Source organism: Prionailurus bengalensis, chromosome D4 (assembly GCF_016509475.1).
Source record: "Prionailurus bengalensis isolate Pbe53 chromosome D4, Fcat_Pben_1.1_paternal_pri, whole genome shotgun sequence".
NCBI lineage: Eukaryota > Metazoa > Chordata > Mammalia > Carnivora > Felidae > Prionailurus > Prionailurus bengalensis.
In genome coordinates this window covers 49,913,410-49,985,498 of record NC_057359.1, presented here as the reverse complement: position 1 = coordinate 49,985,498, position 72,089 = coordinate 49,913,410, and the positions used below count along the sequence as shown (strand labels likewise).

The window sequence follows — 72,089 nt, the reverse complement described above, 5'->3', positions numbered from 1 at the left end:
TTCTGCCTGAGAAATGCTGACTGGAATTCTTTTGATTCTTTTAGTTTTAAGACTTTTCAAATATATCTTTACATAAATAGGCTTGGCATATATGACTCCAAACTTCTTTAGAAGTCCCACTGTGTCTTTTTGTTTTTATTTATCATAAAATTTAATTAAGACAGCCTCTATCTTAATGTACATTATTTTGTTTTAATTTTTTTAATGTTTATTTATTTTTGACAGAGAGAGAGAGAGAGAGAGAGAGAGAGAGAGAGAGATGGACAGAGCTTGCGGGGGGAGGGGCAGAGAGACAGGGAGACACAGAATCTGAAGCAGGCTCCAGGCTCTGAGCTGTCAGCACAGAGCCCAAAGTGGGGCTCTAACTCACAAACCATGAGATCATGACTTGAGCTGAAGTTGGAAACTCAACCGACTGAGCCACCCAGGCACCCCTATTTTGTTTTAATTTTAGTCTGAATTTATGAAAGTATCTTTGAGTTGGAATTTTCCAATGTAGTGGTTTGCTTAATTAAGTCCACTAAAAGCTTATTTATTTTTGTTTTCTTGCAAGGCAAATATTAAGACAACTAGAAAATAGGGAAAGCTGAAGGCATGTTTTCATGGTGCTGCATCCTATGCTAACCCAATCTCATTTCAATGACTTGGTCTTTCAACAGTTGTGGGTGCTTGGGTGACCAATGAGCTCCTTGTCCTTTGAACACATTGGTTTTAGGAAATTTGATCTTGTATTTTGAATGACATTGTGATATGCATAAAGAAAGGAAAACTTTAGATTTGAGTTTAAGTGATATGCCATAGGAGTCAAGTTATGAATTGAGCATCCTCCAAAATAAAAAAAAAAAAAACAACAGGGAAGGAAAAACAAAAATTTTAATGTGTAGTATTTGCAGTTTAACTTCTATGTGTTTAGTGTAATAGCTCTAGTTTGTTTTATTAAACTATTAAATTGGTTTGCTTTTTTATAGTTGCTTTCTGCTTTGTAGATACATTTTTAAAACCCTAACCAGGCCCTGTTTTTTTTTTTTTAATTCCATATTCATTGGTCAGATATTGCTTTAAAAAGGTGGTCTGAGAAACAAATGCTTTTTATGACAATCCTAAAAATCATTAGACTAGAACTCTGTTAGAACATAAGGATTGGGAAATTTGCTTGGTGTTTGTGATCAACGTTATCCACACCACATGTAATTCATATAACTGTAGTTTGGAAGATATAATTTGGCTCATGGTCTAGCTGAATACAAGTTATAATAGATAGCATTGAATTGAGTTGTTTTAAGATTGCAAGACTGAACCCTGAGCTTGCGATGGTGGGACATTTGAAGTGATGTGGCAGGAGAATTCTCCAAGCTCTTTAGCAGAACAGATAGGGCTTGCTTAACCTGAGAAAACTGCCAAGTATCACCTTATGGACTTGGCTAATTCCTAGGAAGCTCTGCATCAAAGGTTCTACCTTTCCTATAGAATCTTACAGCACGAGCTTTGGGTATTTAACCTTACAGATTCATCTTATTTTCCTTTTCCTCCCATTTCTACATTTATTTATTAAATTTTATATTAAGAGAGGATTTGTGTGAGTGGAGTCTTGCCTAGCAGTATGATCATGCAAAGCTTCTGGGTTCTATTTTGTGCCAGTTCTTCATAGAAAATCAGACTTAGAGTCTAATCCTTCGCGGGACAGACAAATGATGTGGCATCAGAACAAAGCTAGTAAGTTCACGGTGTGGATTTTGTTCTCTGTTTAAATTAAATCCAAATCTTCTGTACTTATTAAAAATGAAGCTCTCTTCCCCTTTGGAATCAAATACAGTTGTAGCTGCTCTCTTCTTGGGATCTAAGGAAGTATGGCAAATTCTCAACCCATTTGCTTCTTAAAAAGTTTTTGAGTACATGTTTTAAAAAAAAAACAAATGGGATATCATCATTTCATAATTAACAATTTGATGGTGAAGGATTAAAAAAATCATTTCCCATTAAAGATATGTATGTATCCATGTATCATTGATTCTTAATATTGAACATTATCTGCTTTGTGACAATTAGATGATCACCAGTGACCTGTAGGAAGTCAGGTTTACAAATTAAAGACAAATTAAGGATCAAAAAACAGAGAGACTATAACAAACAAATGAAAGCTTTCTCAGGTAAAGTTCTATCTGATACAGTGATTTAAAAATATCACAAAATGAAACAAAAAACTGCATCCTCCTGAGGGACAATGCTTCAAGTAGGAACAAGGGGGCATTCAAATCTGGGAGGCATGTCTGGGCAGCATTGGTGGGGCTGAATCACCATTTCCTTTATCTTTAAATAACCTCTCCATCTAGAAGCTTTTGTAAAGCTGGAGTGCTATTTGTTTATTTAAAGAAACTCATTATGTGTGGACTTTACACATATCCTTTAGCAAATCTGAGACAATCTTGCTGAAAGCCTTACAGAATTTATTTTCCTTTTAAAATCTGCAAACAGACCTAGTGGATCTGGTTTCTTCTTTCCTCCTCCTGGACATCTATCATCAGTCCAGATTATTTTACCACTTTCCTCTACTCCAGATGGTCCCCACAGCACAGAATTTCAATCAAGTGCCATTGCTCGGCTATCCTGCCAGTGTTTATGATGGTTAGACTCTTGTTTTCCTTGTGCCCTGTGGTCAAGGTGCTTGCCTGGTGTGAGTCATGTGGGTTCCCTCTCTGGAGCAGGTGGGAATGACCAGAGCCCTTCTAGTGCTCAGTGTTCAGTTCTGACCCATTACCACGAAGGATGGCCAGTGCGTCTTCAGCTGATGGCCCATAGTTGTGTTACCCTTGTAGCTTCCTGACAAACAGCAGGTTCTCAGCAAATCTGGGTTGCACATCTAAATGAATGACGTTGAAGACTTCTCAAAGTGGGATTAACTCTTTATAGCTTTTATTAACATTATAATTTTATATATATTTGTATGATTATTTGACTGTCGTCAACTTTGGCTACCCTTCGGAATGACTTGAGACCTTTACAAAATATTCAGTATGGGCTTCACGTTGGAAGATTTTTATTTAATTGGTCTGGAGTTGGCTCTACACTGGGAATTGTCAAAACTCCCTGGGTGGTTCCCGCATGCAACTGAGGTAAAGAACTGCCGTGATAGGTTGTAAACTCCACTAGGTGGAGGATCACATCTTTTTCTGCTCACCATAATATGCTAGCACCTCGTTTGGTGTGTAGCATCTATAAGTACTCAATAAATTATTGTTGACCGAATCAACAAAAAATTGAAAACATTGCTTCTTTTAACTCTTGAGGACAGCACAACAGAAAAGGATTAAGTGAATAGGGCTTTTTCTGAAGATGGTTCTGGTGTGTTACTTGTGATCAAGCTCAGATGGCCACAGCATGGCCTTAAAGGACCCCACCCTGAAACATGCAGTGATCACCTCAGGGAGGGCAGGTCTTCCAGTGTCTGGGAGTTTTATAGGCTGTTACTCAACACTGACCTAATTCAGGACAGATGGTCTGATGGTTGAGCCGATAAAACTCTTGGAAAAAGAATTTTTGAAACCTAACAGCTCTTTCTTTAAACTTCTAATCAAAAGGAAAATGTTAAAGCTTGGAGATTTTGTATGAAAAGCTGCTTGACTGTTAATTAGGTGAACATTAGGAGAAAAAAAAGAAGAAAAAAGAAAGTCGTATCCTCAGTAAATGAGGAGAAAAATGCTTGCACAGTAGTAGATCAGCAGGTAATTGAAAGATGAGAAAAAATGAGCAGGGGAAAATTCAAGACTAGGGTTATGTGATTGACCAAGAGATGCAAATTTTTTTTAAAAGAAAAAGCTGAGTTCTTATTTTTTTTAAACAATATCATTTGGAAATGATTGAATTTAGGTGAAATGTATTGCATTTGGGAAGATGCAACTTAAGTGGTGAGATTCAGAGCTGATATGTGGATTCTGATCCCCCAGTACTTACCCGTTTTGCTGGGTGACCTTGGAGTTCTTTCCTTCCCCTTGGTGGCTCCTGCCAGGTTGCCTTCATGACTCCTGAAATGTTAAGTCAGCACCAGGCTTCAGTCTTGCAGCTGTCTCTGATGAAGAAAGGGCGACAGTGTGGACGGCCCTGGGGAGAGAGGCCGGTATGAGGGGTTACCTGCTGCCAGGTTACCTGCCACACCAGCACGAAAAGAATATCAATGCAGAACAACATTTCTGCCTTTATAGCTTATGAGATGGAGGTTGTCACTCACAGAGGCCAGCCCCCAGCCAGCTCTCCCACCTTCCTTACCTCTCTTAAAGATGTGAGAGGAAGACTTACCCAGGCAGCATTTCCACAGTGTTTGATAAGGAATAGTCCCATAAATGAAAAAAAAATGAAACCCCTTCGGAGCCATCTCATCTAGCCATTCATAGGATCAACAGCATTGAAATTGTTCAGCCTACAAGATAGAGAACATTGTGTGTCTTTTTCTTCTTTATAAAACAACTTTTTAAAAGTTTTATTTATTTATTTATTTATTTATTTATTTATTTATTTAGCGAGAGAATCTCAAGCAGGCTCCATGCTATCAGTGCAGATCCCAACTGGGGGGGGGGGGGGGTGGTGGCTCATGAACAGTGAGATCATGACCTTAGCTGAAATCAAGGGTCGGACATTTAACTGACTGAGCCACCAGGTTCCCCCATTGTGTCTCTTCTTAAATGTCTCCATGGAGGGAAGCTTCATTTTGGGAGGGATTACTTTGACTATGAAGGATCTTTTTTAAAAATGATATTATTCTGGTAATGTGATATTTGTGCTTAAAAATCTTCAATGGCTCCCCTTCACCTATGGAAAAAAGTCCCAAAATGTTAGTGGGGTGATATTGGACATTTTAAACAATGACATGACATCAAAACACTCCCAAGTGTAGAACTGGAAAGGGAAGTGGGGGATCCCAGTTCCAGGCATTACTCTTTAATTGCTGGGTTATGAGGAGGTCTAAAAGTCCTAGCATAGGGACAGTGTGTTTGGAGTAAAGGATGGCAACTAGGGGGATCATTCCAACTGATATGGAGGTATTTTGATTTTGTAATAAGACACTGTAACAAGCTGGTTATAAACCCAATTTATTAGCTGACATGAAATCGTGTCCTTTATCTCTCCCCAGCCTGTCTCTGGCTTATCTCCTGCTGTTCTTCTCTGATATCATTTTCTACTGTTTTGGTATAGTAATTGCAGGTCCCTGAATATGCTCCAGGGTTTCCTATTTTTGCACATACTATTCCCTCTGCCTGGAATGTTCTTCCTCTCCTTGAATTTCTGAAAAATCCCTTCATCTTCCTTCAAGACTCCGGTCATTTGCCCCCTTTCTCTGCTCCTCTACACAAACCACCATTTTTCCTACTCCCTCCTTGGCCCTGCGTCTATGATTATAGCTATCACACTAAAATGCCAATTATTTATTTGCATGTCTAACTCTCCACTAGCCTACAAATTCCTTTCAGTGCACAAATTAGACGTGCTTTCCACATTCATGTCCCAGAACATAGGAGGTACTTGATAAATGTCCAGTGAACCAGGGAATGAATTATTTTGTATAATGGAGAACATGGGGTCAGTGTTCTCTTGAAAGGGTATTTGTCCATTTGAGATCTCTCCCCACCCCTTTTTATTTTCTCCTTAGTATTATCTCATGTGGGTTAAATAATGCTACATCTTTTAATCTTCTTCCAAAGGACTTTTCTTTCTTGTCTACTTTGCTGTGTCTTTTTGGCCTTTACGTAATTTCTCTCAATTTTTTAAACAGTGGCAGTGCTGGTACGGAACACAGAAAACATTTAAGGTGTAAGTTGATGACTGGGACATTCCCTGGAAGGCTTGCTTTGGAGTCCTTGCAAGCCACTCACACTCCTCCCAGGCCATTCCATGATCATTTTCCTTTCTTTCCAGATGATGGACTTCACTGCTGACTCACTCAATTTGTCTACTCTGACTCCTGCCAGGATTATTTGTGGCTTGGTCCTTGGTTGTTTCTTTTCATCTTATACTTAACCATGTGTAGTTTTGTCCCCAAATACCTCAACTTGATCTGGCCTGTTTCTTTTCTTCCTGCTTTTAGAAGGTATATATCCTGGTTGCCAAGCCCGTTTTGGCTTTTAGTCTTGTCTTTCATAGTATCTGAAATCCTGTCTCATTTGGTCATATATTTGGATTTGAGGAGTTTATTCTTTAAAAAATTTTTTTTAATGTTCATTTATTTTTGAGAGATCAGAGAGAGACAGAGTGTGAACAGGGGAGGAGCAGAGAGAGTGGGACACAGAATCTGAAGCAGGTACCAGGCTCTGAGCTGACAGCACAGAGACTGACGTGGGGCTCAAACTCATGGACCGTGAAGATCATGTCTTGAGATGAAGTTGGTTGCTTAACTGACTGAGCCACTCCGGTGCCCCTTGAGGAGCTTGCTTGCTTGCTTGCTTGCTTATTTATTTATTTATTTATTTATTTATTTATTTATTTACAACATAAGCTTTATTCATTTTTGAAGTGACCAAAAATAGATACAACGTAAATATTAAGACAACAATAAAACCAACATGCTGTAAAAATATACAAGGTTAACAGAACATAAACTATGCCAACTATTCACATATATATCTGATATATTTCTCTAACTGAACTCTTTTTTTTTTAATTTAATTTTTAATTTTTTTAAATTTACATCCAAATTAGTTAGCGTATAGTGCAACAATGATTTCAGGAGTTGATTCCTTAGTGCCCCTTACCCATTTAGCCCATCCCCCCTCCCACACCCCTCCAGTAACCCTCAGTTTGTTCTCCATATTTATGAGTCTTTTCTGTTTTGTCCCCCTCTCTGTTTTTATATTATTTTTTATATTATTTTCCCTTCCCTTATATTCATCTGTTTTGTCTCTTAAAGTTGAGGAGCTTATTTTTAACAGAAGTTGTCTATTTGTTGGCTGGGTTGATTAGAATAGGGACTGTGGCTTTGACAGTCTCTACATACATGTTGAGTCGGATGTTACTTCCTAGATGTTTACAGTTATGTCCATAGAGTGTGGTAAAACCAATGAAATGCTGCCTTTCTACCATTTTATCAGTAAAGCAATGGGGCAAAAAAAAAAAAATGGCAAGGGGTGTGGACGACAGTTAGGAGAGCACAAAGGTAGGACTCAAGCCAGGTTGCTTGAGTTTGGGTCATCTCTGCCACTTCTTAGCTGTGTGAACTTAGGTTGGTCATGTGACTTTTCTGAGCATAAACTTGTTCCTCTGTTTCATGGTGATAATCATAGCATGTGCCTCAGGGGAGTTTTATAAAAATCAAATGTGTTAATACTTGCCCATAAAGCACTCAACACTCTTCTGGCATGTAACAAATGGTCAATAAAAGTTAACTATTATCAGTTAGTGCCTTTAAAAGATGAATTTACTATTGATTGTCCCAATAGGTATCTTTGTCTGAATGTGGTTTCTCTTTCTTCCCCCTTCCCTAACTTTATCTTTATCTAGAAATCTTAGGAGTTAACATGTGCATCTTTTAAATGAAGGTGATGGCCTAGATCGGTCATTTTCCGAATGATGCTCCATAGTGAAGATGTAGAGATTTTGCAAAGGCCCCTCCAGAGAAGCTGAAAAGGTACGAATCTGTGGAAGAGGCAGCAGTGGGCATAGCTACACAGCCGTCCCTCTCTTGTCTAAGACAGCAAGCTCCCATTTATCTGTTTTAAATAGTGGACTTTTTTTTTTAATTAAAAAAATGTTTATTTTTGAGAGGGGGAGGAAGGGGCAGAGAGAGAGACACACAGCATCTGAAGCAGCTCCAGGCTCTGAGCTGTCAGCACAGAGCCCATCTCCGTGCTTGAACTCATGAGCTGTGAGATCATGACCTGAGCTGAAGTCGATGCTTAACTGACTGAGCCACCCAGGCACCCCTACACAGTGAACTTTTACCCAAATGTTTTTTCAAACAAGGAGTTCTTGAAGCTAAAGAAAGTTAGAAAACTCCCTTCCAGCTTGAAAATCAGTGATTTTGAACGTAGAACATAATGATAATTTGATTTTTACCATTATTTTGTGAAAGCCGAATTAATGATTTGGGGGAAATCACATTACATGTTGCCTCATCCAATGATGTAATAATTTAATAAAATAGATCCTAATCCTATTTAGTCAGCTTCCCTCTGTTGTTCTGAGCCTGCTTTGAGAGGACTGTCAAATTGAATTTGCTGTCCTCCGTGTTTGCCAAAGTTTATTATTTCAATTTACAGCAGCAGAGATGTTATAACCTGGTCTTTTATGTACTCTGTTGTGTTAGCTCTGACATTGTGCCAATCTGCGCAAGAGAGTAATTATAGAATGATGGGTGTTTCTTTGCTCTCAGAAAAAGCAATGGGCAGGCCTTTCTGATGTCTAGAGGGGTTATAGGCTGGAAGCAGAATTGGGACTGGGGTATTTAATCTGCTTTTCTTATCCATAAATACCTTTAAACCCCCTTGCCCCCCAACAAAACACTGTTTAAATATTTTCACAAAGCTACGAATAGGCTAATACCAGGTAAAGCATAGATGGTATTTGAGGAAAGAGGCTTTGAAAAGAGAGGGATAAGATCAAGCTCTAAATGCATTTAATTTATTAGCCATAAAGCATGCAGAGCTGGGTTTGTAATGCTATGAGAACATTCAGGGGCGGATTCAGAATGAGATCTCAAACATCCCATGTGGAGGCTCCTGTTAATGTCTACAGTCTGTTCTGCAGCTACTCCAGTAGATTATCTGCCGTCTTTAAGCAGGGAAGGAAGGTCAGGCTCTCCCTTTCCTGTATATAGCCTACAATTGAACCCTAGTGCCTAAGTGAACCAGCGTGAGCACGAATTGAGTAAACAGGAGCCTCACTTTTTAAAAAAATGTTTTCATTTATTTTTGAAGGAGAGAGAGAGACAGAGCATGAGTGGGGGAGGAGCAGAGAGAGAGGGAGGCACAGAATTTGAAGCAGGCTCCAGGATCTAAGCTGTCAGCACAGAGTCCAAGGTGGGGGTCGAACTCATGAACCATGAGATCATGACCTGAGCTGAAGTCGGATGCTTAACCGGCTGAGCCGGCATCACTTCTTAATAACACTTATAAATGATAATGGCAATATAGATTTATTGTAAAAATTCTAGTCATGTAAAAATTCATAGCAAAATTCCTGGTTTTCTCTTTTTTATTCCGAATCCCATTCCTCAAGGCAACCACAAGTAACAGTTGACACTAGGTCCATCCAGAGCTTTTCTTTGTATAGACAAACACACGCACACTCACATGTACATATAAATATACACATGCACATATATATGTACATAACACACACAGTTGAAAAATGTAAATGGGATTTTCTTTTTACTTAATTTTATATTTTCAATCTCTTTTCATGTCAGTGTAAATAGATTTATTCCACTCTGAGAATGAGAATCATACTTCAAAGGGACTTTCAAACTCCTTCTAACTTTTAATAAAAACCTAGACAACTGGCCCAGATGGGGTGGGGGAAGCTTCCACCACCATCTGCGGTCAGAGCCCTCTGCCTCTGACCCAGCTGACCTTGGAAATGGTTCTGTTTGAAAGACAGTCGCAGACCCCCGTTGTGAAAGGAAATGACCCCTTCATCAAGTTGGTTTGCGGTCCAGCATATTGCGCCATCTTCTCTTTGGGAAATGAGCGAAAGTCATGGGACAGGGTTTCCGCATCTGTCAGAGGCTGGTGGGGCGGAGGGGACCCTCACTCCACAGGGGCAGCCTCGCCCGGCTTTTCTCCCATTAGCTAACAGAGCGGGGTTAAGTGAGCCGTCAGCGCAGCAGGCCTGACTGATTTGTTGATACACTGGACTCGCAGGGAAAGTTCTTCAACTAATTCACTTAAGATAAGGGAATGGTTTCTCCTCAAAGGCAGAGCAAGTTAAGATCCTCCACTTCTCAGTAAGCCTGTCCAAATTGTCTGCCAGCCACTCGAGGATGAAATTGAGTCTAACACTACAGCATGTATTACCAAGAGTAGACTGGCCGGTAAATATTTAAGGGTATAAGCTCAGCTTCTCCATCATTTACCTGCATTTTGTTTGGATGACAAGAAGTGGCAGAGTGCACTGCAAAGTGAGATTTGGTGCTTGAAATGCGGCTGCAGAGATTAAATGAGTATTTCTTGAGGCTCCCTTTATTACGGTGAAATGGTAGAGGACAGATTTCCTGAAGGGTTTTCCACTTGGCTGCATGATTAAGTGTTCAGGGAACTATATAATTGGTAATATACTTTTTTATATTCCTGTGTAAATAATTTCTTTACTTAAACTTCACAATGTATACTATTTAAACACTTGTCAAGCAATAACTCACTGGTGGCAGAAAATTATAAAAGTCTAACAGCGGGATTAAGGGTGTTATGGCTGGAGCTGATTGATCTCTATAGTTTTCTTGAAGAGGAATCTTACCACAGAGGTATAATTTGTGAAATAGAACCACACAGTCTCAGTAATTTGAGCAGTTATGTGGGAAACTCTGAATCTCTCTCAAATTGGTCTGCTTCTATTTTTTTTTTAACAGGGTCCAAAGTATGTTGTTAATTCTCTGTGCATGCATGCACATAGGCAGTATAGTCCAATTTTTCTTTTCTTTTTTTCTCTTTCTTTCTTTCTTTCTTTTTTTTTTTTTTTAGCGGAAGTCAAGTAAGGGAAATATATGGCCCTACCCTAATCTGTGAGATCTGTCATGAATTTAAGTATATTGTCCACGTTTCAAGACAATGCCAAAGTCATTTGTGTAAATAATAACAGAAAGAAGCACTACCAATTCATCATGCATGGCGATATAGTGTGTGGAAGGAATTTACTAGGAAATCAGTATTTGTCATCACGTTTGTCATGGTTTATAAATCCCAGCCTAATTTACAAGGGTTTAAGGCCTTTCACCCAAATATAAAAAGTGACCCATTAAAGTTAACGAGCCTTCTTTATCTGAACTCATCTTTTAAATTTACCATGTGATTAAATGTAATGAAAGGGAGATGGGGGCATGTAAAGTGCAGGGAGACTGCTTTGCTAAGGGATGGGGACTCAGAGAAGTCTGAGACCAGGGAGAACTGGATTTGCAAGTGACAGAAATAAAAGCACCACAGGAAGGTGACACTTAAAACAGTATGTTACTCATAAACTTGATGGAATATTGATGGGCAAACATTTCACAAGGATGAAGATTAGTAATAGGTGCTAAGGGATTGGAGTAGAATGGAGAGAAAACCCTGAAGTTAGGATATATCACTGGAAAACAGTTACAATGTTTATACTTATATTTGGGGAAGAAAATACCATTTTGATTAAACATTTGGTTAAACCCAAGCCTGAGATCCTGTCTCCAGCCTTAACATCAAATTCTGTCGATTTGAAACAATCATGAAAAAAGACCCCATTTCCAGAGAGATGAATGACCCAGAGGTAGACCATTGGCCAACTACAGCAGTGAGCCATTTGGCTTACCAGACACTTTCAGGATCTGGACCACGCAGAATGGATCATGTAGTTTACTTCTCTGTATGGAAGGGCAGATGCTCAGATCTCTAAAATGAATAGTTTTTGAGTGATACAAAAGGAGAACTCCCCCCAAAGACTGTAAACTTCATGAAGGCAGTGGACCACGTCTGTCTTACCAAGTATTTTATCTAGCCCCGAGAACGCTGACAAAGACAGGCTTAACATTCCCCTCAGCCTGACTAAAATTTAGATAAGTTTCTTCCTGTTTGTTTATAGCTCCCTGACTTCCCCCGCTTCCTTTTTTTAAGCGCATTTACTTTAGAAAAATTGCAGTTGTAAATTCTTTGTCCTTTTGATATCTCAGTCTCTTACAACACAGGATTGTCTACTCAAGGACCTGGGAGCCATCCCTTTGAGATGTAATCATCAAGAAAGATAGAGCCCCTATCTCCAGGTGTCACTGGGAAGGTAGAAACCTAAAATTGATAATCAACAATTAGCAAACACAGGTGGCCTAATCAATTGATCAAACTAAAGACCTCCAGCACTTTTCCATTAAGTCACCCCAGCTTCAAAAATAGTCCCACCCTTTCAGAAGACTTGAGTTCAATCTCTTTCTCTTATTGCAATAGTTTTAAATGAAGTCTTCCTTGCCAATTTAACTGATCTGGTGTAATTTGTTGAAATGATTTTGAAGAATGTCAACTTTCTCTTCTCACATATAGCATCAGTTTGGAAATATAAAAGTCTTTGTAAAGAATACCAATGTTGGAAGAAATGTTACAAAACAAAGCAAAGTGATTTGATAGATGACTCAAGGTATCCATACCAGAAAGACAGTCAAATGTAGTTTGAAGAATGAGATAATATTCTCTTTTAATAAAATTTCCTAGAGCTAAATGATCTTGTTTAGAAACATTTAACGTGAGTTACATTATGTAGAAGTGTCTAACAAATTGCAAATGATCAGGAATATTTATTAAATGGCAAGGAGTAAAGTTTTGCTAACTGGTACTTACTTCCTATATAATCATCCTATTAAAACCATTCCTATGGACTGGAGTTTTAGAGCTGATCTATGTCTTCCATTTTATCGGTCAGGAAACTGAGAACCAAAGAGAGTCAATGGCTATTTGGTGGAAGAGGAGGAATTGGAAACCAGGTTGTCTTATATCCAGTGTTGTGAGTTTTTTAAAGAAATTGAAGCAGAGTTGACATGTTAGTTTCAGGTGTTCAACATGGTGATTCAACAATTATATACATTACAAAATGATAGATGTACTTACCATCTGTGACTGCATAAATTTATCACAATATTATTGATTGTATTCCCTACGCTGTATTTTTCATCCCCATGACTTATTTATAACTGGAAGCTTGTACCTCTTAAAACCCTTTACCTTTTTTGCCTAACCACTCCCACCCCAGCAGCTACCAGTTTGTCCTCTGCATTTATTAGTCTATTTCTGTTTCTTTTTTGTTTGCTTGTTTGTTTTTTAGACTCCATGCATAATTGAAATCGTTTTTGTCTTTGTCTGACTTACTTCACTTATTTTACCTCTAGGTTCATCCATATTATTGCAAATGGCAATGTTTCATTCTAATATTCCCTGGCATCTCTATCTATATATCTATATCTGTATCTATAGATATCTATATATGTCTATATATATATATATCTTTTCCATTCATCTATGGATAGACATTTAGGTTGCTTCCATACCTTGGCTATTATAAATAATGCTGTAATAAACATAGGAGCACATATATATTTTCAAATTAGAGTTTTTATTTTTAAGGGGTAAATACTCAGAAATGGAATTACTGGATCATACAGCATTTCTAATTTTGATTTTTTGAGGAACTTTCATACTTTTTTCTTAGGAGCTGCACCAATTTACATTCCCACCAACAGTCGTGATGGTTCCTTTTCCTCCACATCCTCACCAACTCTTGTCTTTTTGATACTAGCCATTTTGACTCGTGACGTCTCATTGTGATTAGCCTTGTGTTCTTTTTACTCTCTTCTAGAAATTTGAGGTAGGTCTACTCTGGTGTTATATTTTAATTGGAGGGAGAAATTTAACTGACAAGACTTATGCAAAGGGCAATGAGCAGAAGCATTTAGGTGGAAAAATATAACTTGAAGAAAGCAAAGTCTCTTATTCATTGTTCCTTTTGGTAAATTGTAGCTCATAGACTCATGTAGTTAACATAGCTCTTTGCCATGAAAATCTGATTCGATTTTCAAGCAAGAAAGGGCTTGATTAAATGATTTGCCAGAGGTCATCTGACTGATAAATGTTAGAGTATAAAGTAGAATGAAAATTTTAATTCATCTAGTTTTTAAAAAGTCTACTTTGTGCCTCTTATGGGTAAGCATTATGATGGATCTTGCAGAGGGGAAGAGGGGAAGAGGGGAAGAGACAACAAACAAAAAGGTATTTTTATGACACTTGTGATAGGTGCACATGTTTGAAGATTTCAGTCTGCAATGAGAACTCGTAAGAGGGATATAACCTTGGCTGGAGATGGAGTCTGAATGAGGAAAGACTGGCTCAAAGGAATGGCATTTACGTTCCCAGACCAGTGTCCTGAGGATCCTCATTTAACTAGGGTTCGACAACAGTGGGCTCTACACTCTGGTCAGAAAGCTTGTCCTGGCACTGGATGGAAAAATGAAAACTATAATGAGTGGTTGTATTTTTTTTTTTTTTAAATCAAGCTAAATGCATTTAAAACCAAGGTCTGTCTTATTTCCTGAGATTATCTTTCCTTATTTGTGGTTTTAAAGCACCCTTTCTTTTGTGCAATGATGATCATAGTAAATAAACGTTTGTTTCAGTGAACTACTTACTGGGGCTATAAAAATTTTCAAATCCTGCATCATGTCTCCAATTTTATGAAAAATATTTTTAGTCAGTGACATATGAAAGTCTGGGAACAAGTGATCTATATCTGCTGCAACTCCCACCCACACTCCCCTTTTATTTTATGAGTGGAGGGAAGATCTTTGTTTTGACTAACCTAATAAGTCAAAGGAATAAGATAGTACCTTTGTACTCATGTGGGAGATGGGATTAAAAATAATGAGACAAACAAACTCCAAAGTGTAATGTTATTTTAGGAAATGAGAGTAAACAGAGCTTAAATGTGTTATTTTGTATACTTGCTGGGACGTTTCCTAGCAAGCTATCAAGTCAACCTTTATATAGATGCGGGTGAGAGACAGGGCAGAAGGAGAGCGAGCTGAAATTGAAGGCTGCTCTGACAAAGAGAAGGCAAAGGCTGGCTGGGGCGAGAAGAGGGAGAGCTTTCTTGATCCCTGTTGCTCTTTCTGCAGAGAATTTCTTTCTCAGTCTCTCCTCTCAGCCTTGCCTGTATCTATCAACAGATTCTGTTTATGCCTTAGCTTTGGGGAAGGCTGTTGGGCTGGCGGAATGCCCTCCCTCATTGGAATGTGTCACGGTGCAGAGGGTAAAAGCAATCGATGGCCCTTCCTGGCCCCCACCCTTCCTCCTGCCCTTATAAATACTTTTATTTGCATTCTGTCACTGTGGTTGTGGCTTATCCCTTTGCATTCGGCCTTTCTAGTTGAAAGTCATTAATCTGCAAATGCAACTAATTAGCCCTTCACTGTTCCGGGAGCAGAAAACACTGCTCGCTCATCGTCCTAGTTTATTGGATGCCAGAAAATGTACACTTAAGGATCAATGGGTCTTGCCAATAGAAAGAGTGCTCTGTCTAATTATACAATCGGCCCTGGTAAGCTATAAAATGAGAATTGCACAGAGCACCTAAAACCTGCGTCAGAATGGTGCCCTTACTTAAACCATAGTCTTACATTTCTTATTTTCTCAAGTAAGTTGTGCCCATTTTGTGAGGTGAGCCATCTCAATCCATCTTCTTGAAGAGTGAAGCACAGAAAATTAGGTGAAATTGGGTGCATTTCAGCCTTGACATTTTTCTTTTTGGAGAAAGGTTGAACTCAGGACCTCAGGGTTGGTATGAGATTGGAAAGGCCAAACCACTTTATCTTATTTTTTCAATGGAAGAAAAAAAATCTCTTGATCCTGAATAAAAGAAGAACTAAAATGCTTATGCCTAATCTTTTTTTTTCTTGAAAAAAAAAAGGCACAGCTGACTACAAGCCTCCAGATAAAGCTGGAAAATAATTTTTCTATAGAGGTAAATGTGTTAAAGCAAGTGAGACAGAGGGTACCATTGGAAGTTGAACAAGCAGATTAAACCACAGAAGAACATCCTCCCTAGACATATAGTGTCCACTTGTGCCTTGAGTGTGTACATGTGTGAGCATGTGTGTCTTTGTGTGTGAATGCTAGCGTGCACGTCTGTGTGTGTATATATGTAGAAACCCTTTACACCAAAGGGATTGAAAGTTGAAAAGCATCAGCAAGAAAGATGTGGAAAGTATTACATCTCAATGACAAAAGTCCAGGAGGGGAAAATGTCTACAATTACCTATTTCTGATCACCTTTGGGGAGAGTGGGTAGGACACTTGGGTGGTTGAGTCCCCTGGAGGAGAGAGCAGGTGTTGAGAAGGATTGTTGCCCTCCCTGGCCACAGCCCTCCCTTGCTCACAACCAGCATCCGTAGAAACCCTGTGCAAGTCTGTGATGGGTCTACAACGCTGTCTCCCAGCTACTGTGAGCTGTGCCCTCTCTGGCTCTGTGCTGAGAGATGGGATTCAAGCTATTGGTGCAGCACCAGGGTTCCTGGTCTTTATCTTTGCCTGGTTTCAACTGTTTGTAGCATAAATGGACATGGGCATGGAACGGAACAAGTGGAAGGAACTGTTGTCTTCTCTTCCTTGGAATATTCACAATAATTTAAGAAGAGCTAACAAAGGTGGTTTCTTGAATAGCACCTCTTCTTCTTGGAAAAAAACAATTTTTTAATCTTTTTTTTCCCCCTTCTTCCCCTTTCTCATCCTCACCTGTACTTTTAATTCAGGGCTATAAAGACAGTGGTAATAGATTTTAAATTTATTCAGACCCATCAACTGTACCTACTAAGTGTTTATTTAACCTTAATTATTTCCAGAGAGGCATTATCTTAACAGAATGATCTGGAATAAGCCTCCTTTGTTCTTTTTTTTTTTTTTTAATTTTTTTTTTCAACGTTTATTTATTTTTGGGACAGAGAGAGACAGAGCATGAACGGGGGAGGGGCAGAGAGAGAGGGAGACACAGAATCGGAAACAGGCTCCAGGCTCTGAGCCATCAGCCCAGAGCCTGACGCGGGGCTCGAACTCACGGACCGCGAGATCGTGACCTGGCTGAAGTCGGACGCTTAACCGACTGCGCCACCCAGGCGCCCCAAGCCTCCTTTGTTCTTGAATGAATGGTCTGTTGCAGTGGTTCTTCGTGTGTTTTGGGCCCCAAGCCCCATTAAGAATTGCTGTCAGCATATGATTTCACTCATGTGTGGAATTCAAGAAACGAAGCAAATGAGTGAACAAAGGGAAAAACAAAACAAAACAGAGGCAAATAAAAAACCAGACTCTTAAATACAGAGAACAAACTGGTGGTTGCCAGAGTGGAATGGAGTGAGGAGGATGGATGGTATAGATAAAGGAGATTCAGAGTACACTTGTCTTGATAAGCACTGAGTAACATATAGAAATGTTGAATCACTATATTGTACATCTGAGACTAATATAGCACTGCATGTTAATTATACTTGGATTAAAAAAATTAAAAAAGAAATACACAAATATATTAACAGCAGTTCTCTAAAAAAATTGCTGTCATAAATAACCTTCTCCCCAGAAAATGTACGTACCAATACACTCACGCCGTTATACTTCTGATTTTAGGGAATTCACAGACACTCTAAAGCAATTGTTTTCTGGAGTACGTGGTCCCAGATCCAAAACCTGTGGTCAAATGCAGTGCCTATTAAACAGTGGAGGAATTAAAGTATGTATTAGGATCTGTGAGTTCATTTTGTGGCAAAATAATAACAGATTGCTGCTTTATGGTAATGGCTAAGGTTTGGTCTCGGATTAGGGAGACTGGAGACTAAACATGACTCTTACACTTCCTAGCTGTGTGAGAGGCTATTTAGCCAGTGTAAGCTTGGATTTCCTCATTTAAAAGAGGGTAACAACATCTACCTTATTGGGTTGCTGAGATACGCCTAAGACTTGGGACACAACCTTCCCTAAAAAATATTAGTGATTGGCATTGTTGTTCATGATAGGGAGTGTTTTTCAGTACCAATTAAGGCAGGGCATCCTTTCTTCCCTTGCTTGTCAGTTATCATTGCTATCTTCAGGGAAACTGACACTTGAATACTCCTGAATGCCCAGCCCCTGCCCTGCGCCCCCAACTTTTAAGCTTCTATTTGGTTACTAAGACTTACCCTGTTTGAGGACATTTAGTTTCACACTTTGAAAACAAAGATGCATTTTTAAAAAATGTTTATTTTTATTTTTGAATAGAGAGAATGAACAGGGGAGAGGCAGAGAGAGAGAGGGGGACAGAGTATCTGCTTTGCACGGACAGCAGAGAGCCTGAAGTGGGGCTTAACTCATGAACTGTGAAATCATGACCTGAGCCCAAGTCTGAAGTCTGACACTCAACTGACTGAGCCACCCAGGTGTCTCCCACTCCCCCACTTTTCAACAATGCTTTATGTCATGTTTTGAGGTGACTGGACTGTGGAACTCGAAGGGATGCTTAGTTAGTTACCTGGTGGGCAGTGTTTATCTAGAACATTCCTCAACAGGGGCCTGATATTTGCCTCTTCCATTCTCTTTTCACACACCTTGATTTTAACCTGAGCTCTTTGATTTTTCCTTTTCTGGCCTTTCCCTTTTCTTAATTCCTTGTCAGTGACAATTCTCTGTTTAGTCCTATTCAGTTCAGCTCAACAGATAAGCATCTTTTATCGTCCAGCCACTGAGCTAGACACTAGGAGCACAGAAATATGTAAAATATAGTCTTTATATTTGGAAGTCCTTGGAACATTATAGTCTGTTAGGCATAGAATTACCACCACCACCACCATCATCACTGTTGTATATGAGTACCTACCCTGAGTCAAGCATGTGCTAACCATGTTGCATACGTTATTTCACTTCATTTCACTTCACTGTAGGATCCTCTTTCTAGAGTCACCCATACTTTTATCCCAATACCACAAGATTTTATTTGCCTTCTTTAGCCCTATCCAGCAATTCTCACATCTCTCTATGGTAACTATTTTCAGTATCTGCAAAGCCTTCTCTTGGTCAACCACTAAATGCTTGTAGCCCTCCAAGGCCTGGATATGGCTGTGTTTCCCATCCCTTCTATGCTTGAAACTTAAAAATGGTATGGTTTGTGCTTCAATAGGTCAATGACTGGCCAGTTGTCAGTCTTGGATGACTTACACTTATTTTAAGTCAGACCTGGGAGATACAATATGATCCCATATAATTAGGAGCCACAGAAGTCTTCTTATTTTACCAAAAAGTTGGAGATTGTTCCAGAACCTGGGATTCTAGTCCAAATGGTGGTGAAACCCTGTAGTTTATAATTCACTAACTTTAAAAAATATAACCTTATACTAGTCTTCTGGTGGTTTCTGGGTTATTCACTCTTATGTGGATCCTGAGAAACTGAACAGAAAACCATGGGGGAGGGGAAGAAAAAAAAAAGGTTAGAGAGGGAGGGAGCCAAAACATAAGAGACTCCTAAAAACTGAGAACAAACTGAGGGTTAATGAGGGGTGGGAGGGAGGGGAAAGTGGGTGATGGGTATTGAGGAGGGCACCTGTTGGGATGAGCACTGGGTGTTGATTGGTAACCAATTTGACAATAAATTTCATATTTAAAAAATATATATATATAACCTTATAATCTTAAGGTGACATTAGAAGCAATGACCAAGTATTTTGCAGCATAAAAAGAACCATTTAAAGAAATCTCATTATCTTTGATAGAATGCTTACAATGGGGTGTATTTACATAATTATAGGATCTTTCCACATAATGCAAAGAGATTGGTTATTTATTGATATGGTGGAGCTACATGAGTCACGACATCTTGGTGTTTGGAACAAAGAACCTGTTTGGCATAGAGTGGGTTAGCTGTTCCTGAACTTTCTGTGGGGAGGAGTCACTTTTTGTTTACTACAAGACTTGCAATTATCAGATTGGGGCAGGTATGCAGGTGCTGGCATGCAGTCTTAGATTCTCTTGTGAAAAGACCAGGGTGCTTTAGTGAAGGGTGTTGGGGCTGTTACCTAGTCACCCTTCCAGATAGAAAGGAGCATCCGGTGTTCTGCTGTCCTCGTGTATGCTGTCCATTGTTGTATCAACCTTTCTAAGCATATCAAAAGCACAAGACATGTCTAAGATAAAAACTTCTGAAACAACAATAATTGGGACTATATTTTGAGTCCCTAACATGTGCCATGAACATTACTAGGGACTTTGCACACATAACTAGTAACTCTTACTAGCATACTATGGGATTGACTCAGCTATTTACTTTTATCAGATAGGTAGATCGAGGGCTAAAGAAATTAAGTAACTTGGTAAAGATCACATTGTTTGCCGATGGCTGACCTTGAGTTTTGTCATAGAATGTTTTTATTTTTAGGATTGAATCTTTTGGGGAAGGGACATGATTCTTATCGTTTTCTTAACTATTTTTTTTTAAACCTTTTTTAAATGCAGGAAGAGTTCTACTTTTCTGGTACGGCCTTTCTCTTGTACAAGGTGTGGTTTGAAAATGTTTCTAGATTAACAGTTGTTTCTGTTTCCAGAAATGGCCCAGATTAAAAATACTTGAATGTCGCTGCATTGCAACAGACACAATTGAAAAAACGTCATCCCTTTTGCCCTGTCTTTAAGTGTAATGATTAATGTACCATTGCAGGATGATCTATGTGCCCATAGATTACTGCCTGAATCACTGTGTCTACTTTATGACTTATTGTTTGCCTGAGATCACTGAACATTTTATTTAAAGATTAAGTGGAGGATTAAAGCCCTTTTCTTCTTGGCTAGAATTTTTAAAAGAAAGAGAGAAAGAAAAAGAAAAAAGAAAGAAAGAAAGAAGGAAGTAGGTGGGTGGAAGGGAGGAAGGAAGACAGAAGGGAGGGAGGCAGGGAGGAAGAAAGAAAAGAAGAAAGAAAGATAGATTAGGTAGAAAAAAGGATGGCACTGATGATCAGTTAAAATTAAGCAACTGGGATCAAATCATTCATTTGTCAGTGAGGCATGTGAAAAATTTAACAGATGCTTGATGGTAACCGAACCCAAGAAATTGTGCTTGACAGATAGTTGATATGATCAGATATCAATATTGTTGTGTATATCATAGGACCCTGGATATAGGGGGATCTTAGCAAACTTGTGTAATTTTCTAACTCTCCTGAAAAACAGCTGGAGAAGAAAAAAAATAAAATTCAGATATCCAAATTAGTGGAATTTGAAAAATAACGTATATTACTGATTGAGCTCCATTTTGCAATATTCTTGGTTCATGCCATTTTGCAGTTGTTCTTTTCCACTGTGGCAGAAGAAGGAAAAAGCAAGCTGGTCTTTTAAATTTATTACATTACATTAGTTGCACTATAAGATTCTTTGAAGATGATTGTCTTGTGGATTCTAGTTCCAGATCAGTGGACATTTGGCTGGAAGGATTTATATTGTGTGCTCAGAGAATTGGGCCTTAAATCAGTGTTACTGTAGGTTGCAGAGGGTTTGGTTTTTACAACTACAATAACTAACTCACTGGGGAAGTGTATGTATGACCCTTTCCCGATATTCTAAGGGAAGTGTGTGTTTGGTCATCATTGCTTTAAATTCCAAAAAGCAATACAACAGAAACATTAGCTTTCCTATCATCATGCGTTTGTTTCACTTGGTAAAAGAGATCCAATATAGAGGGGAAATAGTTGCATTAGTTTGTAATTTGTGAGAGAATTGAACTTTTGATTCCGTAGAGGAGAACACTTAGATTGAATTATACCAGGTTCAGGGGGACATTTTAAGCAGAAGCCTGCCTGAGTCCACTGTACATTTTTCTTTTTCTTTTTCTTTTTCTGAAATAGGCTTTCTCTAACTCTGATGGTAGAAATATTGTCTAGGAAAGACAGGAGAGTATAGATTTATGTGCATCCATTCATTTATTTGTTCCTTTATCCAACCATTTATTCTTCAAACACGTAAGTACTCACAAAAGCCAGGCTCTGCCTTTCGGGGAGCTCCCAGTGTGATGGTAGAAGGCGGAATGGGAATAAATGTTTACCATTCTGGGTGGTAAGGAGCTAAGAGATGTAGGCAGGTACAAAGTGCTTTGGGAACAAAGAGGAAGGGGTGATGATCCACTCAGAAGGAGGATACATCCTTAAAGTGGGAAGGAAAGATGCTAGAGCTGGTCTTTGTGAAGTCCTAAAATGTAGCCAATGGTAATAGATCTGTATGTTTGCCTGCCTGGCAGGAGAGATGTAGTGTGAAACAAGATATAGAAATTACTAAGAACTTACTATTGGAAGACTACCTGGGGATTGTCAGGTCGAGTCTCCTCAGTGCAAGAATCTCCTGAACAGCCACCGTCACAGGATCTTGATTTGCATTGCTTATTTTTATTTTTTAGTCTGCTGGTTCTATTACAGCTGTCTGGTACAAAACAGGGTATATGTACTCTCTAACTCAACAGCCTTTTAAATGTTCCCATTAAGCTTGTGGCCACCCTCAACCTCTAGGCATTTAAAAAATATTATTCATACCAAAGGCTGCAAGCCTTTTCTGCATCCCGTTTGTGCAATTGATTATTTTGAATCTAAAAGTCAGACTTTGCATTTATTCCTTTAAAATTCTATTGATTTGGTTTGCTTTTATGTTCCAGTTTAAAGCTCATTTTAAACCTGCATTCTGACATCTCTCATATTAGCTATTCTGTCCCAGTCTGTGCTATCTGTAAACTTGATTAATATGCTGTCTATATCTTTACCCAGGTCATTGATAAAAATGCTAAAGAGATAGGTAGGAGGACCGAGCCTTAGGGGATTGTACAAATTGTCTCCTTTGGGGTATGAGTGTTTAACTAGACACAAGTCAACTCAGCCACCCAAGCTCATGGCCTCATTATAGACAGGCTGACCATCTGGACTGGTTTGTGCAGGACTATCCTAGTTTACCTGGTTATGTTCTGGTTTACACCTGCTGTTTACCCCTAATTGAGGAGTCCCTCCTCTCACACTCAAAGTATTCTGCTTTGGGTGAAAAGTATGGTTACCCTAATTGTCTGGGATCACACTAAACCACTTGAGGAACTCTAGAAACGTGATATTCACTGGGCTCTCTGGACCCTCCAGTTTACTAGCTCTGTCATACAATGAAATGAGAGTTGTTTGCTGCATTTGTTCTTAATCTTCCCATTGTCCCTAGTATTCATGCATTTTTCTAAATATTTTCAAATAATCCAAGTTTTTTTCCTTTTCTTATCAGGAACTAAATTTAAATTTACGAGTCTGTGATGATAGTTTTGGCTTCTTGTGTACTTACTATATGCCTGGATATTAATCCAAGTGTTTTGCAAGTTTTATCTTGTTTGATCCTCAGTGTAACTTTGTGAGGTAGGGATTGGTTCTGCTATTTATAGGTAAAGTAAGTGAGCTATCATGGGTTATGTAACTTTCCCAAAGCTTCAGAGCTAATAAAAGATAGAGATAGAATTCAGACCCAGGCAGTTGGACTCCAGAGTCCTTACCCTGTCCCAGTGACATTCAGAATTTAGTTTTATCCCCATTTGAAACCTGTAACACCAAAAAAATAGACCTGCAAGAAGTCGAGTTCAAAAATACTCCTCCTCCTCCTGGAAGATCATTTAAAGTTAGGCCATAAAGTAAAGGTAATATAAATTTTCTAGGGTGCTAGCAGGAATTGATGGAATTACACAATTTAAAGGACAGAGCTAAGGGACACCTCTCAACGCTTCTGACAAATGGGCTGTAAAAGTGCTCAAAGACCACTGCAGCTCAGACACATCCTTCCGGCCCTTGAACTTCGCTGGCTCTGAGAGTAGCTTACAACATTTGCTATTACTTTTCTGTGGCCCAGGAAAGGAAGGAGAAAAAGACCACAATGGGCCTAAAATGACCCTTCTGGGTCACTTCTCCTAGAAAAGTGATCAGTTTCAGAGCGTAAGACTGTATGAGTGTGCATGTCTGCTATAGCACTACATTTCAAAGCAAAACAAACAAAAAATGGTTCCTGAGTCATTCCATTATTTTTATATTCTTATTTTTGCAATGGTTGGCATGTAGTAGTGTTCAATAAATGTTTGCTGAGTGAATGAAAAAATTCCCCCTACAATCCTATGTATTTTGGAGTGGGGAGGGAGGAAAGGGTGGGGTACATCTTCACAAAGGCCCTTTGTCTTTTTTGCATTTTGGTTCAAAATGCTCAGCTCTGCAGTTTCTTGCACATGAGGCTTTTCGAGGATGTCACTTACCATGGGAGGGACACCCTTCCTCACCCTCTCCAAGCACGTTCTTCATTTCAAGACACATAACTTACTTATTATGTTATGTTAATGAAGGTACAGCCGTGGTTTAAAATGTGCCGTGCTCTCTGAAAAGCAGGAAGGAAAGAAGCCTATAAATACAAGGAATCTGGACCAAAGAACATTTTATTATGAGACTCGCTCCTTTCTTAAAGACAGTAAACATGATGAATTTCTCTTTGCAACTGAATTTATGAAGATAGATGATTCTCTCTGTGGTTGTTTTAACTGGGTTTGCCTTGCGGTCTGAAGCAGAGTAGCAAACCCACACGAATACATTTATTGCCCTCCCTAATGACAGGATACAGTGTCTTCTGTATGACTGAGTAGGACTTATGAAAATGACATCGGGTTTTACCATAGGGGTGGAGGAGGACTCTTGCGATTTCCACGTTTTAGCGGAAAGCCTCAGTATCTTCTGTCAGGGAGCCCTCCGACTGTTTGAAATCCCGCTTCTCCTGCAACTTTTTTCTGTAGCACTCTTTTCAGAGTCGGACTGGAAAAAAAAATCTTTTGCTGAGACTTTTTTTCAAATACCAACCCAGGAATTGGTGGCAGAGCTTTGTGTTTGATTCTCACACGTTTATTTCACACTGGCTTTCTGCTGAGCCGACACAGAAGGGAGAAGTAAAAGGAAGGGGGGGGGGCGTGGAGGGGAAGGGAAATGGAAGGTTTCTGAGCTCAATGTTTAAGTGTCTTTTTCACTCAACACGCCGTTCAAGCTCGAGTGCACATACACATCCACACCAGGGAACTGGCTCCACTTTGCTAATGATGGCAGAGCGCATCATTGGCTATGCACATCACAGAAGAAAGCCATTCTGCTTAGCTCTAATTCCATCAGGATCATTTACCTTTTGAAGGATAGAAAAGAATGAATTGAAGATCAAAATCATCAGCCTTATTTGGCTTCATCTAAGATTTATGGCAGCTGCTTTCAAGGGCAACCGAAAAAAAAAAAAACCCAACTGCTGAATTCACATCTGTACCATTTCTTGTCTTTCAATATTTTATAAATGTTACGAGCAAAGTCAACCTCTGGGGACATTAAAATTAAACAACCTCGATCCCTCCCCTATATTGGAATGAGAGCATATATCAATAATCGCTACATTTAACTACTCTCATCTGTAACATACCTTTTAGGATTCGCTGTCTCGGAAGCCTACATTTAGTTTACTATTCATTTGCCAAAGGTTATTGTAATGTGGCGTCCGTATCTTTGTGATGACAAAAGCATTAAACTTTGATTTAAATTGTTAATAATACAGTGCCCACTTTTGCCAGCTTTAGACTTGAATTCATTTTTTTTTAAGCAAACATTTAAGGGACAGCAACCAACATTTGAAATGAAGATATATTGTTCTTAATTTAAGTGCTTTGATGTGCAGCCAAAATAATATATATATATATATATGTATATAACAGGAAGGCATTTGCTCTGATCTCTGAGGAAGTAAATAAGGTTGCTTTGGTTTCTTTAGATGCTTTGATTAGTTTTGACAGCAAGAAATATATCTTGCATCCATATGATAAAAGACTACAATATAAGTGAGGCTGATATAGTGGCTCACAAATTATCCCAGGGATCAAGCTCAGTGGACAAAATTGATAAGGCAAATTAGTTTTCTATTTGCAAGGTGTTCAAGAGCTCTGAACTTCTCTTTTCATAGTAAAATGCTTATATTTAAAGAAGTCCCAAGTGGAACAGCTCCTATGGATCTTCTCCGTGGCATCTTTTATTATTGACAACAGATGAACTTCACATCAGCCTTTGCCAGCTGGGCCTTTTAGTGTCTTAGCTCTCAGCTGCAATGCTCCTGGTCACAAAAAGGTAAAATGTCAAATGTCAAAGGGAAATGGATATGAACTGAGTAAATGACATCTGTCCTGAGAAGTGCTTAATAGTGAATGAATAGCTGCTGCTGGAATGAATGGAGCCAGAGAGGTCTAGGTTCAAATCCAAGTTCTGCCATTTGCTGGGCCATCTTGAGCACGTTACTTAACATCTCTGGTGTCAAGCTCAGTATCTTTTCCTGCAAAATGCACATAGTTTCCTCTTATAGTTGCTGTGAGATGAGATGATTTAACATATCTATTAACAGTGCTTGATGCACAGAAGGGGCTGGATAAATACCCTTCTTTTCCCTGACCCATTAGGGAACCCATTAGGGAACCCATTTCCCTAACCCATTCTCATTAGAATTAAATATGATATTCACAAAATGGTCATAAATATCTGTTGCCCTTTAGGAGCATATTATTTATTTAAGAAATTTAGATAGAAGGTTAATAGTATAATAATTACCCCTAGGTGTGGTCCTGTATTATGGATACTGCTGGCACATTCACAGATATGTTAAATGAAGAGAGGGGGAAAGCGGGGGGCGGCGGGGAGGTTGGGAAGGAGCCCCGTGCATCCTCTAAGTTAGGCTCCTAGGAGCCTGTGACTCAATTGGGGTGTGTCAGTATTGGGATTGGGTCTTGAGCTTCAGACCGTCATTCCATTAAATCTGCAAATGATCATAGTTTCATCTTTATCACTTTACCCCTCTCCTCTGTCTTCTGTCTTTGTCTCTCCCCCCGCCTTGTTGCCTTTTCAGTTGGCATTAGGTTTCCCCAACTGGTAAGGAGGGATGGGGACAGAATTATATCTTAGGGTCATTCATCTAAGAAAATACTGTGATGCTCTGAGGCGTGTTTTGGGGAATCACTTATAAGATCTTAGTAGGAGGTGAGAAGACTTTTGAGAGAGGAGGTGTACCACACAAATAACTGGTCCCAACCTGTGTGCCTGATGAAAAGCATGTACTCAACGACACCTCAGGTATGCAAAGCGGTCATGGGATGACGTAGACATTTTCCATTTTAGGGAAGTTTACTTACAGCTGAAACAGTCTTCATTTTCACCCTAGCAGATGGAGATCTTGCTGGGATCTCTGACCATGTCCCTTTGTTTATCTACTGAGTTTCTCAGACACTATTTTCCCTTAATTGAAGACGCAGTGCCCTTTCCTGAACGTCAGCCATCACACTCTGTGGTGATGGGGTGCCTCCGGGGGATGCTGGGGCTGTGGGGGCCGATGGCCTTCACAGTAACTACCTCAGACTGCTGTGCTGGAGAGCCAGCCTGCACTTTTACACTTTGCCTCCTCCTGACGCTATTGACTGTCACCTCACCAGCTGTCAGGGGTCCGAGCTGCTCTCACCCCCTGCCTTATTTTACACCCAATTGTCAGAATGATGGCTCGAGGATGGATCCACCTCTTCTCAGGAGTTAAATGTGTGCACTTTATGACAGTCATTTTCCACACGGTAAGCATGTTTTTCTTTTTTTTTTTTTACTTTTAAGTTCTAGATGGCGAGTGACTACGAGTGCAGATTCTAGGTAATAAATAGGGTGCTAATTATTCTTTTTTTAACTAAGTTTTAAAAATTATAATTGTATGCTTTGTGATTATATAAATGTATACTTTTACTTTAATGGTAATATATTGATGCATTTATTCTGCGAGTATTTATTTCAGGCCTACCAAGTGCTGGACGTGGTGCTAAACACTGGAATTCTGATAATGTTGAGCAAAACCAGGTGGCTTTTACCTTCATGGAGCTACAGACTGGAGGGGCAGGCAGACCATCTAACAAGTGCACAAATGTGAAACTGTGACTTGCTAAGGCGTACAAAGGAGTAGGTGTGCTCTGGGAATACAGTCTTGTCCTCCTTGTGGGGAGGGTGTCCCTAATGTAAAGACTTTGAGCTAAGCTGTGGAAGATGAGTGAGGAATAGCGAGTCTAAACATTTATGAGATGATCTGTCCTTTCTCAAAGATGTTTTCTACCCATTATGTCATTTTTACTCTCCCACCAACCCAGTGAGCCATGAGGGCCAGTTTTTGTAAATCACCCCTGTATTCTACATGTATATTGGTTTTGGCAGCTTTACACAGATACATGGGCTTCAAATACATACATCCTTCCTAATATATCAGGATAGGGCATTGTACATTTATTCTTAAGTGGCTAAAGATGGAATCTGCCAATTGGAAGTTGGTTCCACAGTGGTCATTGTAAGCTGACTCACCCATGGGACCAGGCCAGATTTGATGATTTTTGCTCTAAGTGGCTTGCAGAAGGTCAGAGTTCGATTAATACCCAATTCTGGCAACTAACTCATCCCAGCTGTCTGTGTACATCTACTTGTTTGTTCATTAAAACATATTTTTGGTCATTGCACTGCATGGTTTTGCGTATTGTAGGGCAGGCTACTTCTGGGAAGCAGGCAGCTTAAGAAGAGACAGCATGGGCGGCAGAGTTAGAGTCCTGGCTTTGGATCCATCACCCAACTCTTACCAGATGGGTGGACTTAATTATTCAATTATTCAATTTCTCTGCTCCTTAGTTTCCTTGTCCAAAAAATGTGGTCAATAACAGCTTCTTTGTGCAGTTTGCTAGGTAAATAAGAGAAATAAATAAGAGAGACACTTGTGGAAGCGTCCTCTTCTGGAGATAATAATAGTTCTACTCATAATGTGGTTGGAAGGGTTAAATGAGATCCTTTTTGTAAAATGTTTATCAGTACACGGTCTGATAGATGATAAATGTTGATTGTTATGATGATGGGCCAGATGGGCTAAGAATTAGAGGGCTAGGAAGGGAGCAAGATATAAGTGTATGTTAACTGTGTGTGTGTGTGTGTATACCTGTGTGTGTGTGTTTGTGTGTACCCTTGGGAGCATGTGTGTGTACTTGTGTGTGCATGTGTACCTGTGTGTGTGTGTGTGTGTGTGTGTGTACGTACCTGTGGGTGTATGTGTGTACCTGTGTGTGTGTACCTATGAGTGTGTGTGTGTACGTGTGGGTGCATATGTGTGTACGTGTGTGTACCTATGGGTGTGTGTGTATGTGGGTATGTGTGTGTGTATCTGTGTGTGTGTGTGTGTGCATGTGTGTACCTGTGTGTCTGTGTCTGTGTACCTATGTGTGTGTGTGTGTGTGTGTATGTATACCTGTGGGGGTGTATATATCAGGGATATGTTTGGGATGTGCTGAGACAACAGTGCAGGAACTACAGTTCAAGGACAGCCCTGACTGAGCCACTATTGACTATCTCAAGTGTCACCCTTGAGCATTGTCTTCCATCAAGAAAGTCACTGGACAGTGTCAAATTTTCTTGGGCAGGAGTTCCTTACCTTCCCTGATTAGACTTTGGGACTGAATCTGAAACCATTCATTTTTCTTCTTTCATCTTCCCTCAGATACCCTATGTGGTTAGTTTTCTTGTAAAAGCAAAATGACCGTAAATCATTCTGTAGAGCTGGGGCATATGGATGGGCTGTTGGTGGATGGCACTGAGCCATGGGACTCTGGTCACTTGCAATGTTGCTGATGCAGCCTCTGAAGTGGGTGGGACCTGGGCGAGGAGATGAGGACTTGTCACTTCTGCTGTGCTGTGTCAAAAAATGACAGCTTGGGCAGATAAAGGGCCCAGGCTGGGGGCTATACAGAGGGTGCAGGAGGGCACCAGCGAGAGGGAGGGTAGAAAGTCACATCTGATGAGGACAAAGGGGTTGAAGTCAGGACCACTTGCCAGAAGTGGTAAGGGCAGTGACTGCATACTGTGGAGAAGGTGGGCAATTCTACGTGACTCTACTCCTTGGGAGATGAAATTAGAAAGCTCATTTGATGCAAGTAAAATATATTATAGGTGTGGGGTGGGGCAAAGCATCCTGGTAACATAGAGAATACTCAGACATGTTTTCCTAAGGTCTAATATTCATGGGAGACCTCTAGCCATTCATTGATCACCTAAAGTATGTCTTTTTATTTAAAAAAGTGTCACAAAGAGATGGCAGATGAAGAATAGAAGGATGAAAGGAATTGTAGTTGTTTCTGAGTACTAATTTACTTAAAAAAATGGCTGAACAGTGTATATGGACTCTTATATATCATAGATTTAGACCAAAATCCATCCATCCATCCATCCATCCATCCATCCATCCATCCATGAATTGATCCATGCATTTATTCAACAAATATTTATCATGTCAAATGAGGGTGTATAGGTGTTCTCTTTTACCGCAAAACTAGGAACACTAGGATCCAATGCATGAAAAACGAGGCAGACACGTTTTGGTTGAGGGATGGAATGAACAGACTGTCTCAGGAGAGAGTGAATTCCTCATCTTTTCTTCTTTCTTCATTCAGTAAAGATTGCTGTATTCGCTTCTTTGTGCCAGAGATTTTTCTGGGCACTGGACATTTAGCAGTGGATAAGATATACCAAGTTCTATTCTAGCGAGAGTTTATGCTCCATTGGGGTAAAAATGAAACAGATGGAATTCTTGATAAGTGCTATAAATATAAAGTCAGCTAAGGGGGTGCAGTGAGGAGGAAATAGGGGAGCTCTTTTGAAAAGAAAGATCCTGGAGGTCTCTCTAAGGAGGTGGCCTTTGAGTAGTGTCCCAAATGCAGTGTGGGAGTAAGGCTGCAGAGAAAAGTGTTCAGGCACAGGGAATGGCAGGTGTAACTGAAGAGGGAAAGAACTTGACAGGTTTGAGAAATAAGGTCAGCATGGTTGGGAGGGGCAGGGGCAGAGGTAGTCTGGACAGGAGTCTGGGGCAAGATGTGCTAAGGCCTTGCAAGTCATAGGAGGGAGTTGGGATTTTACTCTGTGATGGGAAGAAGCCCTTTGAGAGCTTACAAGCAGGGAGGTGATAAAATCTAATTTCTGTTTTAGAAGACTGTTTTGGCTGCTGTATGGAGAATGGTGGAGTAAGGCAAAGTGGTCCTTTGGATTCAGTTCTGTTCATTTTTGGAAATGTTAAAGGAATAGATATTCCTTTTTTTCCTGATAAGACACTAGATAATACAGGTACTGCATTATTTTCTGTCCCATAGAATCTTTAAACCTTTCAAAAACCCTTTCTAACCTGAACTAAAGTTTTACTAATTTAGCTGGTAATAGGTCAGACCAAACTGTGTATTTAATATAGTTAGATATTTAGTATATATAGTATTTAATAGAGTTAGAATAGCAAAATGATAGTTCAGTCCTTGGTGGTCATTAACTAAATCTATCCCAGAAACCATCATATTCTTTTAGTTATGAGAGTAACCACTCTGGGGAACAGGTGATGCTAAGTAGTTGGTACTACTGAGTTCCCGTGTGCCAGGCATGGTTCTGAGCATTTTGACTTACTTAATTCTCAGAACAATCCTCTGAGTTGGGTACTAATATGGTCTTCATCTTATGACAAGGAACTTGAGGCTCAGAGAGCTCAGGCAACTTGCGCAAGAACACACAGCCAGCCATAGGCCCAGGAGCCATCTTCTATACTGATCCCTGTACATGTGGAGGGGTGCCTCTGGCCAAAAAAGATGCCAAACTGCAGGATTGCTTCAGACATTTCTTTGCCATGCCCAGGCTCAAGTCAAAGCCTGGCTCCTTCAACTGGGCTTTCTTTAGTCCAGCCCTGCTGCTCTAAGAGACTGAATAGAAACTGCTGAGGGCACCACACCTGTTGCTGTCACCCTGACTTCCGGCCCTGGAGCCACAGCTTCTAGCTCTATTGGCAGATCTCAGTGTCAAGATGGTTTCCTCCTGCTCCTGGGGACAGGAAAGAGGGACAAGGAGGTAGAAATCCCTTCGTGTGACTGCCAAGAGACCAGTGGAAGGGATCCGGCTTTGTGGGACCCTGGTTCAGGTGGTTCCATTAAGTTCCATCGAATGCCAGTGGCCTCTGCTGTCACCATGATCTTTGGGCTTTTAAGGGTTTCCTTGAGGAGGTTTTCAGCATCACCCTGGACTCTGCTGTCACCCTGGACTCTGACAGCCCTCTGGAGGGCACTCAGTGTCCTTTTTGGGATGCACTCACCATACCCCGTTCTCAGACTTTTTACTGATCTAGACAAGTGCGTGTATACAAGTGTACATGTGGGCAGCTTAACATGGGACATCATGATTTCACTCATAATTTTCCTAGTTATCATTGCAAACAATAAACAACTGTGAGTTTAGTAGCAACTTTTTATGTTAATCATCTGTAAACACTTGGCCCAGTGCCAGTCAGGGCAGACCTAAGGCTCCTGCCACACCCCTCCCCCAGCCCCTGGGCTCCTTCATGTAGAAACAAGGAAACTGCTCATCTGTACCCTCCAAGGGAACAGAGAATGGGGGTGGGATGGGGCCATCTTTGCAAACGTTTCTTGGTGTTTCCCTCATGTGACTTCCGGGAGGGAATAACAGCTCCCCACAAAGCCTGGACTACCCGTGAGATTTATTTGCCTTTCCTTTCAGCCCTGTAAGGATGGGGTGGTGGTGTGGGTGGTGGTTGACCTGTCTGTCTCCCTGCCTCACAGGGAGCCCTGGAGGGGCAGGTGATCCTGAGCTGAATATCTTCTTGAGAATGTGAAGTGCTTGCTTTTTTAGGTCTTCAGCTTTGGGCCTTATTTATAAGGACAACAGAAAAAAGCCCTCCCCTTTGACATCCTGGCAAATAATTTTGCCCACATATGTTTTTTATTTCCTTTTTCTTTCTCTTGTCTTTTTTTTTTTTAACCAGAAAGTCTAAATTATTTGCTTAAAGGCATTCAGTAAGATGAGAACAGATCTAGAGCTAGAAGAAAATCTATTCTGTGATCTTTTTATCATTGTTACTGTATTACTCAATTTTTTCCCCATAAAATGTGAAAACTTCCTATTTTTCACCTCCACTATATATGAGGTAAATCATGAAGTGTGTGATAAAAACAGTCAGACACTCTGCTTTCCTTTGGATTATAGCCTGTGCTACCAGCTCCAAGAGGTGTCAGATTGTGATATTTTGGCTCCTTGAATCCCTGATTTTTCCTAGAGAATTCATACAAGGCTGCCTTCTCCTTCTCCTTCATGTTTATTTCTGAGAGAGTGAGAGAGACAGAGTGTGAGCAGGGGAAGGGCAGAGAGAGAGGCAGACACAGAATCTGAAGCAGGCTCCAGGCTCCGAGCTGTCAGCACAGAGCCTGACGCGGGGCTTGAACTCACGAACCACAAGATAATGACCTGAGCCGAAGTCGGATGCTTAACCATCTGAGCTACCCAGGAGACCCATCCCCAAGCCCTTCTTAATTTATGTTTACCATGTTGCTGCTCAGATTGGAGATCCAAGGGTCCTAGTGGATGCCAATATGACCTTGCACTAACATGACTGTCAAAAGCCAAACCTGGTCCCTGGATGTAGAAATTGGGGCCAAGAATGCAGGGACATGGGATGATTCTTACACTCAGATCAATCCAGGCACATAGTAGAGTGTGTTCGGTGTCTTACCCCAAATTATAGGTCTTTCCATTTGGAACCACCTCTCCTCCACCCTGTGTGGTTCTGCTGTGACAATCTTTTGTGGTTCTGGGAACTGACATATAACACAAATGGGGCCAGAGTAGTTTTCTCTGAGACTGCTCTGCTTGAGTGACCATAGAAGACTAGTTTGTGCTTTTTGAGGTCAAGGTGCTAGGGGTGGAGATGTGAATATTACCCTGCTGATTGTCATTACCCCTCCCATGTGGAGATAGCCTATCTTCAGAATAAAGCCACATATAAAAGGAAGTATAGCTGAGAGCCAGAGAGAAAGACACTCAATGGCATTGTTTAAGCCCCTGGATCCAGCTGTACCTGAAACCTCCTAGAATTCAAGTTATATGAGTCAACATATTTCCTTTTCTCTATTCTTGGGGTATAGGAGTTGTATTTCTATCATTTACAACCCAAAGTCTAATAAGGGTACTCTGGAAATTATGACTAAAAATTTAGAAAAATTAGAAATCTAGGAAAAAGTAAATGAAGTGATCATTCAAGTCTGAAAAGGAGATTGTGTTTCTTTATGAATTTTTCTCTTCATGTCCCCTGAGTACCAAAAGCAGAAGTTGAGTTATATGTGTTTGATATAAAAACGTATTTCTAGATATGAATGATTTTTATACATTAAGTTTCCAGGAATGGTTGGGAAAAAGGCATTGAAAATGGGATTGCCATTCTTATGTCCAGCCTGCTTTGTGCGGTGTTGCTTGAAAACAAATGACAGATGACTTCCTAAATCCCTTACAACCATCATTTCCTCAAAATAGTACTGTTTGTGGCAGCACTTGACTTAAAAGCCCTCCCCATACACCATCTATTTGTTGCACACAGTGAAGCTAATCCTGGGCTAGCCCCCAGGTTTCTGCCTGCTTCATCAGCTTTCTGTGACAGGTAAAAGATGGAGAAAAACAGCTGTGTGTGTGGGGGGGGACAAAGGGGTTTTACTCCACAGAGGGACTCCCTCCAGCCATGAGCAGGTGGAATCTTTATGTCCCATGATTAAAGAGGCCGACTTAAAGCCTATCTTACCACATGCAGCCCTGCTGGGAAGGGAAATGGAGCAGGCAGGGAAGTTTTTCTTATTCTTGAGTCTTGGTTTTGAAAGAAAAGAGTATTGGAGTTCCAAAAAATACGCTGGGGCGCTGAGGGGTGCTGGGGGAAAGTGGGGGGCCAGGGGGGAGAAGGCAAAGTCTTGCTGTTGGGGGTGGGGAGAATGAGGGCATAGCTGGACCTGTGTTGGTTGATCTCTCCACAAGATGGCGCCCCTACTTCTTAGTCTTTGCTTTTAGTTCCAGTCTTGAGGAAAAACTTGTTCAAATCATCATGGAACAAATGCAATCTTGACTTAGGATTCATAATTTATGAAGTTGACTTCATATGCTATCTCAAATCATGTGTTAGTGTGTTTCAGACAGAGCTGTTTTTATTGTGGTATCATTATTATTAATGTAGATGTGCCTCCCCTCCCCCCCCCCCCCCCCCCCCCCCCCCCCCCCCCCCCCCCCCCCCCCCCCCCCCCCCCCCCCCCCCCCCCCCCCCCCCCCCCCCCTTCCTCCTAGGCCCTGCTTCTGCCTCTGAGGCCCCACTCACTCTCCCAGGCATCAGGGAGGCAGCCTGGGGGGAGAGCAGTGATTCTCAAACTAGCTTGTGCCAGACCAAGTTCATTAAAATTTCCAATGTTGTGGGCTGACAATATCATCAAATGAAACAAAAATGAGTAACTAGAAAAATTAAATTAAAAAGACATACAAAATACAAGCCTGATGTTATTACTTGTAGTTACAACAGGTATAACATTACATTTTAATACATGTAATCAAAACATAATAACGTTGGAAAAAAGGTTTACTAGAACCACATGATTGTTCTTAAAAGTGCATGTATAGGAGATTAATATAAGGAATAACTGTTATACTTGTGAAGTTTTGTTGCCCTATAATCATAACTAATAGCGATTCCCTTGTATGAAGCTACTTGTATGCATGCTTTGAATTAACCCTGTTATAAAATGTTTTTTTAATTGTATTTTTAAAATTTTTTAATGTTTATTTATTTTTGAGAGACAGACAGAGCGTGAGCAGGGGAGGGGCAGACAGAGAAGGAGAAACAGAATCTGAAGCAGGCTCCAGGCTCTGAGCTGTCAGCATTGAGCCCAACGCAGGGCTCAAACCCACAAACTGTGAGATCATGACCTGGGCTGAAGTCAGCTGTTTAACCGACAGAGCCACCCAGGTGCCCCTAAAACTTTTTTTTTATGTTTATTTATTTTGAGACAGAGCGTGAGTGAGCACGAGTGAGTGGGGGAGGGACAGAGAGAGAGGGAGGGAGAGAGAATCTCAATCAGGCTCTGTGCTAACAGTGCCACTGGACACGGGGCTGGATCCCATGAAACATGAGATCATGACCTGAGCCGAAATCAAGGGTCGGATGCTTAACTGACTGAGCCATGCAGGTGCCCCAGTATAAAATGTTTTTACGTGAACACATTAGCTTGCTTCTTGCTTAATTTATCTAATCTAGGTTGGATTGATGCAATACCATTTATAGGAGATCATGTATTTCTCAACTGTTGCTATATTTCATATTTATAACACTCATAAGAGAAAAACTGGGGTATAATGAAAGAAAAAAAATTGCTTTGGAATAATTGAAAGGAAAGCTGTGACTTTATTTTTTTCATCCTCTCCCTGCTCCATGAAAAGTTACTTTTTCCTGTTGCGATGTGCCTTTCCCCCAGTGTCCTTGTGCTTTTACCTCCAAGGGCCAGCACCTGTGACTCTCCCTGGCCAGTTGCTCCAGAGGGCAGGAAGTGTCTCATCTCCCAGTGTCTCATCTCCCAGTGACCCTGCTCAGTGACCAGCAGGCACAGCTGTAGAAAGTCTCCAGCTTTTTTCCAGCTGGGACCACTCTAAGCATAACAAATCCTCCGGAGTTCTCCTGCAGAACCAGGTCCAAAGCCGTCCTCCATGGAAAAAGCCTTGCTTGCTTTCTTTCCCTTCTCTGTCCTGCTTTCCCCTCTTCCTTACCAGTTCTTTTTTGGGGAGCCCTTCCTTTTTTTTAATGTGAAATTTATTGTCAAATTGGTTTCCATACAACACCCAGTGCTCATCCCAATAGGTGCCCACGGGGAGCCCTTCCTTAAGAACACACACGTGCACATGAATTGTTGTCCCAATGTCTCCTTCCAAGGAAGCCAGCCTAAGGCAGTATCACATTTAGAGTATTTTAGAAATAGGCACGGCGGGCCATAAAAATATCTTTATGTATTTTAAATCTTTTGCTTTCAGGGATACTGATGTCCCATTATTGGTACATAATCCAAATGACCACTTCTGGAAATAAATCAACCTAATTTAACTTTCATGGCTTTTTAGAAATCAGAGAAGCCAGAGATATGTAATGTACCAATTACATATTTGGAAAACACGTATTTGGAAACACTTGTCATAGACACTCTCTGTTTTACATAGATCTGTGCATTTTTTCCCCTCCTTGTTTTCAATTAATATAAACCCAATCGTTTACCCTTAGAAAAGATAAATGTAAAAGCTTCCTCTCTCTAACAGCTTGAGGTGTGTTCAAGAGACATTTTAGAGTTTTCCCCCCTAGATATTTTTAAAAGAGCTGCATCCACATTAATCTGTTTTAGATGATACCCTCCCCCAGCACCATTCTGACGTGGTCACTTGTCATTTAGCTGTACTTGGAATTAAACCACATGACAAAACATAACAAATTCAGACTAATTTGGAGGAATGCTGCTATGAATTCATGAAAACAATTAAAGGGTATTAAAAATGGAGAGCACTTTTATTGCTGTAAGGTAAATGTGTGCTGTCTTGTCAACGATCCTTTATTACAGACACCTATTATGCACTAGGCATTTGCATTCTCTCATTTAGTTCTTACTACCACCCTGAAAATGAAGTATTTTTCTTCTCACTTTTTAAAGAACAGATGAGGCATCGAGAGATTAAACACCTTTCTTTTTTTTAAGGCTTCCAATTAGTGAACAATAGAGCTGGCATTTGAATCTAGATCTTTCCACCAAGCCATGCTGCCTCTACAGTTCAACAAAATTAGCTGACTAAATATTAGTGTACCTCATCAGCTTTAAGGAAGGGTCAATAACTATGTGTAATTGACACACTCATTTAGTATGCAAACAGTATTGTTAACGTGCTGGTTACACTTTAAAGAAAAATAACAGTAATCTCCCTGGCCATCTTGTTTAACAACAATAGCTACTATTTACTGATTGTTTCAGGCATCTTACATTCATGTGTACTTTACTTAGATAAGAATTCCTAGGTGGGTATTATTAACGTTATATCATATTTGGGCAGATGGTGAAGCACAGAGACTTTCGATAATTTGTGCCATGTCACATGGGTAGTAAAATGTGGGGTTTGGGCCCAGAAACCTGTGTGCTCAATGGCTATGCTCTTCACTGCTAACGCTTAGCTGAAACTGCCTTAGGTCACATGCAAGGGTGACTGCGAGGTGACAGCGGAATCGGTGGGTGGGAATAAGTAAGAACGAAGTTATGACTTCCTTAAAATACTTTGTTCCTCATTGATGCCAAGCAGGTATAGAGAAAGAGGAAGCTAAGCCAGAGATATGACAGCGCTTGGCTAGATGTTAAAGGGATGCTTTTGTTCTTACTCCACCATTTCAGTTTTCTCATCAGCTTTGATCCCCTTCCTACTGTTCACCTGTAAACAAAACCACTGTTCCCCCTTTTTTTTGGAGTGGGTTACTAAGAAACTCACAGGGTTCATCATAGCCAGGTGTTTCTCTGCACCTGGTGTGTCTGATCTTCAGAGCAAAGGGATTCATAGACAAACACAACAGGACTCGTTGTAGACTACACAATTAATCATTCTAGGTTTCTGATTTGCTCTTGAAACTTGCTATGTTCCTGTAATGGGAAAGAGACAGCTCCATTTATCACACGGCACCTCGTGCTGCTCCTTGGCACCGTCCCCTGGGTCCTTCACCATCCCCAAACTTTGAAAACATCTGCTGTGGGTACCATGGCGGGGATTTCTTCACATTCTCTGCTATACTTGCCTTCTCAGCATCTCTGTTTAAGCTCTCCTTTTTGTGACCAAAGATGGAAAGGCCAGTATTCTCTGTGGAGATGAACAATTAGCAAGTTCATTACTTATGGTGGCATTCATGGTTCTTTGCCAGAGATTACATTTTTGTATATGACATTTTGCCTGATGTTGTCAAAAGAGCACTGGACTGGGAATTAGCTTTGCTGGATTTTTGTATTGGCTCTACCACGAATGATTTGTCTGGGCTTGTGTGAGCTGCTGCGCACCTCTCTCGACTTTTGGTACCTCATTTAATGATGAATCTAGATTAGATCAGTGCTTCTCTACCTTGGATGCACATTAGAGTCACATCAAATGCACAAAACTCTAATGCCCATATCATAATCCAGACCGACGAACTCAATCTCTGGAAGAGCAGGACCCCCTGGCACTGATATTCTTATTCAGGCTCCCCAGGAGACTGTTACGTTGACTTAGGTTTGAGAACCACTAGCCTCGGTATAAGGATTCTTTAGTCTCTAAAGAGACATCTTTTTCTTAAGATGGGAGAATTAAGGGGTGCCTGGGTGGCTTAATTGGTTGAGCGCTGACTTTGACCCTGGTCATGATCTCGCAGTTGGTGGGTTTGAGCCCACGTCGGGCTCTGTGCTGACAGCTCAGAGCCTGGAGCCTGCTTCAGATTCTGGGTCTGCCTCTCTCTCTGTCCCTCCCCCTCTCATATTCTGTCTCTCTCTCTGTCTCTCAAATAAATAAACATTAAAAAAAAAGATGGGAGAATTAAGATCACATTTGTACAAAAAGGGAAGAGACAGTAGAGAGGGAAGTTTGGCGATACAGAAGAGGGTGAGTGGAGACACCTCTCCATCTTTGAGGAGGCAAAAGACCGAGTGCTATGATGGAAGGGTTGGCTTTACGTAAGAGCATGGAGAGTATGTTCCCAGGTGCGGAACCACACTGTATGGGTGCAGAAGTTGGTAGGTAGGTGGATGCAGCGGTAGAAACCCACAGAGGTTGTCTTTCTGGTTGCTCCAATTTTTCTTTAACATGAAGAAGAAAGGTCATCAGAAGGGATGGGAAAGAAGGTGTTGGGAGAGGTTTTAAGAGAGGGAAGGTGTGAAAGTCATCTATAAGAATGCAGAGTACATGCACTACAGAAATGCGGTAGGACTGCCAAGGGATAGTGAGAGTGTATTTGAGGTTGGTCAGTGATTGTGTGCATTTTGCTGACGGGGGTCCTGTCGAGTTTGGACAGTCTTTCTGACGACGGCCATAATCCCAACTAGTGGTTTCTGCTTGCATACTAGCTTCTGTGTTCGTCTAATCCTGGGTCAGTTGTTGCCTTTGAACTATCTGGAATGGCCACCCATTTTGCTTATTTTATCCAACTTTATTGAGATATAATTGATCTATAACATTGTGTAAGTTTAAGGTGTACAATGTGTTGATTTGATACACTTATGTATTACAATATGATCACCCCTCTGTCACATCACATAATTTGTGTGTGTGTGGGGGGGGCACATCTTCTTTATCCATTCATCTATTGACAATAATTTAGATCGTTTCTCTTCCTTGGCTTTGTGAATAATGCTACTGTAAACATGTGAGTTCAGACATCTTTTCAATGTCCTGTTTTTATTTTCTTTGGATATATATCCCAAAAAGGAATTGATGGATCATATCATAGTTGTATTTTTAATTTTGGGGGAAACCTCCTTACCATTTTCTGTAGTGGCTCTACCAATTTACATTCCCACCAACAGTGCACAGGACTTCCCTTTTCTCCACATCCTTGCCAACACTTGTTATTTGTTTTGTTTTTGTTTTTGTTTTTGTTTTTGTTTTATGACAGCCTTTCTAATAGATGTGAAGGATATCTCATTGTGGTTTTGGTTTGCATTTCCCTGATGATGAATGATGTTGAGCATTTTTTCATGTATCTGTTGGCCACTTGGATGTCTTCTTTGGACCAGTATCTATTCGGTTCCTTGTTTATTTTTAAATTGGATTGTTTGTTTGTTTTTTTTTGCTATTGTATGATTTATATATTTTGTATATTAAGTATCAGATATGTGGTTTGCAAGCATTTTCTCCCATTCTATAGGCTGCCTTTTTAAAAAAAAAATTTTTTTTAACATTTATTTATTTTTGAGACAGAGACAGAGCATGAACAGGGGAGGGGCAGAGAGAGAGGGAGACACAGAATCTGAAACAGGCTCCAGGCTCTGAGCTGTCAGCACAGAGCCTGACGCGGGGCTCGAACTCACAGATCGTGAGATAGTGACCTGATCCGAAGTCGGCCACTTAACCGACTGAGCCACCCAGGCGCCCCCATAGGCTGCCTTTTCATTTTGTTGATTGTTTCCTTTGCTGTGCAGAAGGTTTTTAATTTGATGTACTGCCATTTATTGATTTTTGCTTTTGTTCCTTGTGCTTTTGGTGTCATATCCAAAAAATCATTGCCAAGACTGATGTCAAAGAGGTTCTTCCTTATGTTTTCTTCTAGGAGTCTTGCTGTTTCAGGTTTATGTTTCAGTGTTCATTTCATTTCGACTTAATTTTTGTGAGTGGTGTAAGGTAGGGATCCAATTTCATTTTTCTGCATGTGATCATCCAGTTTTCCTAACAGCATTTATTGAAAAGACTATCCTTTCTCCATTGTGTATTCTTGACTCCTTTGTCAGATATTAGTTCACTGGTCATTCCTGTTAAATAATGCCTTAACCGCTGGCCACTGCAGCTAGTTGCAATCTCCCTAGTGTTAGGGAGTGAGGTATGGCCTGGCTTCTGGCTTACCTGAGTTTCTGAGGACTCACTGTACTTTCCCCTAGAGACAGACAGTCAGAGCTGCCTTCTAGAAAGTGGTGAGCTACTGTGCCATACGAATGAAGGAGTTATAAAGGAATGGTTAGTGAATTTGAATCTTGTGCAAGAGAAGCTGCCTAGAGATCTAGGCAACACAACAGTGTTTCCAGTGCCTAGGAAACACAACAGTTTCCCCCTACTTTCCTTAGACCTGCAAGTGACATGGTGCACACAAATAGTAAAGTCATACCTCTAAGATTAGAAAATGTTTTAGTTAGATTAGGACAAGTAGCTTTTGATTGTCTAAAAGTCACCTGAAGTGTTAAGTGGTGAATTAGGTCATCTAAAGTAATAGACTTTCAGACCAAGCTGAAGCAAGTGGCAAACTTCAGGAAAATTCAGCATCCATGACAGCATTTTTCTGAGATAGTGGAGACTGAATATATAAAGTTTTTACCATATTCATTTTAGTGCCAATTCAAAAGGATTGGGAAACTAAGAGCCAGCAGGTGATTAAGTGGGAGTATTCAGAGAGGATAAAATGGACTTTGTGTTCTTCATGTTGAATAGGTTCTACATAATATCTTTAGATTTTGGCATTGAAAAGTAGAAGGAAAGAGGCCCCACCATTAGTTTGGCAGATTTATCAAGCTGAGCTATGTCAATTGTATTATGCCGTTTCCAAGAAGACAGTAGAGCTTGTGAAATTTAACAGTGTCTGTCACCACTTGACATATTGGCTAAAACAAAAGCAGATTGAGGAAATGACTCACAATAGTTAATTGTTTCAATAGTCAGTCTTTCCCATCTGCACAGTGCGTTGAATTTGATGACATCTGATGGGAACTTTGTGGAAAATTAATGCACCAACTTGTTTTCAAGAAGCAAGCCCTCTCTTTGCTTTTTTAGTAGCTACATGTCAGTATCTGAAATCTCCATTTTATCTCTTTTTGGTTTAGGTAACACTGCAGTCTATCTTGACTTATCGAATACAAAAAGAAAAGCCTAACCATTTGTAAAAAAACAAAATCAGTCAATAATAATTCCAACTCTGTTTCTTCACTTGAAGAGTGGATTAGGTATTTTGGCTTTGATAAATTCAAAAACAAAGGGAAAAATTGTTCACAAAGAACCAAATTCAGGATGATATATGCAGCAAACATTCATCTTCCATTATCACATGAATACATAGCACATCTGGCTGCAGAATCTATGATGCCACTCTACAATTTATCACGCTTTATGGGAAACCATTAATTTACAACAGTTGCATTAATGTATAGCTCTGTGCTTTAAGTTCACCCTTGATAGATCTAGGTCTTTCACTGTGCTGAATTCCTTTGTAGACCCCACTTAAAAATCCAACTGACTTCTCTGACCCGAAGAACAGCTTTATATTCTGAAGGTGTGGCTATCAAGTAAGAACATCAAGTTTCCTTTTTGGATACCTGCCAATGGGGATAAAGCTTAACTCCATGAAAGCTGATTCTTTTGGAGAGTATTTCTAGTATTTGTGTTCTTGTTGGACATCCACAAATGAGTCTACATTTCAGGTGCACTGGAAACCGCTATTTACAAAGAAGAAAGGATTAGGTCTGTCTGTTCCCTACAGATAGATTTCCTTGGTGCTACTTAAGATATCATTGCTATCTTTTGGTAGTCATGGCAGAACTGTGATGTTTTTTGAACAGATTTGGTGTAAAGAATGAAGGTGTCTTGTTTAATAAAGAACACAATAATCTAAGAGGAGACTTCAAGACTTTCAAGAGTTGTGATAGGGAACAAAGAAACTTCTTTTCTACAGCTCAATAGGGCAAAACCCATAGTGCTAGCCCAGATCATTAGCAGGCTATGGCTCACAGTAACAAAGAACATTTCTTTTTTTTAAAAAAATTTTTAAATCTTTATTTATTTTTGAGAGAGAGAGAGAGAGGGAGACAGAATGTGAGCAGGGGAGGGGCAGAGAGAGAGGGAGACATAGAATCCAAAGCAAGCTCCAGGTTCCGAGCTGTCAGCACAGAGCCTGACGTGGGACTCGGATTTACGAACCGCGAGATCATGATCTGAGCTGAAGTTGGATGCTCAATTGACTGAGCCACCCAGGCACCCCACAAAGAACATTTCAATAGGACATTCTAAGGAAATAGCTGCTCTGGGAGGAAATAATCTCCCCATATTTTCTCCTGGGAATTCTATTGGGTGTTGACATTTGGGAAAATTTGTTCCCGGTCTGAGGCAGCCTTTCTCAGTCTAAGAACATGTATTCCAGCTCACTGAAGATTACTGTAGCATTAGAAGTGTATTAATTTTTTGAATAGTTTCAACTTTCAGAGAAGGTGGGTGGAAAAGTAAAAGGCAGGATGTGGGGAGGATGATGTCCAGCATCCCTTTTGAATGCCTTGCCTCACTGAAGCATAATTGTATTTCCTGAACTGACAACTCAAAAGATCTAAAGTAGAGTGATACACAGCACCTATCAGAAAGAATTTGCACACTCCCTGCTTTCTTTGCAGAGATCTCTAAATATATTGGTTCTGCCCCACCCAGGCAGGGCTGGTGTTCAGGGGCAGATTTGCAAAACTTGTAGCATCCCATCTTTGGATACACTGGTGACTCAGGCATCATCCTTCAGCCTAATCTGAAGAGCACACTGCTTGTTCTCTTCTGGTACAAAAGAGACCTTTTAGTTTATGTGGTCTCCATCTAAAACTGTCACAAAGTAGAAACCATGAATCAGAAGGAGCATTAGTGAAATAATTTTGCTCATGTAGACGGATGAGAGCTGAACTTTTTTTCTTGCTGTATCTATGAATTCCAGTTCATATTTCTTCATGTGAAAGTGGATTTTTTCCTCCTGGATTTATGTTAAGCTGAGCAAGCAGTTCTGGTGAAATTAAGCCCACGTATAAACAATAGACTCGGACAGCTCAATTTTGGTCCTGAATGCCATTAGAATTTTTCCCCCTCCTCTACTTTATTACAATTTCTGATTCTTTGCTTCTTATAACCCACTTTTTATATTGAATATCACATTGTGTACGGGTATGCCAAATTGGTATTGGTATATCCTGATTGCCTTACTTGGGAAAAGTGCTGAATTCAAGTTTGAAATGTTTGCACTTGACCGAACTTTAGGAAAAGAAGAAAAAAGAAGAGAGTATTTAAAACCCAGAAATGATTTTATTTGCTGTGGTAAGCAACATCTTGAGTCTTAACCAACAGTTAGAATAGATTTACAATCTGCATGAAATGTATAAATGAGATGAAGTTAGAGGAGACCAATAGTACATTCTGAGCAATTTCCAAAGAGTTATAGGAAGCATGAGTGACTTAACTCCTGAAATGTGTGGTCAGATATAATATTTAATTAAAAACTTATGAGGGCAGAAGAAATGTTGTGGAAGGCACTCAGGAGATGCCAGGAAGTATATTGATATTTTTACAGGTGCAATCTCATTGAACCCTCACATCAGTACTATGAAGTACATACTGGGATTCCCATTCCAAAGATGAGGACACTGGAGTTCAGAAAGCCTATTCAGGTTGCTTACAGTTTTAGAACCATGATTTGAATCCAGATCTTTCAGATTTTGAAACCATTTGTACAGCAGTAGAAGCTTGTCTGGGCTCTGTGTATTCTCTTCACAAGGAGACGTCAAGGAACATTGAGCAAAAGGTAGTATTACCAACAAACAAAAACCAAAACTGACACATGGATGCTAAGGAAGGAGGCCGCTCCCTCTGTAGGGTTGGAAAAGATCATGAATCCAAGAAGAGGTCACAATGAGGCAAAGAATGAAGAAACTTGGGAGATTCTTATAAAAAAAAATTGCAGGGCCCTAAAATGGTATAGAAGTTTAAAGGAATATGTAACATGGCTCTTTGCCTCCAGGACAAAGAAATAACATCAGTCATGGCCAGGAGGAAAACTAGGCAGAGAGTTTAGAAGATGTGAACAGCAAGTGGTAAAGTTACTAAGGGGGACTGGGCATAGAAATGCCTGGGATCCGTGATTTGGGGGAGGGGTAGAATGTAATAATAATTTCTCAAGCACTGTTAATTATATAATCCCTTTACTTCATAGAACTCAGTATTTTTTTGTCTATACAATACTTTAATTTTAGAGTATCAGTGAAACACAGGGGAAAAGTTGGATTTTCCTGGGTGGCAATCAGAGTATAATTAGAGTTCATAGTTTTCAGGCTCAGACCTTGGAAATCTTGTACCGCAGATAACCCTTTCTCCATTGCCAACACATTTGTCCATACTTTGTTTTATTTTTGGAAACCATAAACTCACTTGTCTCAATGTGACATGACTTCCTCCCGAAATCCCTAATGAATTTAGCTATTTTAAAAGAAAGGCTGTGGCAGAATAGGCCGAGATATGTGGGGGCTATTGGTGAAAGCTAGAGAACATTTATGGAAGTGCAGGCAGTGCTTATTCTGTGTTCAGGGAAAGGACTGGCCCACAAGGAATGAGGAAGCATGCTTAAAATACTGCCTTTAATATATTACGAACAGGGAACTAACTTTTCCTTAGTGTATCTCTTATTGTTCCATTTCTTTTTCTTGCTCAATAAATACAAGGAAAAAAAAGCATTGCTTTTACATTTTAATTTCCCAGCAGCACTCTGTATTGGAGACAGTAATTAATGAAAATTATAGGCTAAACATTTTACAGTTTGCATTAAGTGCTTTATCCATGTTTTGTTAAAGAATCTCATTCTACCTAGAGATAGTGAGTGTTTGAGTGTTTATTAGGGGGGAACACACATGCTAGCATCCCTCTTGAAGTTGTCCCCAACCAACCCTGTATGGTGGTATCTAAAATATGGGGTCCTATGTCAAAGAGATTGTTTCCCTAGTCCTATAACATGACTTTAAATGTAATACTCACCTTCTAAGATGCCTTAGTTACCAGATCCATCCACATTTCAAAAAAGAAATAATCCAGACCGCGCGTTCTACTAACAAAATTAAATATTGTCAAGCTGTTTAAAAAAAATCTTGAAAACATGATCAGGACATGGTAAACAATATTTTTAGCCTAGCTCATATTATTATGTTATATAATAAAATTGTATTTTCTTCCAATCTTTCCATTTTATAATTGAGCACAACAACAAAGAATATTGAATTGGGCTAGTTTGACCTCGAAAAATGAAATTTGTATCCTCATTTAGAAGTGAATACACTTTTTAAAGAGTAGAGGATATTTTGCCTAGAGAAATTGAATGAGAAGCATAGAATAAATAGTGATTTCCCAAACTTTTCCCAGGCTAATTCAAACGTTAGAGTCTTAGGCTGAAGTAAGTTAGAGGCCTTATGATCACCATCCCATGAAATAAAATATAAAGTTATTTGCTGAAAGGTATTAAAATAAATGAAAGGATTTGTGGTGTAAGAAAAAGGAAATAGAGGCAGGTAGGGGAAAGAGTGGGTCATAAAATATACAATTATAATTGCATAGCTGTACTTTCTAGTAGACACTCTAATTTAAAAATATAGTGATCAATTTAACATAGCAAAAAATTTTAGGCATCTATTGGCAATAGGAAGATACAGTAAGAAGAGTAAGATCTGTATCTCCTCTCAGGGCAACTATATAGTCTAGGGCATGTCTTTGTGTGTATGTGTGCATGTAGTAGGATGTGGGCAAAACATGGAGTAAGTGAGTGGGGTGTGGGGAGATTATTACAAATCTAAAAATAGCATGTTACAGGATAGCAAGTTACCTGCTGCAGGAGATCATACCAACTATGTCAGTAAGGGCCATACCAGAGTCAGAACTCAGAAAAGAAAAAAGGCCTGGGAGAGCAAAGGCTATGTCTGGAGACAAGATCAGGTACCTTAAGCTCCCTAGGTTATCCAACAGTTCTGGCGAATGAAGTACATCTTACCCAGACGGCTTTAATGGGTTGAATGTCTACATGCTGGCTTGTTCTAGGTAATGTCCTTTGTGCCATCCTCCAAGAATGATTTTCATTAAAATGAATTTGAGATTAGGTACACAGCATACACACTAATCATTATCGAGAGGCAGTGTGGAAGTGGTTAAATGCATATGGATGAGAAAAATGTCTTAAAACTCAACATCAAGACAAATTGGTATTATCAGGATTATTGACAGATGAAACAATCAATCACATGTTAGAAAATGGAAGTTTTCATCTGATAACCACTTCTTACTAGCAGGAGTATCTGGACAAGTAACAATCTCTCTGAACTTAGTTTCTTCATATGTAAAATTCTTGTCTTCTAGAGTTTTTCTAAAGATCACACAACATCTTTTGTGTGAAAGCCTTTGCAAACCACAATTTTCTATAAAAATGTAAGTTGTGAGGAGAGATGAATATACTAAATGGAGGGTTTTAGGGAGAGAAATCCCATCACTGTGTGGAAGCTATACTGCAGAGGACAGAGGCACATGGTGGGAAGTAGGTCTGTCAAACAAGAAACAAGACTTGGCCAACAAATGATCTTGCTACAAAGATTCCTACCCAAAAATACTTGTTGGGAAGGGAATTCCTTCCCACCACCTTTCCTTATTCCTTTATCTTATGGACAGAAATGGCTTCCATTACTCAAAGAGTTGGGAGTATTTATTACAGATGGTGTTAATGAGACATGTTTAAGTGGTTGGATTGGTACAGTTTCCTGCGTGTAATGGGTTATTATATATGTATTTTTTCCTTTCAGATAATTGTTGAGACTATGCCATATTTCAAAAGCCAAGTTAATTTAGGTCAATGAAAAGAGAATTTATTTCCAGTCTATTACCATCTAATCCCTAATTAAATCAAAGAATAAGGAACTGAGTGATCCAGGCAGATCATTTGTCTCTTGGCAAAAGTTAATCCAGTCAATATAAAGAAAAGAGAAATGATTGTTTCCAAATACCTAGTAGATTCTTGTGGCCATTTATTGCCTAGGCATGGAGGAATATAGGTTTTATTGAGAGAAGCTCTGAGCTTTAAAGAAAAGCTTTGAAATCTAAGCTGTCAGGCATTTTATGGTAAGAGATGGAAAGACTGGCCATCTCAGTGTTCAGGAAAGAAAAAAATATCCCCTGAAGTATGGAAGGAATAAATGCTCCATGGCTTACATATCATCTCTACAGGTTTCTTCCCTTCAAGTCATGGCCTATTTCATGGCCCATTTCCCTTTATTTTGAGAATTTTTTTTCTTGATTACAAAAGATTTCAAAGATAATTGGAAAATACAGAAAAGTACAAAGAAGAAAATAAAAAATCATTTAAAATTATTTAGTCATCTCCACCTAGAGATAATAGTAATAACCTCCCATGTTATTTTTCTTTGGCTATGTGTGTGTATGTATGTGTTTGTGTTTATTTATGTATATAAGGCATGTGTGTGTGGGGGGGTATGTTACAAAATTGAGAACAGAGTTATATGTAGTTCTCTTTTTTTGCTAATTAAAATGTATTTTAAATATTTTCCCATGCCATTAAAATGTCTTTATAATATTTTAAATTCTGTATAATATTCCCTTCTGTGGATATGTGGCAACTTATTGAAATACTCCCTTATTGTTTTGCATTCAGAATGTCCCTGCATTTTCTGTCCCCCCCCAATCCAAAGGGATACCTCAAAAGATATCTTTGCAGCCATTTATTTATGTGCACTTCTGATTATTTCCTTAGTATACATTTCTATAATTGTTGGATCAAAGGAAAGGCATGCATTACATTTTTGTTTTTGATCTCTATAAACTAGGGACTATATGAGGAATCACCTTCTTAATCTGCAGTGAGCATGCTCAGTGTCTGAGGTGGAAAGGAGGAGGTTGGGGGTTCCACAGAAAGCAGGTTCTGGCTGGTCCTGGGTGACAGTTACTGGTTCAGAATGTGGAAGTACCATCCTCCAATTGTAACGGACCAGACTGCCTTGCTCTACACGGGCAGCTTCAGAGGATAGTTGGATATTTGTAATCTTGGAGGAATGGTCAAGAGACACCTGGGCTATCCTAGGCTAACGTCATTTTAACTTTAAAAGTCAAGTAGAGCCAATAAAAAAGATGCATGGGGAGTGTACTTCTTATTAGTTGTTCATGCTGTTTGCCTAGGTCTCGCAAACCTAGTTGACTTTTCAACGTACCAGTGAACTTTCTCAGTAAAATCAAGTGGGATGGAGGTGGGGTGAGGAAGAGGACTCAGTAGGCTTGTGAAAAAAGAAGGTGTTGGACTTCAAGATTGGCATCAGTTGTTTGTGAGACATATCTGCTGTCTGCAGAGGTTGATCTCTTCCACTACCCAAACCAGTTAACTCCATTTCTATCGGTGCCTGTGTCTGTCTCCTTAGCTAGAAATTTGGTCAAGATTCGTCACCAATCTCCTCTATCCTCTTAAGTCTGAAATGTGCCAAGGCCTGTAATTTTGCTCTACTTGGAATGTCTCTCAAATCTTCCTTTTCTCCATTCCTTCCTTCCACTTCCATTCCTACTACTGTCACTCTTTTCCAGCTTTCAGCACAGATCTGCAATTCTGGTATCACTTCAGACTCCACAGTTTCTCCCCTACTCCCTACTGCTTTCAGTTTACTATTCCCATGACACCTCTTAACTGTTTCCCTCAAAGAGCCTGAAACTATTGCAAATAGCCTGTCTGTAGACTCTGAGCTCTTTTTCAAGATCAGGGCTTTACCTTACTCATCTTTGTAGCTCCAATGTTTAGGAAAGTGGTCATCACCTAAACCAATTTTAGCCTGGAAGCAACCCCATGGCATTTTTGAAAGGGACACTGCAGTCCAGGGAAGGAAAGTAATCTGCCTGAGGCTACATAGCTAGTAAGTGTCAGAGTGAGGATTCAGTCCTGGGCAGGTCTGTTTTTCCCCAAACTACATGAACTAAGCTGCACCTGGCCATACTTCCATTGTCAGGAGTCTGAGACCTCCTCAATCAAGCTGTCTTACTGTACTTCTAGCCCTTTTCTGTACTGAATGCTATGTCATGGGATATCACCTGCCACAAGAAATATATTTGAGCAGGTTAGGGGTGGAGACAAGAGGGGGAGGGCAGGTTGATAAAGACCAAGAGAATTTTTTTGGGAGAAGGTGCATCTTAAGCTAGGCCTTGAAGGTTGAAATAGAGTTTGGTCTCAGCAGGAGACCAGGGCAAAGGCATTCCATATCATGGGAATAAACAGCAAAGGCCCTGAGACAGAAATGAATCAGTAGTGCTCTGAACAATGAACACATTGGCCTATTTGTAGAAAGTTTTCATGTAGTCTTGTTGGAAACAGCCTTCCCTTAAAGTAATGGTTTTATTAGTACCCTGGAAATAAACCCCATGATTTCATAGATTGAAGTGCTAAGAATTGCAGAGAAATTGACCTCTTTCTGTATGGGGACAACAGAGAGAAGAAAGCTCATTTGGGTGTGGCATTCCTTCACTTCAGATTTCAAACTGGATTGGATCATGAATCTCTCTGGCAAGTCCTAGAGCACAGGAACCAACCAGCTTTGTAATCTTAACATGGCTTCAGTTTTTATGATAACTTTTGACCTTCAGAAAAAATTTCACCCCCAAGTTTAGGAAATCTGAAACATAATATGGATTGGAGGTGGTTTGAATGTACTTTCGAAGAGTATTTTTTTACTGGCCAATAAACTCCTCTGTGGCTACAAGTATGTTGTTGAAAGGGACCTGGCTGATGGCAAACAGTAACATGAGGGAAACTTAAAACTGGAGATGATGATCAAATGTAAATCAATGTCAGGATTATTTCAAAAGTAGTAGTCAAGTAAAAAAAAAAAGCTGACAAGAAGATAAAATTACATTTTAGTAAAAAAAATCATTAGAAATCTCATTTTTGATATTTGCCTTTCCAAACTTAGAATAAGGAACCAAGGAAAGCAAATCTGTTAGCTTTTAAGTTACACTACATGAATGTGTGCACAGTGGATTAAGAGAGTATTTTGAATTTCTGCTTCTGTGAACATCTGAAGGGGTCAGGGAGGATGTTATATGTTTCTTCCCATCCCCATCCTGGCCCCAAATGTCTCCTCCTCTGGGATTCCTGCTATACAATTTATTTCAGGTGTTTAGCTCTGTCCTCCAAATTTTCAACAGCCAAAGTGAGAGCAGAATATATGGGAAGTATGTATCTCAGCCCTAACCCTCAGTCTCCTCCTGAAGGAGGACCAGCTGATTAGCTACCACATCACACAAGTGACTAATATGCCCAGAGATCATAGTTTCCCAACTCTAATATCAACAGTGGAGGCAGGTCTTTGCTGAGAAGGGCTCCTTCTTAAGGGGCCTCACTGCAGTTGGTTTAGAATCTTTAGGCCTAAAGAGGTTCCACAGAGGGAGAAAGGCCCAACTGTCAAGACCTCACTTGAACAATCCACATGGCTTTTTGCCTTTCTAAAGAAGCAGATCTTTCTGAGCTCTTCTTCCCTCTCAGCCATCCTCCTTGAAGCCATCTTTCCCAGGATGATGAGCACATGACTTACTCAGTGTTCTTGACCCAGTCCTGGTCAGTCTTGTGTGCTTACTCTGTCTTGATGTGGTAACCAGTTTATACCTAACTGGCCCTTGACAGCCTGTGCTGCTTTCCATCTGGGAGACCTGTTAGGACATTCCTCATCCTGACAGGGCTTCAGGCTGCCCCAAACGGTGATGACGGAGATTAGGTGATGGCTGCCTTCACTTTGGGGTTAGTTGCCGCTCCCTTACCCTCCATCAGAGCTCTTACTCAAGAGAAGGAGCTGAGATTAGGGTTTGGTTTAGAGATTCCTTCCCTCCTTCCTAAAGTACAATCAGGTCTAAAAAGTCCTACCTCTTAAGACAGTAATGGGAGCTGGTGTTATGAAGGTCACAATAGAGATACAACAGGAATGAAGGAGTCCCAGCACCCTCTGTCATTAGACTCTCAAAGTAGGGCTTGTGTCGTGTTCAGGATTGAATATACAGCACCAGCATAGCATCTGATACAGAGAAGGCTTTCAAGGAATATTTATTGCATATAAACATTAAAAATGTGCATGTGGGGGACTCTCCTAGTGACTCTTATGATCTGGGCATTTTTCAGTGGACAATACTATTAATTATGCAGTCATTATTTTAGTACCCTCTTCATTGCCCTTCAGCCATGGGGGTTAAGCCTGGAACTACTTAGTTTTTTGGAGTTCACAGTTAATAGCCGAGCCCCAAGTCAGCTACTGCTCATAGTAGATGACTCATTGTGTTCCTCTCATTACTTATCCTTGTGTCCACATTCCAATAACAGGTTACTGATTTGTTTCCTTATCTTTGTGTAACCTTAATGTTCCCCATCACCATATGATCTGCCAGGATCTTCTTACACCCTTGGTGTATGTGTGGGAGTCTTGACCCTGGGCCTCAGATGCCATAGCTGAGTGTGCTCCCTTTGCTGCCCAGGCTGCCAGTCTCCCATGGTGCAATGCTCTGCCCTCATGCTGGCTCATTCACCTGTGGCTGGACACTGGGCCTGTCTTATGATTATGTCTCTGAGTACTGCATATAGCTGGGAAATTCCTATATTGTGTTTTCTTCCCACAGCTGATCTGGCTCCCACATCTGGCTTCCCTTATCAGGTCCACCCTGCTGCTGACTGAGTCTTATTCCTGAGAAAGAGCATATTACCTGTGTCCTGATGTACCCCTTTTAGTATCTCTACCATATTCTGATTCAGAAACTGCTTTGTCCCCTTTTTCAACTTAATTTTACACATGGTTCTGGATCACTAAGAAATACTGTTTTCTCAAAGACTGACCCTAACCTTGGGCAGAAATTCCAGGTTTTGGAAGAAGTTTAACGTTGTGTATGGGGCTGTGTATCTTTTTGTGGAGGTCACATGTCTTTGGATATGGACTTAAATTGTGTGAACTTTCTGTGTGTGTGTGTGTGTGTGTGTGTGTGTGAGAGAGAGAGAGAGAGAGAGAAAGAGAGAGAGAGAGACACTCCTTTTGTAGTGTTTTCTGAAAAGCATTTCTCTAAACAGAACAAGAAGAACAAGAATGGATAGGAAGAAGATTAGCCTTTATTTATATCCTCCAGTTATGTGAAGAAACATCATATATCATGTTGTTTAGATGGTCCACCTTTCCCATGTGATATTTTTCTGGCCTTTATTCTTGGCCTCCTAGTGAACTCAAGGTCAGAATAAAAATGACCATCATGACTGTATAAAACTTCATAGCAGTAGAGAAACAGGAATTTAAAAAGATAATGTAGTGTGGTGTCTGATGAAGAGAGCTTAAAGAGTGATTCCATTTGTGTATTACATGCTGTGTGTCTACAAAAAATGACACAAGGTTTTAATTTTTCTTTAATGTTTAATTTTAATTTTTGAGAGAGAGACACACAGAGCATGAGTGGGGGAGGGGGAGAGAGAGAGGGAGACACGGAATCTGAAGCAGGCTCCAGGCTCCAAGCGGTCAGCACAGAGCCTGACGTGGGGCTGGAACCCACTGAGATCATGACCTGAGCTGAAGTCGGATCCTTAACTGACTGAGCCACCTAGGTTCCCCAAAATGGCACAGGATTTAAAAAACTAGCTATCCTGTATTAGGAAGAAACATTTTCCTGTTTTGCTTTACTTTGTTTCCAGGTAGAGAGAAAGGAGTTGATTTAGTTCAGTACAACATTTGGATGCTCTTCCTAACCTTAAATTTGTGTTAAATAATAGCTGTATGAATATTCTGTTGCAGCTGGCCTTTTGGGATTGCTTTTCCCTAGTGAATATTTTTTTCTAATTTTCTTTATGTGCATTTTACACTGGGTTGCAGAAGGGATGGAATTTAATTGTTCTATTTGTATTTTATCCATTCACTTTCATAGCTAGGGCAAAGGGGTGTATTTTGAATAACTCTAGGAAGCAATTTATAACTACTGCTGATATTGATGAAATACAACTGTAGCATATACACCTTTGTGTGAATATGCCTGTAGGAAGGATCAATGCGTCCACGTGGGAGGGTTGGTATGAATGTGTCTCTCCTCCTCTTTAGCTTTCTTTTGCTATATTAAAAATCCTGCATTGGGGTTTCCTGCCCTTTTCTGCATTTTAAGCATAGCCGATGGAAGTGGGTGGGGCGCAGAAAAATTACCGAGCTTAGAACTAACTCCACAGTTGTGGGGTCTGAGACAGACTTTTGCCCTATGGTATATAGAACAAATAGCAATATCTTGGGAAAGTAGTTGGCAATATAGCAAAGGTAGAGTGTGGATCTGTTTGGGTATGGGCTTAAAGGTTGGATAGAGGCATAGAGGCTTTGTTTTTGAAGTCTTTCACTGTTAGAAATAACCTTACAGAAGGCAGACAGCAATGTCCTTTGGTTGACATTCTGGGTTAGAAACTTTAAGAGACTTTTTTCTCTGTGAATGAGATTGGAGTGGTTTTATTGTGGTTGCTGGCAGGAGACCAATAATACAATACAGTTAAATGAAGACTAACTTGTTTTAGGTCTAACCAGCACAGTTTTGGAAACCAGTGGTCTAAGAAATGGATGCTGGGTGATAAAGCATGTCCCAGACTCTTCCCACCTCCAGCACTCACTGAATAACTTATTAAATAAAAAAATTAATAGGCATAAGCTTGTGTTAAGGAAGAGTAGTTCCTAAGAATGTGTGGTACCCAAAGTCACATTTTGTTTTGAGTGTGCTTATTTCCATGACCAGATGGAATATTCTCAGTGACTTTATTCACTAGCTTGGGTTTCACATGTCCATTTTGAGGTGATGTTCCCCTGGGGGAGCCACTGTGATTTAGCCATATTTAAAATAGAATATGCCACTGCAAATATTTGGCATTTCTGTTAAGGATGAGTGAGACCATGGATACCACATTGTCTCAATGCTTCCAGGGGAGGATTTTCTTTTCTGTATCGCATACTGAAGTGTTAACAGTGAGTTCACTATCTGCCAGAGCATTTGAACAGATTCAGAGCACAATTTAACGCGGGATGAGTAAAGACAGAACACATCCATTCTCATCTTAAGGCCAGGTCTTTGCTGTGGGTGGACCTCCCTGAACAGAGGAAAGGGCAGGAGTCAGGCTACTCAAATGGAGTGCTGAATTTGGTGGTATCAATGAAGTGCTTGGGGGAAGTCAGAGGAGGGAAAATTGAATATGGACTTGGGATAGATCAAATCGGTCTGGGAGAGGAAAAGGCCCCAATTGGACTTAATGCAGTAAATGTCAAGGAAAAGGAAGGGAGAAAATTTATTTTGCTTCAGCAACAAGATAAAGATGTTCAAATAAAGAGATCGGGAGGTCCAAGGAGGGCGGGGAGTGCTGGGAGGAAATGGGATCAAAGTCAAAGGAGGTTAGACCTAATGTCTTGGGTATTGGGTCCCCCTGCAGGTGTCTAAACAGGATCCTTGTGTGCTGAACATGACATTTCATAAATAAAATACTAACTTACTGCAAAGATACTTTGATTAGATAGATCTTCATCAGGGTAATTATTTCTGCTATATGGTGGTTTTTGTTTCAATATACATGTTAAAAACATACGAAGAAAACTTAATGTGTGACATTTTGATTGTTGTCCAAGTAAAATCGAGGAGAAAATGTTTCCTAAGTCCCAAGATTTCCTTTTCCTCAGTGTCTCTTATCTATACTCTCTTCCTTTGTAGCCAGGTCACCTTCTTAATCCCTCACTGTTCCCTTTCCTGTAACATCCTTCTCCTTGGAAAGGGATGCAACATCTGTCACAGAAACATGAATGTGTTATTCGATGCAATCCCAATCAAAATTGCACCAGCATTCTTCTCGAAATTAGAACAAGCAATTCTAAAATTCATATGGAACCACAAAAGGCCCCGAATAGCCAAAGTAATTTTGAAGAAGAAGACCAAAGCAGGAGGCATCACAGACTTTAGCCTCTACTACAAAGCTGTAATCATCAAGACAGCATGGTATTGGCACAAAAACAGACACATAGACCAATGGAATAGAATAGAAACCCCAGAACTAGACCCACAAAAGTATGGCCAACTAATCTTTGACAAAGCAGGAAAGAACATCCAATGGAAAAAAGACAGTCTCTTTAACAAATGGTGCTGGGAGAACTGGACAGCAACATGCAGAAAGTTGAAACTAGACCACTTTCTGACACCATTCACAAAAATAAACTCAAAATGGATAAAGGACCTGAATGTGAGACAGGAAACCATCAAAACCCTAGAGGAGAAAGCAGGAAAAGACCTCTCTGACCTCAGCCGTAGCAATCTCTTTACTCGATACATCCCCAAAGGCAAGGGAATTAAAAGCAAAAATGAATTACTGGGACCTTATGAAGATAAAAAGCTTCTGCACAGCAAAGGAAACAACCAACAAAACTAAAAGGCAACCAACGGAATGGGAAAAGATATTTGCAAATGACATATCAGACAAAGGGCTAGTATCCAAAATGTATAAAGAGCTCACCAAACTCCACACCCGAAAAACAAATAACCCAGTGAAGAAATGGGCAGAAAACATGAATAGACACTTCTCTAAAGAAGACATCTGGATGGCCAACAGGCACATGAAAAGATGCTCAACGTCGCTCCTCATCAGGGAAATACAAATCAAAACCACACTCAGATATCACCTCACGCCAGTCAGAGTGACCAAAATGAACAAATCAGGAGACTATAGATGCTGGAGAGGATGTGGAGAAACGGGAACCCTCTTGCACTGTTGGTGGGAATGCAAATTGGTGCAGCCACTCTGGAAAACAGTGTGGAGGTTCCTCAGAAAATTAAAAATAGCCTACCCTATGACCCAGCAATAGCACTGCTAGGAATTTACCCAAGGGATACAGGAGTACTGATGCATAGGGGCACTTGTACCCCAATGTTTATAGCAGCACTCTCAACAATAGCCAAATTATGGAAAGAGCCTAAATGTCCATCAACTGATGAATGGATAAAGAAATTGTGGTTTATATACACAATGGAGTACTACATGGCAATGAGAAAGAATGAAATCTGGCCCTTTGTAGCAACGTGGATGGAGTGGAGAGTGTGATGCTAAGTGAAATAAGCCATACAGAGAAAGACAGATACCATATGGTTTCACTCTTATGTGGATCCTGAGAAACTTAACAGAAACCCATGGGGAAGGGGAAGGAAGACAAAAAGAGGTTAGAATGGGAGAGAGCCAAAACATAAGAGACTCTTAAAAACTGAGAACAAACTGAGGGTTGATGGGGGGTGGGAGGGAGGGGAGGGTGGGTGATGGGTATTGAAGAGGGCACCTTTTGGGATGAGCACTGGGTGTTGTATGGAAACCAATTTGACAATAAATTTCATATATTGAAAAAAAAAAAAAGAAACATGAATGTGTTTAACCAAGGACCTGTTACCCCAGAAGCTTGATCTCTCATGGAAGAATAACAAGCCTTGTTACATGTCAAGGAATGTCACTCACTGGGAATGTGGGGAGCTAGAGATGTAAGTGGGTCAGGGCCCTTTTCCAGAAACTAGGAATCATCCCAAGTGTGTGGCCTTCCCACCTGTATTCCCTACTTTTACTCATGCCAGTGTCAGTGTGCTATTATAAATGAATTTGTCCTCCTTTGTTTTTTTCTTCCAAGGCTGAGACTTTAGATTTGTAGGTGGAATATATTTCCTACCAAGGCTATAAGAATCAGAAACTTCTTTGGGGCTCTTTCACTGGAAACTGCTTCTGTTCACAGACCAGGCCCAGACATGAGATAGTTGGGCCCTTTTGGGTACAACAGGCCTGTGATGAGCAACTTTCAATGACCTGTCCACTGGACACACAATCATGAACAGATTAATGAAAACACTTAAGGAACTACACTAGCAGCTGATGAATAAGACATGGTTCATGCCCTAAGTGTTTAGTAATGCAAATCTTAGACACAGAAACCAACAGCTTAATGCAGAAATCCTCTCTTGGCATCCCTGATGCTGGTTACTGATTTTGCTTGAGTCCCTTCCCACAACCCTCTCTTTGGCTGTTCAGTCTTTTGTAGAACAGCTCCAGCCCTGACAAATACCCGTCTGAGATACTGAGCTAAAAGCTGATTCCTTATAACTTCCTCCCATGTTGGAAATAAATCCTGTTCCACCATTTGAGTTTCTCAGAGCCAAAGGAGAATCTGGAGGTCTCTTTACTGGCTCCCAAAAGATCTGCAATCACAGGATCTCTGGGTTAGGGCTGGGCAGGATTCCAGGACAGGTGCTGCAGGAATCCCATGTATCAGTTGGTTCCTCTGCACCTGTCCCAGTTGCAGTGTAACTCAGGGTTCTTAGAAGGAGAGGGTCACCTAAGAAGAGAGGAGTAGAAGGGCACGGCTCTGGTATTTCTTAGTGATGATTGTAAACTGCCAGGGTTGGTTGGGGAGATGCAGCAACTCCTCAGAAAGATGACACTTTATAGTAAGTCTTGATGGCCAAGAATGGAAAAAAAAAATGTCTCAAGTGGCTGAGGGCTCAATCTAATAGGCCAATTCTGGGCATACATCAGGATCTTAATTCTGACCTTGTATTCAACATTGAATCTCTGGACCTCCTCTGCTCTTTGTGTCAGGTCATAGATATTTAGAAGAGATGGGGTTTGATAAAAGAAGGATGATATTAATTCTTTGTGACCATACCCCCAGGCTTTTGACCTCTCAAATACCAAAGGTTATTATTACACATGAACAACTAGTCCAAGTCAGGTGTCATCTTTGGGAGCTGGATTTGTGTCCTAGGTTGATGCCCATGCCAAGGGACTAGCTCTTAATTCTTCCCTCTTTAATTATCTTATTTGTCAACACAGGGCACAGTCTCATGTGTGTCAAAGTTAGACAGTGCTTTCCAGTTTCCCCTCTTCTAGGTGATGCAATTGGCACTCCTAGTTTTGATACCTCTTTTGATGCCAAGAGGACAAAAGGGTTTTGAGAAATTTGCATGTTTCCTAGACCAACCCTGCTGAGTGAAAGGTCCCCACTGACGGTCCATCTCACTCCTAACATAGTTGGCACGTCTGGGAAACTAGTCTCCAGTGTTGATTTCAAGTCCATATCCTGGCAAGTATCCACAGAAAAATAGTGGTATCCATTAAATAGTTGGGTTTTTAGAGATCACACACCCAGGGCTGAATCATGATTATCCCTTTCCCCAGGTACTCCTTATTGTTGGGAGGACTTGGTCTGATCTAACATGAGCCTCCTAGGATAACCTTATCCTGAGAGCTAGCTGAGAAGGGATCTTCTGTGAGTGACTTCTCTGGGAATGATGCTGTCTCCCCTCCATTCTGTTTAACTCTTGTGTGGAAGTCTACTTCCCTGTCTTCAGTCACACCAGCTCTTGAGTTTGGGGAAAAAGCATTGTCATTCATTCATTCACTACCATTTGGTTTCCTATCTCAGAGGAAATTCTCCATAATGTAAAGAGAAACCTAGAATCTGACTTCATCCTAAAGAGGTCCTTTGATCGTCTCTTTCCATGCTCACTTGGGAGCATTAACTGAGGGTTCTGTCATGTGACCTTGGAGAGGTCAGAAGGTTCCAATCTAGCCTGAGCTGGGCTGGCATGTCTTCCTCCTGTGAAGAGCCCTTGCAACTGCTGGAGAATTTGCTTTCCTCTTCTGTTTTCTGCCTTCTCTTCATTGCTCCTCTCTTCTCTCAATCCAGATGCAAGCCTGTGATTTGGAAAAATCTGGGGATATTATTTCAGCAAGCTGTCTGCAATACATTTACCACAATGTGCACTTCCACAGAATATCACCAAAGTCATGTTGAATATTCGTGGTTCTAGAATCTGCCCTTTGAAAAGTACTCCATAGAGATATTTGGCTAGGCCTTAACTCTGGTTGGACTGCAGCCCCATCAGGGAGCAGGGAGTCTGAGCGCAGGATGGGTACCTCTGGTATCTTCCTCTCAGGAGACTGTGTCTATCCCAGGCAATGAACCATATAATGCTGTGTAAATGTTCATTTTCTGTCCTTCTCTCCATAGCCCCTGTGACCTTCAACATTTCTCCTTGGTGGCTGTCACAGTCCAGCTAGACATTTCTAGAATTTCTAGAATCCCTAGAAATTCTGAAGTTGCCCTTTTGACTGCTCCTCTCTTTCCTTCCCCTTGATATAATCCTTGTGTTTCTGCTTCTCTCCTCTTACTTCCTTTGCTTAGTTCCTTTTCTTTCTGCTGTTCTTAATGCACTAATATCCTCTATTCTCAGTGGTTGGGAATGAATATCTTCTCTTCTGTTTTCTTGTGCTACTAACAGACTTAGTAGGAATCCCTTAGAGCTTGGATGAGGGACATATCTTCATTGTACCTTATGACTCATTCTGCAGTCACTCTCTTGAGGCAAATTGACCAAATTCATTCATTCATTCTTTCTTTCTTTCTTTCTTTCTTTCTTTCTTTCTTTCTTTCTTTCTTTCTTTCTTTCTTTCTTTCTTTCTTTCTTTTCTTCCTTCCTTCCTTCCTTCCTTCCTTCCTTCCTTCCTTCCTTTCTTTCTTTTCCTTCCTTCCTTCCTTCCTTCCTTCCTTCCTTCCTTCCTTCCTTCCTTCCTTCCTTCCTTCCTTCCCTTCTGTCAGTTGAACCACTGTTCCAGGTCTCTAATCCTAGATTCTTTTGCAATTGAAAGTCACCAATCAGGGGTGCCTGGGTAGCTCAGTCAGTTGGGCGTCTGACTTCAGCTCAGGTCATGATCTTGCAGTTCATTAGTTTGAGCCCCACGTCGGGCACTGTGCTGACAGCTCAGAGCCTGGAGCCTGCTTCAGATTCTGTGTCTCCCTCTCTCTCCTCTTTCCCTGCTCACATACTCTCTCTCTCAAAATAAATAAATAAATAAATAAAGTCACTAATCACTAGGTGGAAGTTCAAGGAGGTAGACAACTGGGGAGAAGGAACTAGTTCTCTCTAGTTGGTATTAGTGATAAAGTACTGAAATTACACAAAGACAGCCTGTAAAGACAGCCTTAGCAACCCTCCAAGGAAAGTATATAGATAAGTTGTTCAGCATTTCTTAGAGCTCCTTGAGCTGTTGTTTTTAAATTTCCCCCCTTTTAAGGTTGGCTTTAATATTACCAGCAAGTTACTTTACCTTTACCAACACAAAGATTTGGCATTGATCTTGCAAGAAAGGAAGCAGGTAGATGTGAGGGAGCCCTTACTGCTGTTATGTGTTCTGCTGACAATTCAGATGTTGGAAGAATTTCAGCCCTGATTCTAAGATATAAGGACCTATTCTTGTCATCTTTTGGGAGTGCCCAGATTTATTGTACATTACTTCTTTGTTAGAGGCCAACTGTGTGATCTAGTCTTGATCTCTTTTTATAAAATAGATTGTATCTGAGACTGAATTCTAACTCAGATTATATCTGTGTTGCGGCCTCATGTCTGAGACCAAAGGACATCACTCCAGATACCAAAATTAAGGGCTTCTTCTGTTGATAACCACATTCTATTTGCTCTCTTGGTGGAGGCAAGAGGAATGATCCAAATCCATTTATTAAATGTCTCCTTTTCAGACTTAAATGCATATATTCATATGAATTGTAAAGGATGGGTTTCCAGTGTTCCAGAATTAGTGAACTGGGGGAGAGAATCCCCTGGAACCAGAACCAGAATGAGTAGCTCTCATCAATGAGTGGATTCCTGGGTTCTTAGGACATGGGGGACATCTCTAGTACAGTTTCCTACCACTAGAATCTACTCTTCTTGATGTCAACAATAGCAACTGTCTCTTCTCTCTGCACTGGAGATGGAGGTGGTGCCTATGGTCTAGGTAAAGGAGGGCATACTACAGGATCTGGACTCCGCAAAATTTTTCATTTCTTTTGAGTTAGAAATAATTGTGTCTTGGATATGGAATCATTTTAATTTTGGTATGTTTGATCCGACTATTTGATGTAGGGGAGGTTATTGTTTTGTGGCAGGGGGTGGGTAAGAGACTAGAAAGTCAAGTCTTCATTCCTTGACAGAGTCACCTCTACTTTATGAGCTACCCTGGGGAGGCTCATACAAAGAGGACCAACACTCACCGTGGTCATTCCACAGCACTGGCCCTCTGACCTCCTGGTAAAGGTCTTGATCTTGATACATCCTTCTTTCTGGTCCATTTGACCTATCACTTAATGGAGTGAATTACAGAGAAGGCAAAGTCCTCACCTGACTAGGAACTAAGAGGGCACCAGAAGTGCCTTCAGCATGGAAGACCCACTAGTGGCAGCTAAGCATGCAGGAGAGGGTTACTTTTCAGGAAGACCTGTCAAGTCAGCGTCAGGGCAGTGTTTTCACAGATGCTCTTACCTCGATGTCTTCCTCTTCCTTGTGGGGCTCACTGGCTTTAAGGATGTTAAGGTTGAACCTTCATCTTCTCAGGGAGGGAAATCTGTGGTGGTCTCCTCATAAAGTGACTTGATATAATCTAGGCCACACCACCTTTCATCATCTGTCCTCAACTGACCTGTAATGTATCGCTGGGTCTTTTCCTCTTGGAATATAACTAGAAAGGATTTGCAGAGGCCATAACTTGAGAAGCAGTAACAGTCAGAAGATTAAATTCCCCTTCCCTTCTGGCCTTGAGTTCTGTCTACATTCTGCATTCCTAGAGAGTCAAGATTAGGACCATCTTCTAGTCTCTGTGTTCCTAAGTAAAAGAAGGACAAATATGAATTTTTTAATGTAGCAACTGAAATTTAGTGTTTCCTGTTTACAAGTCATGTTGTTAAAGAGTTATGACATGGAAATGTGAACACTGGCCTGCCTCCTCTCATGGAGTATGAGGCATTCAGACTACCATTCCTTTCCTTCCTGGCCTCTGGCCTTCAACCAGGGAAATATCTCCACCTAAGTAAGCTCATAAGACTCATCTGACCACTATATTCCTCACCGTGATCTCCACTAGCTTTGGGTTTGTCATAATTGCATTTTATATGCTCCAAATGTGGGAACCCCCAAATTAGGAACATGAGAGTATCAGTAAGTAGGGGAGAAGGAGTTGCCTTAATGCTTTCATTTGACACATTTGATGAGCATTTTTAAGAGTCAGAATAATTTACCAAAGAATGGTGTCAAAACCCCTGGGGGGGCTCTGTCCCACCTAGCCAATGCTCATCTTTCTGTTGATAACCTCATCCCATTTCTCTCGCATTGATAGGAGTGAAGAAACAGTAAAAGTCCCTGAAGAAAGAGACATTTCTGATCAATTTGTAATGTTTCTTCATTAGAATGATATCAGCCTAATGCCTAGTCATAAGTGAAACCTAGGTATGTGGGATCCTTGACATGGGAAGACACTCAGCTGGGCATTAGGGTAGATAGACCATCTCTACTGATATCTGACATGAAAAGGAAGGAAACTCCGCTGGAGGTTCTGACTGCTAGGTTTTTAAAGCCTATGAAACCAATGGCCCAGGGGCCATGTCAAGGGTTTTGCACTGTTCCTACAATTCTCTCTTCTTGCTCTCAACAATGGCAGCCTTCTCATTTCTTGGCACTCTGAGGTGGAGATGGTACCTGTGGTCATGAAGAAAAGATGTGCTTCTCCATATAATCTGAACTCTGTAACTTTCACCTTCTTTTATTATAGATATATTGTGGACTGGATCTGGAGGCATTTCAATCTTAGTATGGTTGAAGGATGTTTGATATGAAGGATGTTATTGTTCTGTGACAAGTGTGTGGGAGACTAGAAAGTCATGTCTCCATGGTTGAAAAGTCACCTCTACTTTATGAGCTACCCTGGGGAGGCTCATACAAAGAGGACCAACACTCACCGTGGTCATTCCACAGCACTGGCCCTCTGACCTCCTGGTAAAGGTCTTGATCTTAATACATCTTTCTTTCTGGTCCATCTGATCTATCACTTAATGGAGTGAATTACAGAGAAGGCAAAGTCCTCACCTGACTAGGAACTAAGAGGGCACCAGAAGTGCCTTCAGCATGGAAGACCCATTAGTGGCAGCTAAGCATGCAGGAGAGGGTTACTTTTCAGGAAGACCTGTCAAGTCAGCGTCAGGGCAGTGTTTTCACAGATGCTCTTACCTCGATGTCTTCCTCTTCCTTGTGGGGCTCACTGGCTTTAAGGATGTTAAGGTTGAACCTTCATCTTCTCAGGGAGGGAAATCTGTGGTGGTCTCCTCATAAAGTGACTTGATATAATCTAGGCCACACCACCTTTCATCATCTGTCCTCAACTGACCTGTGATGTATCGCTGGGTCTTTTCCTCTTGGAATATAACCAGAAAGGATTTTCAGGGACCATAATTTGAGAGACAATAATATTCAGAAAGATGAATTCCTCTTCTCTTCTGGATTTGGATTCTGGATATATGCTGAACTCTCTAAAGAGCCTAGGGATCTTCTCCCTTTCTCCAAGTTTCTGAGGAAGGAAATAGAAGGTCTTTGATTTCTATATACACCCATAAACTGTTCATATGTTTTGAGTGTCTCTTATGTACTAGGTACTATGTTTGGTTATTTCACTTCTTGTGATCATCTCCCTCATGCCTTAGAATTTTAGAGATTGTTGGGGAGAATGGGACATTCTCTTCCGTTCCCTGTCTTTGGCCTTCCACACTGGTAGTCTGCCCTGGGAGTTTGCAGTGCTCTCTTTGGCAAGCCTGGTATCACCATTGCTCTATTTCAACCAATGATAAAGCAGAATTCAATAGGAACCCTTCAATATTCCTCATTCTGGTCCAAGATCCCTCCCCCCCCCACAACCCGCTACCTGTCCTTTCTCCAACCATCAATTATAAGATCATTTGTTATAACTCAGACATTTTCACTGTCCTGTGGGAATACTCTGGTTCTTCTAATAATTTATTATAGCTACTGCCCCTGTGTCCTTGGGTTCCTCATTATCTATCAGTCTCATTCTTTCTCTTGTTCATCCTCACTTACCTACATTTACCCTGGGATCCTGCCAGGCATCTACTCACAACCTAGAATCATCAGTGAAGTCCTTTCTCCCGAGAGAATATTGAACTGGCCATGAACTCCTAAGGCCAGTGCCTCATATCCATCTGTCCTCTGTAATTATCCCATATAAAAATCTATGTTTTGATCAGGAAACATGGAGCTGCGAGAACCTGCCAGCAAGATTCACAGTGGCACCTATCACCACAGACTAGAATGCCCCACTGAGTTCTCACTGTCAAAGAGAAACCACTATTTGGGTCTTCCATTCCTTTGTTTAAATCTTCAGGGCTTCCTATAATGGGTCTTGATTTTATCCTTTGAAAAATTAAGGACTGACTTGGAGTATTTATGTCCCAGTTTTCTGCCTGGGTGGTCCCTGGCAGTGACTGACTTTAATGAAGCAGGAGCAGCAGGAGCTCCTTAGTTTCTGCTCAGCCAGTAGCACTGTGCCGGTCGTGAAGGTCAGGCACAAGCCCCTGAGGTGCTCAGTGTTGGAAAAGCCTTCAAGAAGCAGGTACTGGAGGCTTTGTAAGCTCTGTAAATCCTCAGGCAAGGTTGGAGGCTTTCTGAGGGACAAAAATAGTCACCTATATGGCCCCATTCTTTCCAACATGAATGCTGAGATCTCTCCATTTCACTCTTCTTGGAAAGCTTGATCTAGCCCTCTGGCCCAAAGGTGTCTTGACTACCTCCGTTTGGCTTGTGGCTCATCTCATTTCACAGCATCATTTTTCTGAGGCTCTTCCTCTTGGTGAAGCTTTGTGGGCAGTGACATGAATGGCTTCTGGGAAGTCTCCTCATATGAGGGTCCGCTTATCTCCATAGCTGGTGTGTTCTTGACTTTCAGACAATTAGTTGGTAATGATGTACCTCCAACTGAGATGATTTTCACCCACCACACAAAAGTAGCAGTCTCCATGGGGATAAAATTATGTCCTGGGGCAGGGGGAGTTCCCTTTTATCAATGGGAAATCTTCCATGGAGAACACTTCCATGTTCTGAGCCATTACTGGATGTGTGCATAAATAGCTTCCTGGTATTAGGAAAGAAAGAACTTTGATTTCCCCTCTCCACCTTCCCTTTAATCCTTTGAGCCATGTTCTGTGTGTGTCTCAGTTCAGATGCCCTTCCCACGCACTCTTACCTTCCAGCAGCTTAGATTCCCCAGGGTGCAGTTACTCCCCTTTTCTGCCATGATTCCTTCAACTTTTATGTTTTTGTTTTTTTTTAAATCTTATTGTATCAACATTATAATACTAAAAATATTTTATTAGTGAGAAGATATAAATCCAATAAGCCCAGAAATATTTTTTCATTTTTTTCATGTTCTTTTTCTCCCTTGTTCATAAGTGGATGAGATATTTATGTAGTTCTGATCCCTGAATGCAATTTTTTTTTTCTGAATACAATTTTTACAGTCCTGTATAATCTGCTGCTGTTGGGATCAACTTTAGGGGTGACTGAGGGGTTGTCAATATTGATGATCAGACACATGGCCCTTCTCTGTCTATGGTCACTTGTACGAGGGGTATTTTTAATAAGACTAGAAGTGATACCTGCCTCTTAAACTCTGTCTCTGGATCTTACTATTAGTGCTCCAATGTCTGACCACCAAATCAGTGATATGGCATCTGACTTAAGCTTTAAGTGGTCTCTCTTAGGGAGAATGAGTCTCCTAAGGGGTGAGGCATTTTCCTTCTCCTTTTATGGGCTCTGCAAACCCTTTCTAATTATATTCTAAGAGAAAATGTCCCAGAGAGCATATTCCACAAGAGTCCAGAGGATGGAGAGGCTAAGAGGGACTTAGGATCACGTTTATTTATAAGCATTTATTCAGCCACTGCTCTGTAGATTCTGACTAGCAGATGGAGAGTTCCAGTGAGGTAGAGTCCAATTATGAAAAAGAAATTGTCCCACAATCAAGAACTTAGAAGCTACAATAATAACATCTTCAGGAACATTGGCTTCTAGGACACTGCTTTCTTCCAGATTTTCTCCTGGGTCCTTATACCTGCTTGGCCCCTCCAAGGGCCTACGAGATCTATTCATAGCTCTTATCTCACCCTGCATATGCTTTCTGGGCTGCCATGGGTACAACCATGGTGACTTCTACGTGCTTTGTGCTCAGCATCCGCAGGTCTGTTTTTTTAGATGGGGGTAGGACATTTCCTTTAATTTTTAAAATCTACGGCCATGTTTGTATTATAGGAGTAAAACACTGTCATTACTGGAAAGACCAGAGAATGCAGATGAGCAAAAAGAATACTGACATGGAGTCAGTTACTGTTAACATCTTTGTATGTGCCTTTCTAGACCCTTGTGCTCTTTTTAATGTTATTTCTCCAGGTTTTTAGTGCAAATAAATATAACTGTTCTTGCAGAAATGTGATAACAGTTTATCTGCCCACTATCATTCTCCATAGAAGGCATCTTGAGCATCTCATCTTAACTATTTGCATTCAGTATCTTGCTCCACTCATCCTCTGCTCAACATTCTCCACCTCCCATTATGAGTGACATCACCACCTGATAAGTTCTTTAAGTCTGACAAACCTGAGTCTACTCCCAAAATCAGATTGGTACTCTCTGTTTCACTGTGGCTGTCCAGTTTTGCCAATTCTATGTCATCACAAACATCCCTGGAGTTTGCTCAGCACCCCAATGTTATTGCCTTAATTTAGGCCTTCACTAAATCTTGCTTGGGTGACTCTGATTCCAGCCCTTACTACAAAATATCAATGTTTAATCCCTGGGTAAAGTCCTTTTTCTCAAGTTCAATGATGATCCAGATATTCCTCTGCCTAAAACCCTTCAGTGGCTCCCCATTGCTTACAGGGTAAGAATCCAGATTCCTTAGCAAAGATGTTACTGATGTGACTCCTGCACAGCCCTTCTTATGTCTTGTCCCATCTTTGCTTTTCCCATGGACTTTGGATTCACACTTACCATACAGTGTCTCCAAATTTTTGTGCCTTCTGTTCCCTTTTATTGGGATGCTCATTATCTTTTTCCATCCTAGGCTAACTTCCACGTGTCCTTTTGCAGTCACTATCTCTCAGCTACTCAGAACTCTTCTAGGTCCATCACATATCTGTCCATCTTCTTGGGCAACCTGGTTTGGGGTTCCTTCTGCTGAAGGTTGGGAAGACAGAAAATTTTTGATGCATCCAGTAAGGAAAACAGGTCAGGTTACCCCAGCCACTGCTAGAAAAGGCCGCTGCTCTCATGCGGAGTGAACACATGGGCCCTGCATTACTGGAATGAAGAAGGTGAATTGCCATCACCTTTTCCCAAGTGCCCTCAGACTGCATGTTGGGCTTTAGGACTTCTTTAGAAAATGCCATTGCTTTGTTCTAAAAAGGATCAAAAGTGTCACACATAGATAAGATACTAGAATATAATGAGATACATGACATTAAAAACAGGTAAAGAACTTGTGCCAAAGGGAAAACAAAGGTCATAGTAACCCTGGCGCCAAGAGATAGCACTAAGTAGGTGAATACTGCTGTCTCATTATAGAGAGGAGACACATATTTAGCTCTATGCATTAAGTTATTCCACTTACAAGAGGGATAACTTAAAGAAGGATGTTGTGATCATTATCACAGACCTGTGATTCAGGAGCAGCACAGTCATTCCTGAGACTGAGACCTAAGTGACATTTCTATTTGGACCTGTCTTCATAGAACTTTTGGGTTCCTTCCCTATGGTACTGTCTGAGAAATTAATATTAACCAAACTTCATTGTATACCAGTTATGTGGAGTTGGGTATTACAGGAGGAGTAATTGGAGGGGTTTGTTCTGGGTCTTCAAAGCCTTTTGGCTGCATGGTTCCTATTGATTGGATGGTTTGCTTAGGCCCTGCACTCTCTATGTCTAGATTTTAGTTATTCTTGGGCCTATACTCTGTCCTGCTCTAAAATGCTCCAGATTGTGTCCTCTCACCCCCTACTTTCCCCTAGGTTTCCTGGTTTCTATGATCTTTCAAGGGATGTAAAAATCAGTTAAATTTGGTGTGGGTTTCATTTATTCAACAATATGCTCCATGCCAATGACTATGAAATATACCAGAGATGGCACAAAAGGGTGCACAAGAGAAGAAAATGACTCTGAGCAGGCATCTTGCCTGAATAGCCCTGTGTACATACCCCTTTTCTGTTACAAAATTCATCCCAATCTTCTCATGGTATGAAGATAGAAACAAAATCTCCAAAGTCAGTTCCAATCCATTTGTGGAACGTTTCCTCTTGGACTTGTGTATATCCCTTTGGATTATAAAGGAAGTCATAAGTTTATATAGGATTCCAGACCCAGGATGTCAATCTGCTGGCTCTTAGGGCAGTTAGACTGGTTCTCGCTGGTGGGTGACCCAGACGCTGCAGGGACCTCACTGGAACCTTTTGCTGATGGACCTCCCTTGCTTGCTCCATTTAGGGGCCTGTGGGCCTCTAAGGAGGGTTTCTTACTGTTCCTGGTGCTTTTTTGTTTCTTGCCCACAGAATAGGCAATGAGGTGGGCCCTTCAGCAATGGAGATGGAGATGGTGACTATGGTTCTTATAAAAAATAACCTCATTGAGGGTTTGCTTCTCTCTAGGGCGATCTGGTCTTTTCACCTTCTGTGAGGGCAGTGGGTGGCCTGAATGGAGATATTTCAATCCTGGCATGACTGGTGTGGCTGTTGGATATTGGTGGGGGTGTTCTGGGGACTGGAGTGTCTGGGCTGTGAAAGCCACTCTCCATTTCAGAACTCTTCCGGTTTAGGGTGCTCTATATGGGCTCAAGCACATCACAGTGACACTTCCTGAAGGCTTTCCCAGGAACTGGCCTCTTGGGTGGAGCTGTTCTACTTATCTTCACCATACTCTTTGCCTTGATGGTGCCCACACTTTTATCCTACGTAGTTAAGCCTCGTCTCACCTTGTGTTATGTGCTCCAGAAGGGCTGGACTGTGCTTCTGATTGGAGAACAGAAGCCTGAAGGTCCTGCTAAGAGGGCCACTCTCACTAGGAGTCAGAGAGTTGGAGATCCTTGTCTTGGATCTCTTTTGGCACATTATTAGGTCATTAAGCGGGCTCCTGTGGTTGTCTCTTATTCAGTAGCTTTCAGTATTCATTATTGGTCAAAAGTCTGTGGTGGGTAATGGGAAATCAGATGGTAATTACCATAGTCTTCATTGTAAGCAAATCCCACAGTTTCTTATAAACGTGTTCAAATTGTCCCTTTTCTTCCTTTGTAGATGCACATAGCACATTTCCAGGCCCCATTCTTGGGGGACAGGTTAGAAGTGAACCACAAGGCTTCTCCCAAGTAAAGGAAGGTTTTTGAAGTGTAGGGATTCCCCTTCCTATCTTGACTCTGAATTCTAGTGACCTTTGAACATCTTGGCTGGGGGGTCCTTATGTTTTTTTGCCCTCAGGACCCCTGAGAACTGAATTACACACACACACACACACACACACACACACACACACACACACACACATTTTTTTGAGTGCTTTTATATAGTGGGCTTTATGGATTGGAATTTCCTATGCTAATCTCACCTCTGGTGATTTTACTTCTGCTGTGACACATCAAGGGTTGCTGAACAAGAGGCATTAGCCACCTACTATTCTGATGCTGTCTCCTGATTACCCCAAGAGATCCTCTGGATAGGTCCCTACTCCTCCTACTCTACCTTTTCCATTTCCCTGAGGGAAGGATTTAGGTTTGTACTGGAATTGGAGTCTACACAGAATTTGGATCTTGCCTGATTCTTACCTCCACTTCACGGTCATTGGGTGGGTGGCAGTGGCTTATGTGGTCTCCATTGTTACTTTTGTCCTCTGCCACCTTGGTCTTAGCTCCAACCCACTGCATCCTGATCTTTTCTCCCATTTTTTCCCAGCATCATGCATCTAGGAGGCTCCTTGCTACTGTGGAGCTACAATGAGCAATTTCCTTACAAGGGAATGGAGAGAGCTCCATGATCTCATTATATCTGGAACTCTGGAGAAGGACATTTACTTGTTTTCTGTTTCCTTTCTAAATTAGCAAAAATAAAAAAGAAATTAGGAAACCTGATTAGCATTCTCAATGGCTGCTGGCATCCATCAGATTGCTCTCAGTCCCTGCCAGAGGCAGACCACTGTTGGGCCACGCTCCTCTGACCTGGCCAGTCAGCTTTTGTGCAGAGTGGTTTCCTTTTTCATAGAGCAATTTACTTTTCTATACCTCAGTTTCTTCTTCTTTAAACACAAGGAAATGATACTGATTCATACCTAGTTAGGCATCTTTGCCTCCCTGGTTGCCACTTAACTAAGCCACAGTTCTTGTGTCTGTTAAAAGAGTCACTCTTGTGGCATATATACAGGCATGGATTGCAGATCCAGGCAACATTAGGGAGGGAGTCCTTCGTAAGATCTGTGCTTCCTCAGTTTGATCCCCTACTGAAAGTCAATGACAGCAGAGCTTCTTGTGGCTCTCTTCTATGCTCTTTGAAGTTTGCAATTGTAGATTCTCGTTACTGTTTTCTTTGGAGGGAAAAACTCCCCATCTATTCATTTTTGGCTTTCCATGCCTTCCCCTACCCTATTGGATAGCTTCTCTGATCTCCTCATGATCCAGATGCTTTTTTAAGGTCTCTTCATGTTTGGGACGGAGTATATCTCAGGATGATCCCTTAAAGCTGGGGGCTCTTGTCTGTTTGCTTGGTGTGTTCTTGGTGCTCAAACACTTAGCTGACATTGAGGTGAACTCAGCAAATCATGAGAGAGGGGGCTCCCCTCTCAGTGAACCAGGCAGCATCAGCCCTCCTGAGGACCACTATGGCAGGTCCCTTCTCAAAAGTATTTAGGGGTGCCTGGGTGGCTCAGTCGGTTAAGCGTCTGACTTCAGCTTAGGTCATGATCTCACGGTTCGTGGTTCGAGCCCCACATCAGGCTCTGTGCTGACAGCTCAGAGCCTGGAGCCTGTTTTGGATTCTGTGTCTCCCTCTCTCTCTCTGCCCCTCCCCCACTCGTGCTCTCGCTCGCTCT

General features: G+C 40.8%; 1 long non-coding RNA gene across 1 annotated transcript; it reads right to left on the bottom strand.

The window, feature by feature from the left end:
* Nucleotides 1-35,979: 35,979 nt before the first annotated feature.
* LOC122474566 lies at nucleotides 35,980-53,575 on the bottom strand. Its single transcript, XR_006294939.1, has 2 exons — nucleotides 48,959-53,575; nucleotides 35,980-38,467 (listed from the first exon to the last, which is right to left on the bottom strand). It is a non-coding gene; the product is annotated as an uncharacterized LOC122474566 (long non-coding RNA).
* Nucleotides 53,576-72,089: the final 18,514 nt, after the last annotated feature.